The sequence below is a fragment of the Anomaloglossus baeobatrachus genome, chromosome 2 (assembly GCF_048569485.1).
Source record: "Anomaloglossus baeobatrachus isolate aAnoBae1 chromosome 2, aAnoBae1.hap1, whole genome shotgun sequence".
In the NCBI taxonomy this organism is placed as follows: Eukaryota; Metazoa; Chordata; class Amphibia; order Anura; family Aromobatidae; genus Anomaloglossus; species Anomaloglossus baeobatrachus.
In genome coordinates, this window is record NC_134354.1 from 658,043,713 (window position 1) to 658,115,801 (window position 72,089).

Consider the following 72,089-nt stretch of genomic DNA (forward strand, 5'->3'; position numbering starts at 1 on the left):
CTGACCGGAGCTGAGGAGATCAGTTTTTGCTTAGTGTCCGAGGAGGTTGGACACGCAGGGGCTGCTCTCAGCCCCTCAGGTTTGTATTGTTGCGTTTTATTAATGTTTTCCCTTTGTTTTTCAGACACAGCTCGTCGGGCGACAGGGTGTAATCGCTCACCCTGCTCTCCCCCCTAGAGACCGGTCGCACAGAAGTGGGGTCCGTCCGCCACTTCTGTTGTCCTCCGTGTCTGTCTGGCAGGACCCTACCCCCCTAACACTCTCAAGACTGTTTGGGGGGCATCCGCACAGAGGGACAGGCGGATGGTCCTTGCCCCCCTCCCCAAACTCTCTCGCTCCCGAGCCTGATTGTGGGGTAGGAGGACGAAGACCGTACCCAGGATGGAGAGGTACCCTTCCGGTCTCCCCCCGACTATGCCCGGGACGACCGTCGAGATGTCTTCGCTCGCCTTCCAGGATGGATCCAGGATCAAGACAAGCCGGGACCTCAGATAAGTACTCCACTCCCCCCTCCTTCTTCCCCGTCCTGGGTCATGGGGAGGGATCCCGGGTATAGAATTCCCACGGTCTTTTCCTCCTGGGTCAGGGGGTCCTATATCTCCCCTAGAACCCCCCTCCATAGGCCCCTCGGTAGCTTTTTTCCCCGGTTCCCTGACCTCCCTGCACTCCCCCAACCGGCCCCCCTGCTGTGGCGTCCTCTATCTGGCGTCCCCTCCGGCGGCCTACCCTCAAAACCTAGCCCCCGGCTCCATTGCGGCCCGGCGTCCACTCCGGCGGCCTACCGGCGGCCTACCTTAAAATTTAGCCCCCGGCTTCATTGCGGCCCTATCAGGGTCCGTGCGCTCTCATGGCCACGCCCCCAGCCGGGGTTTCTGCCCGCGCGCGCAGGCTTTTCAAACTCTGGCCCTTTTGCTCCCCTGTGCAAGCGCCGCCACCCTACTCTTCCCGGCGCCGAGACTCCCGGGGAACGTCTTCTCTGCCCGCACTTCCAGCCTCCCGGCCTGGTAAGTAGCTCTGCCGCCTCAGCTTCAGCGCCCCCCCGCAGGCAGCCAGTGCGACTCAGGGCCCAGCGCGCCCCCGCAGGCAGACGGATCTCTGCACTACCTGAAGCCAAGCTCCCCCGCAGTCACCCCGGGCTGCCCAGACACCACTCCCAGTCTCTTCAAGACTGATATGTAAAAAAAAAAAAAAAAGAAGAAAGCCTTAAGCATACCTCAAAACTGGCTCTCATATTATCATATTATTTTTACTTCCATGGGCACCTACCCCGGATTCCGGAGTGCAGTTCACTTAGTGAGCTGTCCCCCCTCTAACACATAGTGCATGTCTATAGAGCTACTCCAGCCCAGGAGTATTAACACCCCCCCCTTCTACAGGTGCGACGTGACACTCTCCCACACGCACTCCATGCTACGGGCCAACGGTTCCCTGGCAGGTCACCTTTCTCCATTTCTAGGGGTATTCCAGTGTTCTGTGGTCCTAGCCACTTCCACTGTCAGTGTGTCTCGTGCTCCTGCCTACTCTCCTGTACCCACTATCTAGTGTGTCAGTGTTCCTCATGTCCCTATCTACCGTAGGGTCACTATCTGTGGGTTAATGTTCCTCATGTCCTATCTGCTACAGGGTCATTGACCTGTCCACTTATCCAGTGTGCCAGTGTCTCCACGTACCTGTCCTCTATCCAGTGTACCAGTGTTTTCTCTATGCACCGCTTTACACCAGCGCGCCTGGGTCCCCATTTACCTGTCTACTATACAGTGTGCCAGTGTCCCCATGTACCTGTCCACTACCCAGTGTGCCAGTGTTTCGCTTGCAATGGCCTACACCAGTATGCCCGTGGTCTTCTCTTGTGTGCCAGTGTCTTTATGTACTTGCCCACTATCCAGTGTGCCAGCATTTGCCTCTTACTTGTCTACTATCCAGTGTGTCAGCGTCTCTACGCACTGGCCTACACCTCCGTGCGAGCGCTTCCCTGTCTCTGTCCAGTGTGCCAGTGTCTGTGCCATGCCAGTGTGCCCCAATTCCCAGGTGCCTTTGGGATCCTGCCCGCTATTCAGTGGGCCGGCGTTACTACGCGCATTTGTTTACTCTGGTGTACCAGTGTCTTCTCGAGCCGGCTCACTATTCCATGCGCTAGTGTTTTCTTTACGCACATGTTTACACCACCGTACCAGTGTTGCGTGAACCTACCCACTGTTTGGGGTGTCAGGTCTTTACTCGCACCTGTCTGTTTCTGCGGACAAAAGAATTTTTTTGTATATGGACCATCATGTCCAGCATCCAGATTGACAGTTCCACAGATCTGTCCACTGCTTGTGTGCCATTGTCTCTATATGTCGTTCCATCTTCCAGGGTGCCAGTATCCACTATCCAGAGTGTCTCTGTGTACCTACTCACCCATCCGGTGTGCCAGTGTTTCTTGAATGGGCCCTCTATCTCGTGTGCCTGTATGCTATACGCACCTGTATACTACAGCGTGACAAGGATTTGATGAGCCGTGCCAGTATCCACTATCCAGTGTATCTCTATGCACCTACCCACCTTCCGGTGTGCTAGTGTTTTCTTGCATGTGCCCTCTAACTTTTGTGCCAGCGTTTTCTATATGCACCTGTATACTACAGCGTGACAGTGAATTGATGAGCCTGCCCACTAGCCTATGGGCCAGCACTTATCTCAACCAGAAGCCAGATACAGCAACTGGCTTAAGTGCTTTGTTCAGCTTTTCCGCTCATCTCTGACCAAGGCGAGAGCTCCATCCATCTCTGCCCCATGAGGCGGCACGGCAGCAGCTGTCACATTCAGTGCCAGTACTCATGATCGATGATCCTGCCCGCTATCCAATGGGCTAGCGTTTCTCCACACCAGAGGCTGGATACTGTAACAGGTATGTGTTTCTCTACTCACAACCCAATGAGTCGAACAGACTGGGTCACCTAGTGAGTCATGTATCTCCCTCATCTTCGACTGAGACGAGGACTGTGTTCTGCATGGACCCCATGATGCGGCACGGTTGCAACTGTCAATAGGTTGCTTACCAGTGACCCAGGACTCTCTCCTACTTCAAACCACCCATTCAGGTGACCAGGAGGTAAGCCAGGGTCCTTTGGACCAGTTCATTGTCTTTCCTTCCTGCACCAGCTATTTACTCACTTCTCAGTGATCTGCATCCATACCTCTGGAGTAACCTTGAGGTAAGGCTACACGCGACCATTTAACTGGAGGGTCGTGTGCTTCACCCCGGCAGCGAGCACAGACCCAATGATGCGGCACAGCAGCAGCTCTCTTTTGGTCGCTTCCAAGTGACTCAAGACCTTCTCCTACCTTGCTCCATGCATGTAGGCTAACCACGAGGTAAGGCTTCTTCTCTCTTGACCGTACGTTGGCTCCGTCGTTTCTTAAAGCAGCAGTCATTTTGGTTCCCAAATGAGGTAAGCAGGGTACAGCTCTGTCTGCTAACCAGTATGTTGTCCGTTTTACTTCCTGCCACCCTTCTCGGGTGGTTCATAGTACTTCTGGTATCCGCCTATTATTTGGCTTAGACCAGCCTTGGCTGCGCCCTTCACTAGGGTTCCGGCCAGGTACTGTATATGTTTAAAACTATAGGTCGTTTCTTACATTCTCTCTCTTTCAGATAGAGTTCAGATTCCTTAGTCCCTTCTCAGTCAACAGATGAAGTTAAGAACCAGACACAGGATCGTCCAATCATCGATTCCACGGAGGACCAGTTTCCCCAAGTGACTCCTAGTATCCTGATGGCCCGGTCATTGGGCTCACTCTTCCGGACAGGTTGTAGGTTCCAATGATTGTCTTCTGTCCTCTTTCCACAACAGAATCATTCAGGGAGCCCTGATTACTCAGGCCACTGGGTGTTTCCACCCGAACACTCAACACTACAGCGAGTGGTCCCCGTCTGATCTACCAGTCTTCACCAACACCTAGACATGACCTGCTTCAGTTTCAGGCCAAGAGGGGTCTTCATTCCCCTGTACCGGGTCTGCCTCACTTCCCTCGTAGCCATTCTAGATGGCTCTTGGAGATATGCTAGATCTCTCCGTAGTCTCAAATTCCATGTCCGCTCTCCACAGCTCTGTCTCAGTCGCTTGTGCATCCCTGCACTTTTCAAGCAAAGTTCATGCCAGACCACTTAAACTCACATATTCTCGCTCATCCCCTTCCCTTCGTCGTCACTTCTAGTTGTGACGTGATGACGCGTTTTATAATAATAATGAGAATATTTTATTCATCCTTCCGTCACTCTCCCATTTTCCTTGCCACCTTCCAGGGATAGGCGTCCCTCCCCTGGTCGGCTAGCGATTAAGCCGACGACATAGTCCGAGCCCTTTCTCGAAGTCCCCCTTGAAAGGGTCTTCCTTCTCCCACTTCAGGTCATACTTCCCAGGTCTTGTGCCTTTTTGTCATTCTCAGGAGCCCTCCATCATGGGGGTTCTCCTTCCCATAATTCACCGCAATGGTCACCCAGTGCCCGACTCCAGAGTTCGAGTTTTTCCCAGTCATGTCATTGTAGATGCTCGGACTCCCTTCTCCTGTCTGTCACGTCATAGTAGAAATTGGTCCTGGGAATTCCTTTGCCTCCTTAACCTTGTCATTTTTCTCCAAACCTCACAGGTTCTCTGGACCCCGTCAAGGCACAGGAGAATTATCTCCCGTACTATTTTCCCCGCCTGCAGGCTGTACGTCCACTAAAGTCAGATCACTTCCTCAGGTGCTGTGGAATCAACAGGTCAAGTTCCCCTATGGCAGGATTCCCTTACACTCTTCTCGAGTATCTCGACTCCCTTGCAACCTTTTAGGCAGTCGGTTTCTCTTTTAGTCTTCCTGCGGCAATAAGGGGCCAAGGCTCCTTTGGCCTCCGCTTCCTGGCACCTACCTCTTCCAGGTGCCCTAGTTCTTCGCTCATTCTTCCACTCTCAAACGTAGTACCAGGGCCTGTCGGGTTCTTTCTCTCTTAGCCCGACCTATTGCTGTCAGTCGCCTTAGATCCTTAGCTTCTTAGGTACAGATCTCAGAGGATGCAGTTTCTCCCTGATCATCCTATTCCCCAGCACACGCTTTTTACACTAGCTCTTAGTACTCCCTAGTACTCTAACTCTTCTCCTGTACTTCGGCCCCTGGCCGGTTAAGGGTTTCCTTACGGGGTCTAGGACCAGGTTCCGGTCTTAGAATCTTGTCTCTGCTAACCCTGTTTTCGGGTCCTTCTCTTCCCACCCTTGGGGACTGCTTTAGGACATCCCATGGTTTCCTGTGTCCCCCAATGAAGCGATAGAGAAAAGTAGATTTTGGGTACTCACCGTAAAATCTCTTTCTCGGAGCCTTCATTGGGGGACACATCACCTGCCCTTTTCTAAGACTTCAATGGATCCGGAATGTTATAGTTTTCAAGCTTCTCCTCGTACTGCTTTTACACAAACTGATCTCCTCAGCTCCGGTCAGTAGGTGTATACTACGTGGGAGGAGTCAACTTTCTTATTTGCATAGTGTCACCTCCTAGTCCCAGCAGCATACACCCATGGTTTCCTGTGTCCCCCAATGAAGGCTCCGAGAAAGAGATTTTACGGTGAGTACCCAAAATCTACTTTTTTATGTTTGAAGCCTGAAATGTGGAAAAAGGTTGAAAAATTCAAGGGAGGTGAATACTTTTGCAAGGCATTGTATCTCTGGATTAAGCACTATATAGCGATGCTCACTATAAATCTATTGTCCAGTAATAAATTCAAAAAGCAAGAAAGAAATAAGAGTGGTCCAACAAAAAACAGGAGGAAGAAATTTGTAAAGGGCACTCACAATCCTTAAAAAACAAGATTTTACTCACATTTTAAATGTCCAGGCGAGGCAGGAAAAAGAGATATAAGAAATAAGAGTGACACTCATCATAGAGTAAAAATTGACTTTATTCTGTTTCAAACATTAAAAAGCTGCGGGTCAGTGATTGGATGCGGGCCATACGGAGGATAACGGTCATTTTGCGCCTTCAGCACTTTCACAGGTCCTGACCGCTTAACGACTGGACTGAGACATATGAGTTTTCACAAGACCGATGAGATTGTTCCAATTTTTTTTCACTGATCTATCCATGTAGAAAAGTGTCTTCATGCTCAGGTCTTGACCTTGGGTTCGCAAGTTTTCACCATTGTGAGTTGCAAAAACAATAGGGAATTGGACTACTGTCCACTCTCACTATGTCCCAATCTTCATTGGTTAGGGTAGATAGATATATGTTGTTCGTCATTCACTAAAGCGGGCTTTACACCCTGCGACATCACTAGCATTTGCTGGCGATGTCGAGCGCGATAGCACCCGCCTCCGTCGTACGGCCAATATGTGGTGATCGCTGCCGTAGCGAACATTATCGCTATGGCAGCGTCACACGCACATACCTTGCATGCAACGTCGCTCTGGCCGGCGAACCGCCTTCTTTCTAAGGGGGCGGTTCGAGCGGCGTCACAGCGACGTCACACGGCAGGCGTCCAATAGAAGCGGAGGGGCTGAGATGAGCGGGACATAACATCCCGCCCACTTCCTTCCGCATTGCCGGTGGAGGCAGGTAAGGAGATGTTCGTCGCTCCTGCAGTGTCACACACAGCGATGTGTGCTGCCGCAGGAGCGACGAACAACATCGCTAATAAGCAGAAAACGATTTTTTGTTTCAGGACGACCTCTGCGCAGCAAACGATTTTGACCGCTTTTGCGATCGTTTAAGGTCGCTCATAAGTGTCACACACTGCGATATCGTTAATGACGCCGGATGTGCGTCACAAACATCGTGACCCCGATGATAATTCATTAACGATGTCGTAGCGTGTAAAGCCCGCTTAAGATGTAGTTTAAACATTTTTAAGAAAATATTTATATTGAAAGTTAAGTTTTAGTTAATACTCATTTTTTGCTGCTTTTGTATATATAGAATCCCCACTATGATAACTATCCCAATAATTTTTGCTTTCATGTATATCTTGTTTCATATAGCTTGGAAGATTGGACAGAATAAATATCGTCATTTACAGCTATGACTGTTTTAACCCAAACATTGATTATTGCAGTTGACGTCGCTTTACCAAAGTTGGAGCCCTATTGATTGTTTTATAAGATGGAAAACCCTATTTTAAGACAAAATAATAATTGTTTTAGGATACATTTTCAGAACACCAGGACTGTTCATTTGAGCAAGAATAGTTTTCCTGTTTTCTACTGGGAAAGTATGCAAAAAAGCTCTAAGCTGTATATGTAAATGCAAGAATGTTTTGTGAGTCAGCTTCCATACTGCATGATGCTTGTTCCCGGGGGCTGCTTTCTTACCAATCCCCAGTCTTCTCAGTCTCTCTTAACATAACATTTTCTATTCTCTCGCCAGGGTATATTTGTTGATCAGTTAGTAGGAACAGCTATTTAAAACTGATAAAAATGAGCAACTAAAAAATAATGATTTGCAAAACTAGGAAATCAAAATGTTTTTTCCTCTTCACATACTTATTTTTTTCTTGTCTCTTTAATTATTTTTTTTTTAAATAAAGCACCTGAGATTGATGTTAAAGAAATTATTTCTTGAGGTACAAATTCATTTGAAGCAAGCAGATTTTTTATTCTTGCAGCAAGGACGCAAAAGGTCAAAGCTGTTGTCTGTCAAATAATACACCACAAGGCCTTTTATATTCTTAGATAACAATACAATAGAGTCACTCAGATATTTTTCTCCATTTCTTATGGGTTAAAATCTATTTGCGTAATTAACTTTTCTTAATGCACCTGAAAGTGGCAACGGTGACTTGAACTGTCTCTCCCGAATACGCCTGCTTATCTATCCCACAGATGTTAATAACACAAGTCCTGTCCAAAGCCAAGCTCGCAGTCACATTCTATTGCTATCCCAGAAACAGGTGTTTGGTAAGTACAAATCTATAAACCTTTTTTTGTCTCTGCCATGAGAACATCACTTGGAAATCCATTTTGCTATATTTCTTGATTTTCCTAAATTTTTGCTCCTGTTTATGGAAAATGGATCCAAAACGTCCATAACACTTAATCTTTTTCACGGCTGTGCTTTTTTCAGGGTTTGCCATCATCTTGGTAGCTGGAATACTCTTGATAGGAGGTGTCATCAGTTATAATAGGTCTCACATGTTTGCTCATTCTGATACATGGTTATATGGTTTTAGTTATAGTGGTGTCAATCAGTCTCTGGAAAAGTCCTCATATAAGGTACACAACAACATCTGCAGGTCACCAATATGGCTGTCATCACTTAGAGAGACATCAGTAGTGAGGCAATTAATCTGGTCCATCTTCCGAACCATCATTACAACAGGTTTATAAATGGATCATTTTCCCTGTATGTTCTAGTTCCTCAGAAGGGATGTCAAGCCCCCCAGGGCTTTGGCTATACTACAATCCAGGGTTCTATTAATGGGAATAAAAGTACAACAGTAAGTTCCAAACATTTTACATACACCACCTTTTTCTGCCAGTAACATATCAAGCACCATTCGAGTCTGCAATGCCTTTTACTGCACTTCTGTACAGTTTACAATTCTCTCTTAAAAATTGTATATAGTGTGGTCCTTCAGAACAGGAGAAACTAGAACCCCACAGATTTGTTTTCTAGATTCAAGTACATTTGGAACCCCTCTAGAGAAAATATCTCACCTATGTAAAGCTGTGGACACACCTGGCAGTTCTCTTTTATTCCTATGGCGTTCCTTCTATCATACTCTGTGAGGCCTCTTAAAGTATGTAATTGAGAACAGGTTAAGGGGCATTTGAAATTGTACCAAGGCGCAGCCCCACCTTCCATTTTATTGGAAGATTACTCCTCAGTTTACCATTCCAGTGTAGCACCCATGGGGCAAGGGGTTAAATATACTCGTCGCCGGGCTAATTAGGTCTGGGATGTCACAGGTGGCCCTGCCCGGCTCTGTGGCTCCGAGGTGTACAATAAATGGGAGGAGGATGGAAGATGATGGAACGGTGGTGGGATGATGGAGGTTGAGGATGTTGGGAGTAGTAATTGTCTCATGACACCACCTGTGGTACGCGGCCAGTGATTAGCCGCTGCTGCGGGTGATGTCCTCTGGGGCTGGTGGTGTCGCAGCAAGGATATTTCTGCTCCTCACAGGTGGAGCTGACCCCGGGGAATGATGGAGGTTGTAGTTGTGGCCGTTGGCGCCGAAGCGTGGGGCGCCAGCAATAGGAGGCTGAGTCAGCTGCTGCTATTCCAGGTCTTTTTACTCCCAGTTCAAGTGCTGCCTCAGGGTACCGGTCTCTGCCGTCATGGGCCCCAGCTAATCACGGATAAGTTAGAGGTAGCCTCCGGTGTTTGAAAGTGTCCTTTCCTAAGGGAAGCCCCCTTCAGAAGTGAGGGACCCGGGCTGAGCTTCCTGCTCTAAGCCTCAGGCTTCATGAAGAAAAGAAGGAAGAAAGTGGTGTCGTGTTGCCAGAACTGTAGTCCCGACTTGACTGCAGTTTGTGTAAGAGTTGCTCCTACCTCTACCCCAAGTGGTGCCCGCCCTCCAGGTGGTTGTCCTAGTGACCGAGAAAGTCCCTGCCTCGTGCTGGCCACCCCCTAGCCTACCCTAGTCCAGTCACCAGTGAGAAGGTACCTAAGCTATATGTGAGGTGAAATGTGGAAACACCTGTGGTTAACCCCCTCCTTACCCAAGATGAATACTGCACCTTAAGTGAGGTGCAGTACTCTGTGGCGACTGAAGCCTCAGGGGTGCCACACAACCATAACCTCCAAACATCTGACCTCGAGGTAATCTTCAAACCAGCTGGTTGAGGATTTGCTCCCAGGAGCTGTCAGGCTTATGGAGTGTGCACAGAAATTTGTATCTAACATCTTTAGGTTTCTGCCATTTATTTCGCTATTAAAATATATGTATTTCCTTGGATTGGCAGTTAACACCCACACTACTGTATTATCACCAGAATTAGGTAGATCAGTGGCTAAGTCCATGGACAAGTGTGTCCAGGGCTGCGATCGGGACCTCATTAAGGTAAGAGAAAACCTGCTGGGTACTGGCGAGAGGCTTTAGCCCTGGCACAAACTCTACATTTGCAGACATATTCATCAACATTCTTATATGTGTTCTGCCACCAAAGTGCCCTCAAAATAGCTCTCCAAGTGGCAGAAGAACCTGGGTGACTAGACAACATGGAATCATTCATCTTCATTAAGAAGATCTGTGAGTAAAGAGGATGGTTCAAAAAGTTGGTTCACAGGCAATCCCTGTGGCACACTATCCTGAGCCTTCTGAATGCGCTGTCGGAAATCAACCCCTTCACTAAGAATCTTAACTGGATTTTTGTCCCTCATCTCCAGAACAAAGCATCATTCTGTCATGCCTCGGGTATGATACTGCAGCCTCCTGTGTTGTGGTCCGTTTCCCTCTCCACTGAGCCACAGTCAGGCTAAGTCGTTGTCCTGGTTCTGAACACCTTCTATGTTCATTGCCTTTCTGCCAACAGGTGTTTCCAAAGCTACGATTCAGTCAGCCCTATCACTTAGAGGGTGTAACTATTTAAAACTTCCCCGGCTTCCATTTTCCGCTGGTGATATTTCTGAAGTGGACCCTACTTAGAATTACAGCCTTTCTGCCAAGTGTTTCTCCTGGCAGATTGTTACTTATGGTTTACATTATGTTTATACTTCACCTTCTCCTGGATTCTTTAGGATGTACAAGAAACCGTAGTTGGCTGCTTAGGATGCAAAGGTCTGAGTGGTCACAAAGTGTCTACATAGAGAAAAAGTATTCCGAACCATGACAGTGACAAAACCTGACTATGGCTAAGTGGAGAAGGAAACTGACCACAGTACAGGAGGCCGCCAGATCAAATCCATGCAGAATTGAGTGGAAGGTGCAGAAAAAAATAAGGTGAATCAAAAGTAACAATCTGCAAGGAAAAGCACTTGGCAGAAAGGCTGTAATTCCAAAGCAGGGTTCATTTCAGAAATATCACCAGCAGGGAATGCAAGACCAGGGAAGCTTTACACTGGCTGGGTGATAGGGCAGGCTGAATTATAGCATAGAAACATATCTTGGCAGAAAGGCAATGAACATAATCAAAGATGATCAATCAGAACCTGGACAGCAACTGAACCTGACTGTGACTCAGTGGAGAGGGAAACTGTCCAGAGCACAGAGGATTGCCAGATCAAATCCAAGGCATGACAAAATCCTCTTGGGTATCCCAAACCTAGGAATTATTTATTTATTTTTTTTACTAGTGCTTTTGCCACTGTCTCAGCATTGGAGTTGGCACTAGGAAAGACTTCTATCCATTTTGTCAATACATTGATTATTGCTAGACAATATTTAAATCCCTCACACTTGTATAATTCTATGAAATTCATGCATATATATTGTGGTTGTGACAATTGCACATAAGTTTTAAATTCCCTGGGAAATATATTTAGCACAAACAATGTATGCGTTGCACAATTTTTATTTTTTTTTGGTGTAGTTCTTGAATCTATATGCTGTGAATTCTTTACATACAGTTAGGTCCAGAAATATTTGGACAGTGACACAAGTTTTGTTATTTTAGCTGTTTACAAAAACATGTTCAGAAATACAATTATATATATAATATGGGCTGAAAGTGCACACTCCCAGCTGCAATATGAGAGTTTTCACATCCAAATCGGAGAAAGGGTTTAGGAATCATAGCTCTGTAATGCATAGTCTCCTCTTTTTCAAGGGACCAAAAGTAATTGGACAAGGGACTCTAAGGGCTGCAATTAACTCTGAAGGCGTCTCCCTTGTTAATCTGTAATCAATGAAGTAGTTAAAAGGTCTGAGGTTGATTACAGGTGTGTGGTTTTGCATTTGGAAGCTGTTGCTGTGACCAGACAACATGCGGTCTAAGGAACTCTCAATTGAAGTGAAGCAGAACATCCTGAGGCTGAAAAAAAAGAAAAAATCCATCAGAGAGATAGCAGACATGCTTGGAGTAGCAAAATCAACAGTCGGGTACATTATGAGAAAAAAGGAATTGACTGGTGAGCTTGGGAACCCAAAAGGCCTGGGCGTCCACGGATGACAACAGTGGTGGATGATCGCCGCATACTTTCTTTGGTGAAGAAGAACCCGTTCACAACATCAACTGAAGTCCAGAACGCTCTCAGTGAAGTAGGTGTATCTGTCTCTAAGTCAACAGTAAAGAGAAGACTCCATGAAAGTAAATACAAAGGGTTCACATCTAGATGCAAACCATTCATCAATTCCAAAAATAGACAGGCCAGAGTTAAATTTGCTGAAAAACACCTCATGAAGCCAGCTCAGTTCTGGAAAAGTATTCTATGGACAGATGAGACAAAGATCAACCTGTACCAGAATGATGGGAAGAAAAAAGTTTGGAGAAGAAAGGGAACGGCACATGATCCAAGGCACACCACATCCTCTGTAAAACATGGTGGAGGCAACGTGATGGCATGGGCATGCATGGCTTTCAATGGCACTGGGTCACTTGTGTTTATTGATGACATAACAGCAGACAAGAGTAGCTGGATGAATTCTGAAGTGTACCGGGATATACTTTCAGCCCAGATTCAGCCAAATGCCGCAAAGTTGATCGGACGGCGCTTCATAGTACAGATGGACAATGACCCCAAGCATAAAGCCAAAGCTACCCAGGAGTTCATGAGTGCAAAAAAGTGGAACATTCTGCAATGGCCAAGTCAATCACCAGATCTTAACCCAATTGAGCATGCATTTCACTTGCTCAAATCCAGACTTAAGACGGAAAGACCCACAAACAAGCAAGACCTGAAGGCTGCGGCTGTAAAGGCCTGGCAAAGCATTAAGAAGGAGGAAACCCAGCGTTTGGTGATGTCCATGGGTTCCAGACTTAAGGCAGTGATTGCCTCCAAAGGATTCGCAACAAAATATTGAAAATAAAAATATTTTGTTTGGGTTTGGTTTATTTGTCCAATTACTTTTGACCTCCTAAAATGTGGAGTGTTTGTAAAGAAATGTGTACAATTCCTACAATTTCTATCAGATATTTTTGTTCAAACCTTCAAATTAAATGTTACAATCTGCACTTGAATTCTGTTGTAGAGATTTCATTTCAAATCCAATGTGGTGGCATGCAGAGCCCAACTCGCGAAAATTGTGTCACTGTCCAAATATTTCTGGACCTAACTGTATGATTTCTACGATCCCTCCTCTTGAGACATGGTTTATTCTATGGCATGGCATAGCAGCATATCTAAATAGGTTACTTGGTGGGATGGATTTCCCCTGTGCAAGAAAGGAAAAAAGTTAAAAACACCCATCATTTTGTGACCAGCGTCCGCCGCTCTCACACTGCCAGTGCCGGCTCCCTGTTCCCTGCACACATAGCCACAGTACACATCGGGTTAATTACCCGATGTGTACTCCGGCTACGTGTGCAGAGAGCAGGGAGCCGGCACTGACAGCTGAGAGCGGCGGACGCTGGTAACGAAGGTAAATATCGGGTAACCAAGGTAAGATAGATTGATAGATATTCCTTCTTGATCTTCTGGTTTGAAAGGATGCTGTCTTTGTTGTAGCCTAAATAAGAATTTTGGGGTGATGACTCCTTTTATTAATCTTGTGTGGCGCCCTGGACTAGCCAGGTCGTCACAGATAACACACAAACACCCCACCCCCATTAGACAGGGACACCAGCCAAACACAAAACCCTTGTTGCCTCCCTCCAGTGTCTGATGTCCACACCAGGTGGGGCGGAGCCAAGTGGTTGGCCCCACCCACCGAGGAGTTCACAGGCCTGGTGGCGGGAAAAGTGACAGTTTAGTGTTGGAGTTTGAGGAGTGAGGAGTAAGCACTTGGGTGTCTGGGTTTGTGGCCCAGGCACTGACAGCAAGGTTGGCAGACGGTGGTGGCTGTCTGCAGGAGTGGTGGAGCAACGCAGAACCGTAGGACCGGGGTCGGGCGTTTGCCCGCCGGTACCGACCGGGGAGCGAAGTGAAGCCAGCACACACAGGCAGGGCCATCGGACCCCGACCAGGCTTGGAGCCGCCGACAATAGTCAAATCCGAATGTGACCGGAACCCCAGGGGTTTCCTAACAGCAAAAGTCCCAATTGAAGGCAACCACCCACACCGTGAGGGTATACAGCTACCGCCTAAGGCTAGAGACCCAAGGGCCAGCGCGGGCAAACGGGCTCTTCCGGTACCCATACACCGGGGAGCGGACTACCGTTGGGGATCCATAGTAGTCAAACAAGAACATCAAGGTGCAGGGAAAGACAGCCGCCATCACCTGTCCGGGGAGAGACACAGCAGCCGGCTGCGGGACCCGTCCATCCAGCCGTTTGGTTTACCGAGGACTTTGTACATTTCTTACTGAGTGAGTACACCCGTGCCATCCGGCACCGCGCCGCTCTGTCCCTGCAACCCTGCACCTCACCAACCCTACCTCCTCATCACATCATCGGGCCCCGGGACCACCGACCCCTACCCACGGAGGGGGAAAACAACATCCCAGCTGCTCCCTACCATTGCTCCCGGGATCCCCGTCACCAGCAGCGGTGGTGCCCATCTTCACCACTACCCGTGGGTGGCGTCACGGACTAAATCCACCAAACCAACCACCCCTTTCACTCACGGGCGAGGAGCGCCGCTCGAGTCCCCGGATCCGGCCCACCGCTCGAGCCACCGAGCAGCCGCAGCAGCGGCGGCATCCTCCCCGCTCGCGACACTTGCATCAGCCGTACCTTTTGACAGGAGAGTGTTGGGTACTACTGACAGGGCTTCCTCTTAATCTGTATTCAGGGACATATCATAGCCTCCTAGAACTCAAGACTTCCTTGGATATGTACTGCAGGTTTGCCCATGGTTTTAAATTATATTATGCCAATCTCTATTTTAACCAAGCACCACATTAGACGTTTTTCCTCATATTCAGTGTCTGTCACAATGAGGGATAGGGGCCCCTATGCTATCCCTCATGCTAAGGGGCCCTATGCTATCCCCAATCTCAGGAATACAGTTAATGGTGGAGATGCCTGAGTCCCATTCCTGGCCCTGCTCCTGAACAGATCTAGTTTAATTTCCCCCATCCTCATCCCACCAGGGAAGAAGGGGCAGGAGTGTGATGTTAAACACAGATGTAAACAAGGGAAAACCAAAACTCTGACAAACTGCACACCCACACAGGATAGGACAATAAGAAATTTAGGAGGAAACCAAGAGCAGGAAGGAAACTAAAAAAGACAACTGGGGTAAACTGCACAAAGCAACAAGAAATACAAGCACAAGAAAGTCTGGGACACAACACCAAACCAACTAAGACAAGCTATAGCTGGCATAAGAGCAAGGATCCATCCAGTAAATATATGTGGGGAGCAGATGTGATAGGCTCCCTCACAGCAAGTAATCAAAGAGAGCAATCAAGCAGACTGGCAGAGATTAACTCTTGCTAGCCAGCCTATGAATCAGCTCACAGCAGGTCAACACCAGAATCTTCCTGCGTTGCTCCCAGACACCAGAGAATCTTTCAGGTGGACTGTCATAATCTGCAATCTGAACAGGACCTGATGCCGCTATCACAGACAATCGACGAAGTTAGAGAAAATATCTGTGTGACTGTACCCCTCCTTCTAAGAGGGGCCTTTGGACCTTCAGGCCCTGGTCTCTCAGCAATTGCCACCACACCAAGGCAATTACGAAGATGCACCACTTCTCAGGTGGCTGTGGGCTGTTATTTTTAGGCTGGCAATGGCTTAATAACCAGGGACCTTCCCAGCCTGATGATATCAGGCCGCAGCTGTCTGCTTTACCTTGGCTGTTTATCAAAAATAGAGGAGACACCGCATCATTGTTTTATTATGTATTTATTTTTTAGGTTAAACTATGCTAAACACCCTTTAGTGCCATATAAAAGGCACTAAAGGATGCAAATGTATAATATGTAGGAGGCAGTGGACATTACTTTGCTTTGATAAACGTCTAATCTAATGGCGCTCAAGCATGGAGCATGGGGCATGGCACTCAAATACCCGCAATACTTCAAGTAACAACGTACCCGAGCACCCCAATGCTCGTTGAGTATCAAGCAGTGGCAAGCACGCTCGCTCATCACTACTCAGGACTGCAAACAAGAACAGACTTGTTTTGTGAAGCAGCATGAGGAATGGACATCAAATCAGTGGAAATCTGTACTGTGGTCTAATAAGTCAAAATATAAGATTTTTGGTAGCAACCAAAAAAAATGTGAATGGTTGGTTTCTACATCCGTAGTACTCACTGGGATGCATGGAAAGGGTGGTGTAATGGTGTGGAGGAGCTTTACTGGTGTAAAATTCCAAATTCAAGGCACATTCATTCAGCTTGGCTTCCACAGCATTTTATTATATACCAAGAAGGTCGTGAAAAGTAGATATTATTTGCAAACCTGATTGTCTTACTACTTTTGTTAAAATTATATTTTATTTAGTATTAAATCACAAACATACATAAATCATTAAAAGAGAATGTAAGGAGGAAATAAGGAGGCTCTCCCTATCCTATTTCCTTCCTACCATACGGGGGTCGGCGTCCTAGATTGATGACGCCCCCGTTCAGCGACGACTAGATCCCTATAGACCGCCCTCCTTATGACAGAGTAGTGCACCCCATCTACTAGATAGAAATCTTTAGAGTTTTATCACCACAGTGAATATAGTGCACAGTCCAGGATGATTTGGGATTGTTGTTAGTATAGTACAAAAATTATGGGGTGGGGCTTAGGGGTCGTCATCCGATTCGTCAGATCTGTCAGTGTGCTCAAATAGATAGCTGTAGAGTACAATTTAAATAATTATGCTGTTTAAGAGTATTCAGCACAATTTTATGCTCAATTTATAGATTTTTGAGACACAATTCATAATAAGGATTGTCCAATTAAACAAATTTGCCCACTTCACAGAGTTGCCCGACGCGTTTCGCCCATTAACATCTTAGTAGTGTAGGGCTCATCAGGGGCTTGAAGACAGTTGCTTGATAGACTCCTTATTTTGATATCTGTTAACATATAGAAATATATACAGAAAGTCCTTGTTACCTATATGTGCAGTATCCCCTTTCCACTATAGTTTACTTTTGTGTACTGACCGGAGTGAGTAGGCTCCTATGGGTCACTGAGCTGATGCCAGGAGTATTATGATCCTAGGGTCCACCTGGTATCTCATCTGGATGATAATCATCTGTGTACATATATATATACATCTCATTTATTTGTGTTAAATAGCATCATGTCTTATCATATCACACCTTTTCGCCATGGAGAGGAACAATATCTTCTTAAGGACAGTGATGTATAAGGATATTGTGATATGCATTAACAGGACATATTATCTATATCCATACGTAGGCACCTAATAGTAATCCACAGCACGGGTAAGACAAGTCATATATTACCTTGTTGCATTTGGGCTCACAATGACATCGTTGCCACTTTAGGGATGGTTTATAATACGACCACGATAATCAGCAATGCAGCCAACCTGTCAAGAGGCCGAGGGAACCAGTCATCACATTTGTTCCCTACGGACTATATCTCACTGTATCTCATAGGTTTAAAAGGAACAATACCTTAAGCATTCAAGCAAATACACGAATTCATCCCCAAGATGGATAAACTTCCATACGTGGTTAGGAGTTGTAATAAACACGACAAGATCCTGAACACAAAGTGAATCTGTATTACTCCTATGTCCACATGCATATTCCTAAGTTATAGACAATGGTAGGAACATACCTAGTTACTGACCGCAGCAGGAGCAGCTGTTTAGATCATACATTTAGTAGTACACGCCTTTTAGTTTTCAAGGATGTACCCTCAGACCTCCATGCCAGAATCAATCTTCATATACAGTCATGGCTCACAGTGTATAAGCCCAGACCTAGGCATAAGAAAGGACTAAATTACCCCTCTATTACCAGTCATTGGTTAATGTATAGTGGGGGAGCATATCTGATTGCTAGTCCCAAATAGAGCAATCATTTCTATTCAATAATAAAGAACTGAGGTATCCAATACAGAGCACCTCTATGCTCACAAATCGTGTCTCAAAGCCCAAGAAGTATGGGTCCTACCTTACGTCCATCTGCATGGAATGTAGATCCTGAAATGGCACAGCAGAGCAATTCCTGCAGAGGTTCCCGGTATTTAAATGATTGATTGGCGCCAAGCTGTAGAGGAACCGGAAATGACGTTACGTCTCATCTTTCCTATATTGGGAAAGTGATCCCTTCAAATGGTCACATGGTCGGGTGAAGCGCATCTAATAATGGCTTCCCCAAGACCCGCGATATTGGTTCCTCTAGACCTTTTGCGGGTGTAGCGTTCCGTATCCGAGCATGCGCACTGATGCTCCACACTATCAATCCAGAACCGGAAATGACGTTACGCTCCAGTCTACCCGATACTGATTAGTACGAAGGGGTGATTTTAGTTGTTAGTCACATGATCGGGTGAAGTACATCTAATAATGACTTCCCCTTAGCTCCGTGATATTGGTTCCTAGTCATCATCGACAACATCAGATTCCGCATTCGCGCATGCGCGGAAATGCTCACGAACAGTTATATAGCTTTAGGGGCCAGTGCCATCACAGCTGTGATACATGATAATTGCTAATTACTGGGGTCACTTCCATTACCAATAGTGATATGCTTAACTATGATACTATATGTATTCTACCATGAGATATATATTCCAAGAGAGAAAATAGACCAATATGTGTTCCCTGAGATTAGAAACAACATAGAAATGTACTGGGGGTTACTTATTCTGGCCACAAGGACCATGCACACATGTACTTATGTATGTCATCCATATTCTGATAACAGCTTATTATTTCTCATGACTCTAAACGGTTTTTAGAGTGATAGTCCAAAATGACAGAGGGGGAAAGGTCCACTACAGACCTAGTACCCCACACTTTTTGGGGTGGCTCGAAATTGTCTATCTAGATAAAAGGCGTATAGCTAATGTGCATACCTTGCATACCTGATTGTCTTACTACTTTTGTTAAAATTATATTTTATTTAGTATTAAATCACAAACATACATAAATCATTAAAAGAGAATGTAAGGAGGAAATAAGGAGGCTCTCCCTATCCTATTTCCTTCCTACCATACGGGGGTCGGCGTCCTAGAACCTTTTATTCCATCCCAAAAATTCACAAAGGAACAAATCCGGTAAAAGGCAGGCCTATAGTCTCAGGAATAGACTCAATAACACAAAACTGCAGCACGTATATTGACCAAATTCTGAGACCCTTTGCCATTACTCTGCCTTCCTACATACGAGATACTCTTGATTTACTTGCTAAAATTGAAGACATCACTTTAAATGAAAACATGATCCTTGCCTCGATTGATGTAGAATCATTATATACCAGCATCCCTCATGATAAAGGGTTAGAAGCAGTTAATTACTTCTTAAGTATGAGAGGTAATCAATTCGCGGCTCACAATAAATTCATAGGAGAACTCTTACAGTTTGTTCTCACCAGGAACGCGTTCTTGTTCAATTCCAAGTTCTACCACCAACTCAGGGGCACAGCGATGGGGAGCCCCTGTGCCCCCACTTACGCGAACCTGCTCCTGGGTTGGTGGGAGAACACCATTGTATTTAGGGACGATGGGGAAAACTATAGCTCACAAATTATACTATGGGGTCGTTATATTGACGACATTCTGGTAATTTGGGCTGGAAGTACCCAGTCTTTTAAGGAATTTGTGGAAGAATTGAATAATAATCAGATTGGCTTGAGATTTACATATGAAATCGGAATTGACAAGATCGCCTTCCTGGATATATTTATAAAAAAAGAAATGGATGGGAGCCTACAAACTACCTTGTATAGAAAACCTAGCGCTACAAACAATTTTCTTCATTGGAATAGCTATCATCCAACTAATTTGAAAAAAGGAATACCAAAAGGACAATTCCTTAGAGTTCGCAGGAACTGTTCAGACAACTTTGAATTCAAGAGGCAGGCATCCCAACTCAGTAGAAGATTCCTGGATAGGGGATACCCAGAGAAAGTGGCTCATCAGGCCTTCAATTTTGCGGCGAGTAGAGATAGACATGAATTACTTAATACAAAACAGGAAGAAAAACTAGGAGGAAAAACCAGATTGGTGGGGACATTTGATGACCAGAATGCTCAGGTGATGAAAATTCTTAGAAAGTATTGGGGAATCCTTAAGCAGGACCCCGATATCAAAAACAACATTCTCCCGTACCCTTCGGTAACATTCCGCAGAGGTCGCAATTTAAAGGATTTTGTGGTAAAAAGTCACTACGAAGCCCCTGAGAATACGGGGAGCATGTGGTTAACGACACGTGAAAATGGAACCTTTAAATGTGGAACCTGCAAATTTTGCAGGTTCATTTTACCATCAAGAGACTTCGTAAGTGCAAAAACGGGGAGAGTATACAAGAATAGGAGTTTTGCCAATTGCAAAACTCAAGGAGTCATATACCTGTTTAGCTGTGGATGCCCCAAGAACTATGTAGGAAAAACTAAACGAGAGTTCAGGGTTCGGATAGGAGAACACCTTGGTGATATACGCAACCAACGCGATACTCCTATAGCCTAAATACGATACATGCAGGACAGATAGATGGGATTAAGTTCTCATCGTTTGAGACAATACCAGAACCTGCAAGAAAGGGGGATTGGAATACCCTCCTTCTGCAGAGAGAAGCGAGGTGGATCTTCTGGAAGGCCTCTGTGCATCCAGATGGTCTTAATGAACACATTAGCTATACGCCTTTTATCTAGATAGACAATTTCGAGCCACCCCAAAAAGTGTGGGGTACTAGGTCTGTAGTGGACCTTTCCCCCTCTGTCATTTTGGACTATCACTCTAAAAACCGTTTAGAGTCATGAGAAATAATAAGCTGTTATCAGAATATGGATGACATACATAAGTACATGTGTGCATGGTCCTTGTGGCCAGAATAAGTAACCCCCAGTACATTTCTATGTTGTTTCTAATCTCAGGGAACACATATTGGTCTATTTTCTCTCTTGGAATATATATCTCATGGTAGAATACATATAGTATCATAGTTAAGCATATCACTATTGGTAATGGAAGTGACCCCAGTAATTAGCAATTATCATGTATCACAGCTGTGATGGCACTGGCCCCTAAAGCTATATAACTGTTCGTGAGCATTTCCGCGCATGCGCGAATGCAGAATCTGATGTTGTCGATGATGACTAGGAACCAATATCACGGAGCTAAGGGGAAGTCATTATTAGATGTACTTCACCCGATCATGTGGCTAACAACTAAAATCACCCCTTCGTACTAATCAGTATCGGGTAGACTGGAGCATAACGTCATTTCCGGTTCTGGATTGATAGTGTGGAGCATCAGTGCGCATGCTCCGATACGGGACGCTACACCCGCAAAAGGTCTAGAGGAACCAATATCGCGGGTCTTGGGGAAGCCATTATTAGATGCGCTTCACCCGACCATGTGACCATTTGAAGGGATCACTTTCCCAATATAGGAAAGATGAGACGTAACGTCATTTCCGGTTCCTCTACAGCTTGGCGCCAATCAATCATTTAAATACCGGGAACCTCTGCAGGAATTGCTCTGCTGTGCCATTTCAGGATCTACATTCCATGCAGATGGACGTAAGGTAGGACCCATACTTCTTGGGCTTTGAGACACGATTTGTGAGCATAGAGGTGCTCTGTATTGGATACCTCAGTTCTTTATTATTGAATAGAAATGATTGCTCTATTTGGGACTAGCAATCAGATATGCTCCCCCACTATACATTAACCAATGACTGGTAATAGAGGGGTAATTTAGTCCTTTCTTATGCCTAGGTCTGGGCTTATACACTGTGAGCCATGACTGTATATGAAGATTGATTCTGGCATGGAGGTCTGAGGGTACATTCTTGAAAACTAAAAGGCGTGTACTACTAAATGTATGATCTAAACAGCTGCTCCTGCTGCAGTCAGTAACTAGGTATGTTCCTACCATTGTCTATAACTTAGGAATATGCATGTGGACATAGGAGTAATACAGATTCACTTTGTGTTCAGGATCTTGTCGTGTTTATTACAACTCCTAACCACGTATGGAAGTTTACCCATCTTGGGGATGAATTCGTGTATTTGCGTGCATCCTTAAGGTATTGTTCCTTTTAAACCTATGAGATACAGTGAGATATAGTCCGTAGGGAACAAATGTGATGACTGGTTCCCTCGGCCTCTTGACAGGTTGGCTGCATTGCTGATTATCGTGGTCGTATTATAAACCACCCCTAAAGTGGCAACGATGTCATTGTGAGCCCAAATGCAACAAGGTAATATATGACTTGTCTTACCCGTGCTGTGGATTACTATTAGTACCTACGTATGGATATAGATAATATGTCCTGTTAATGCATATCACAATATCCTTATACATCACTGTCCTTAAGAAGATATTGTTCCTCTCCATGGCGAAAAGGTGTGATATGATAAGACATGATGCTATTTAACACAAATAAATGAGATGTATATATATATATGTACACAGATGATTATCATCCAGATGAGATACCAGGTGGACCCTAGGATCATAATACTCCTGGCACCAGCTCAGTGACCCATAGGACCCTACTCACTCCGGTCAGTACACAAAAGTAAACTATAGTGGAAAGGGGATACTGCACATATAGGTAACAAGGACTTTCTGTATATATTTCTATATGTTAACAGATATCAAAATAAGGAGTCTATCAAGCAACTGCCTTCAAGCCCCTGATGAGCCCTACACTACTAAGATGTTAATGGGCGAAACGCGTCGGCCAACTCTGTGAAGTGGGCAAATTTGTTTAATTGGACAATCCTTATTATGAATTGTGTCTCAAAAATCTATAAATTGAGCATAAAATTGTGCTGAATACTCTTAAACAGCATAATTATTTAAATTGTACTCTACAGCTATCTATTTGAGCACACTGACAGATCTGACGAATCGGATGACGACCCCTAAGCCCCACCCCATAATTTTTGTACTATACTAACAACAATCCCAAATCATCCTGGACTGTGCACTATATTCACTGTGGTGATAAAACTCTAAAGATTTCTATCTAGTAGATGGGGTGTGTTACGGGGGGCTGTCTGATAATAACCGAAAGGAGTATCAGACAGTCAGGGTCCACCGTGCAAAGACTTTGCTGCAGACTATGGCAGAGTGCAATACCTCTGTTAACTCACAGAAGGATATAATAAGAAAGTAAAGCAATTCCTCCCTTACTTGGAGGGTGTGTGGAATGATCTCTGTTAATAATCACAGAGACAAAGGCAATGTGTGCGAAATGGCACCTACCTAGGTCCGCTCTTCTAGTGGTGCAAAAGAGACGAACAGCAGCGTAAGCCGCACAAAGCTCCTACCTGCGTTCGCTCCACTAGTGTGCGAGGACACGAACCACTAGATATGGCACCTACCTAGGTCCGCTCTTCTAGTGGTGCAAAAGAGACGAACAGCAGCGTAAGCCGCACAAAGCTCCTACCTCTGTTCGCTCCCCTAGTGTGCGAGGATACGAACAACTGCCAGACGCAGTATAAGGAACGTTACCCTAGCGGCAACGTCCACCTACGAGTAGAATCACAAGGCCCAGCCAGACCATGTGCCTCAGGCACCTGCCTATGTCCGCTCCCCTAAGAGGTAAGGATACGGACAGCAGCCGAAGCTGTAAGGTATAAGAACGCTACCCTGCCGGTAGCGCTCACCTAGCATAGACAGAGGAATGCCTAGAGGAACGCGCACAGAGCGTCTACTCATATGCATGAACCAAGAGGACTGAGCACCATGCGGCGTGTGTCAGGGTCTTATATAGACTCTGTGCCTCATCCAAGATGGAGGACACCAGAGCCAATCCGCTGCCAGAACGACAGGAGTGACGTCATGCTGGCCTATCACCGAGCAAGACGTCACAAGCACATGACCAGCGACCAATCGGCATAGAAGGTGTCAGAGACATGTGACCTCGTGTCAGCGATGATGTCACCCGCACATGTGCAATGGGTCCAAGATTGGACTTAGTCTCCGGCGCTCGCACATGTGCAGTAGCAAGAAATCTGGACTTAGTCTCCGGCGCTCGCACATGTGCAGTAGCAAGAAATCTGGACTTAGTCTCCAGCGCTCGCACATGTGCAGTAGCAAGAAATCTGGACTTAGTCTCCAGCGCTCGCACATGTGCAGTAGCAAGAAATCTGGACTTAGTCTCCAGCGCTCGCACATGTGCAGTAGCAAGAAATCTGGACATAGTCTCCAGTGCTCGCAGCAACCGTAACAGTACCTCCCCCTCAAGGGCCCCCCTCCCGGCGACGCAGGTAATCGGCAACTAAGTCGGGAGCATGGACAGCCTCCTCAGGCTCCCAAGAGCGATGTTCCGGGCCATAGCCCTCCCAATCTATCAAGAAGAACCTGCGCCCTCTAACCATCTTAGAACCAACTATGGCTCGTACCTCATAGCTAGAGCGAGAGGAATCAGAGGCAGGAGAGTGCACTTCACGAGCGTGAGGTAAAATAGCCGGCTTTAGCAGTGAGACATGGAATTTGTCATGAATCCTAAGATGGACAGGTAACTTCAATTGATAGACTACAGGATTTACCTGTCGAAGAACCTCATAAGGACCCAGGAAGCGAGGAGCAAATTTGACAGAGCTCACTCTAAGTTTCACGTGTTTTGCAGAGAGCCACACAAAGTCCCCTGGAGAAAAGACAGGAGCCGGGCGACGAAACCGATCGGACACCGTCTTCATACGGTCCTTAGCTGCTTGGATCGACTCTTGAGTCCGATCCCAAACCTCTCTGGCATTAGTTGCCCAGTCAGCCACAAGAGGAGGAGGTGCAGCAGCGGGAAACGGTACTGGTACCCTAGGGTGTTGCCCATTATTGAGTACGAACGGTGTCTGCCCAGTGGCCTCAGCCAGCGAATTGTTAAGGGCAAATTCTGCCCAGGGTAGGAGGGAGGACCAGTTATCGTGGTTCTCAGCAACAAAGTGTCGAAGGTATATAATCATAGATTGATTGGTACGTTCAACCAAACCATTAGTCTCCGGATGGTATGCCGAAGAGAGATTCAACTCAATTTGCAGAAGGCTACAAAGATCTCGCCAGAAACGGGAAGTAAATTGCGGGCCTCTATCACAAATGATACGATCTGGCATCCCGTGAAGCCTAAAGACATGCTTGAGGAATAGTTTGGCTAGTACCCTGGAAGATGGGATTCTCGATAACGGTACGAGATGAACCATCCGGGAGAAATGGTCCGTAATGACCCACACAAATCTATGTCCCTGTGAACATGGAAGATCACCTACAAAGTCCATGCCTACCACCTCCCATGGTCTATCTGGCACTGGTAAAGGATGCAAGAGCCCAGCCGGTCTCTGCCGTAATGGACGGTTGCGAGCACACGAGTAGCAGGAACCGACATATCTCTTGACGTGGCTGGCTAAGTGTGGCCACCAATACCACCTCTCCAGTAACTCTCGTGTCCGCCTAATACCAAAATGCCCACCCACCTTTGAGGTGTGGGCCCATGACAGTATATCATTCTGTCGATCAGGCGGAACAAAGGTCTTGCCCGGTGGGATTTGGTCTAACGTCACAGGGGAGAGCGTATGAAAAACCCTGGAGGGAAGGATAAGACGAGGTTCGTCAATCTCTTCCTGGGTAGAAAGCATAGAGCGAGACAGGGCGTCTGCCTTGTTATTCTTACTCCCAGACAGATAGTTGATGGAGAAGTGAAAGCGGGAGAAAAACAAGGAGCAGCGGGCTTGGCGAGGATTCAGACGCTGAGCGGTTTGTAAGTACGTCAGATTCTTATGGTCTGTATAGACCTGGAAAGGATGTTTCGCTCCTTCCAGCAAGTGACGCCACTCCTCCAAGGCTAATCTCAAGGCGAGCAGTTCCCTATCCCCAATGGTATAGTTTCTCTCTGCCGGTGAAAAGGTTTTAGCAAAGAAGAAACACGGCCTTTTTCTACCTGCACCGTTCTTTTGATACAAGACCGCACCAGCACCCACTGAAGAGGCATCAACCTCTAAGAGGAAGGGCTTATTCTCATCGGGTCTTTGAAGAACGGGGGCAGTTGAAAAGTGTCTTTTTACTGCCTCAAAAGCCTGAGATGTCTCAGTAGACCAGGCTTTGGGATTAGCACCTTTCTTAGTCAAGGCCACCAAAGGGGCCACCAAAGTAGAAAAATGGGGTATGAACTGCCTGTAATAATTTATGAATCCTAAGAAGCGTTGCACCGCCTTCAAGGAATGAGGTTCGGACCATTGCAGGACAGCAGAGAGCTTTGCAGGATCCATAGCCAGGCCCTCTTGTGAGATAATGTAACCCAAAAAAGGCAATGAGGACTGCTCGAATACACATTTCTCGAGTTTAGCAAACAATGAGTGCTCCCTTAAACGGGAAAGGACACGAACGACATCCTGACGATGAGTCTCCAGATCAGGAGAAAAAATCAGGATGTCGTCCAGATACACCACTACTGAGGATAACAGTAAATCCCTGAACACATCGTTTACGAAGTCCTGAAATACTGCGGGTGCATTACATAACCCAAAAGGCATGACGAGGTATTCATAGTGACCGTCTCGGGTGTTAAAAGCGGTCTTCCATTCGTCACCCTTTCGAATTCGTACCAAGTTATACGCACCCCGCAGATCCAACTTCGTAAAAACTTGAGCTCCTCTCAGTCTGTCAAAGAGCTCCGAAATTAAAGGTAATGGGTATTTGTTCTTTATTGTGATTGCGTTGAGACCCCTGTAATCTATGCAGGGACGCAAATCACCCTCTTTCTTCCGAACAAAGAAAAACCCAGCTCCCGCGGGAGAGACAGACTTACGAATGAACCCCTTCTCTAAACTCTCTCTTATATAGGTCGACATGGCCTCCGACTCAGGTATCGACAGGGGGTAAACCCTGCCTTTAGGTGGAACCGAACCTGGGATAAGGTCTATGGCACAGTCATACGGCCTATGGGGTGGAAGAACCTCAGCACCCTGTTTGGAGAACACGTCAGCGAAATCCAAATAGGGTGTAGGTATGGGAGAGAGATCAGTTGATGCAACCGCAACGACCTTAGGTGGTAAGGGAAGACATCGGGACTGACATTTCGAACCCCAACTAATAATGCTGTCAGACTCCCAGTCAATGTGAGGAGCATGAGTCCGAAGCCATGGAAGACCCAGAAGGACGTCGTCTATACCCTCAGGCAAAACAAGAAAAGAAATCTCCTCTATGTGACCCTGAGACAGGGAAAGGCGCAAGGGAACTGTCCTCAATGTAATGGAGTCAGACAACATAGTTCCATTAACAACACGGACAGGAATAGGCGCCTCTAACATGATAGAGGGAATATTGTGTCCCTTTACAAATCCTGAGGACACAAAAATCCCGTCAGCTCCGGAATCCACAAAAGCCATAATAGGCCATGTATTCTCAGATAACGAGAGCTGACCTGGGATACAACACTTAGAGGGTGCAGAAGACGTCTCTAGTAACCCCCCTCTAATGGTTACTAGGCCAGGGAGTTTCCCTGACGACTAGGACACTTGTTGGCATAGTGCCCAGCCTGACGACATACGTAACATATAGGAGGACCAGACTTGCGTAGTCTGGAGGACGTATGACCTAACTCCATAGGAGTGGGAGATGTTTCAGATGCTGAGGAAGATGGTAATGGACCCTCAACAACTGGAATAGCCCGATGCTTAGGGCGTGAGGAAGAGACCTCGAGTCTACGTTCCTTATGGCGTACATCGATCCTCGTTGCTACTGTGATCAAGTCCTCCAGAGAAGCAGGGACCTCACGAGTAGCAAGGGCATCCTTGACATAGCCTGCCAACCCTCTCCAGAAGATAGGAATCAACACCTTCTCTGGCCAATCTAGTTCTGCCACCAGAGTTCTAAAAGCAATGGCATAAGAACTAGTGGATAACGAACCCTGAGATAGATCTAACAGTCTCAGGGCCGCATCATGGGTAACCTGCGGACCCATGAATACCGCCTTAAGAGCATCAAGAAAGTCTTGATGTCTCAGAGTAACCACATCAGAGCGCTCCCATAGGGGAGTCGCCCATTCTAAGGCTTTGTCCTGAAGTAAGGAGATGATAAAGCCTACTCTGGACCTCTCCGTAGAGAAGCGAGAAGAGTTGACCTCTAGGTGTATCTGACACTGACTAATGAAACCACGACATGATCTGGCATCGCCAGAATATCTGTTTGGCAGAGCAAGTCGGGGATCATGTGCAGATGTCACCATGGTCTGAGGTTTATCCTCTATACTCTTGAGCCGTGACTCAAGTACTTGTATGTAACGGTGTAACTGCTGATATTCTGCCATAACTGCCAGACCCTTGGCTCAGTCCTAATGTTACGGGGGGCTGTCTGATAATAACCGAAAGGAGTATCAGACAGTCAGGGTCCACCGTGCAAAGACTTTGCTGCAGACTATGGCAGAGTGCAATACCTCTGTTAACTCACAGAAGGATATAATAAGAAAGTAAAGCAATTCCTCCCTTACTTGGAGGGTGTGTGGAATGATCTCTGTTAATAATCACAGAGACAAAGGCAATGTGTGCGAAATGGCACCTACCTAGGTCCGCTCTTCTAGTGGTGCAAAAGAGACGAACAGCAGCGTAAGCCGCACAAAGCTCCTACCTGCGTTCGCTCCACTAGTGTGCGAGGACACGAACCACTAGATATGGCACCTACCTAGGTCCGCTCTTCTAGTGGTGCAAAAGAGACGAACAGCAGCGTAAGCCGCACAAAGCTCCTACCTCTGTTCGCTCCCCTAGTGTGCGAGGATACGAACAACTGCCAGACGCAGTATAAGGAACGTTACCCTAGCGGCAACGTCCACCTACGAGTAGAATCACAAGGCCCAGCCAGACCATGTGCCTCAGGCACCTGCCTATGTCCGCTCCCCTAAGAGGTAAGGATACGGACAGCAGCCGAAGCTGTAAGGTATAAGAACGCTACCCTGCCGGTAGCGCTCACCTAGCATAGACAGAGGAATGCCTAGAGGAACGCGCACAGAGCGTCTACTCATATGCATGAACCAAGAGGACTGAGCACCATGCGGCGTGTGTCAGGGTCTTATATAGACTCTGTGCCTCATCCAAGATGGAGGACACCAGAGCCAATCCGCTGCCAGAACGACAGGAGTGACGTCATGCTGGCCTATCACCGAGCAAGACGTCACAAGCACATGACCAGCGACCAATCGGCATAGAAGGTGTCAGAGACATGTGACCTCGTGTCAGCGATGATGTCACCCGCACATGTGCAATGGGTCCAAGATTGGACTTAGTCTCCGGCGCTCGCACATGTGCAGTAGCAAGAAATCTGGACTTAGTCTCCGGCGCTCGCACATGTGCAGTAGCAAGAAATCTGGACTTAGTCTCCAGCGCTCGCACATGTGCAGTAGCAAGAAATCTGGACTTAGTCTCCAGCGCTCGCACATGTGCAGTAGCAAGAAATCTGGACTTAGTCTCCAGCGCTCGCACATGTGCAGTAGCAAGAAATCTGGACATAGTCTCCAGTGCTCGCAGCAACCGTAACAGGGTGCACTACTCTGTCATAAGGAGGGCGGTCTATAGGGATCTAGTCGTCGCTGAACGGGGGCGTCATCAATCTAGGACGTTGACCCCCGTATGGTAGGAAGGAAATAGGATAGGGAGAGCCTCCTTATTTCCTCCTTACATTCTCTTTTAATGATTTATGTATGTTTGTGATTTAATACTAAATAAAATATAATTTTAACAAAAGTAGTAAGACAATCAGGTTTGCAAATAATATCTACTTTTCACGACCTTCTTGGTATATAATTTATTGTGAGAGGGGATGGCAGGATTTCTATCAGGGCCAATTAGCGATCAGACTTGGCTTGATGATGCGAGAGAGGCTTTTTCGGAAGCATCCACCGATGAATCTTTAAACAAAACTGCTTCGCTTAAAACTAAATTTGAACAACTATACCACGCCTATAAAGAAAACATTAAGTCTTGGTGGGAGGTGCAATCGTTGGACAATTACATTCAACAAAAAATAGTACCTAGAGGACTTAGGATTCAGCTCACTCCAGCAAATAGATGTAAGTCTCCGGAACTCCTTAAGAGGTGGGAGGAGGAATCAATAGCTTCCTCGATTCGCTTTATGACACTTTTGAGGGATGAAGAAAAAGTGACCCTGGAACAGACGTCCACTAAGCTACAGGAATCAATTAACGATATACTTAAGTGCAAAACAGAAAGTGATTTTAAAACAAGAGAATTGTCACTTAAAACCTCGGTCGATAGGTATCGTACAACATTGAAACAGAGAAAACATAAGAGGTTTATTAGAGACCTGGCTGATTTTAAGGATAGACAGGCTTATAGTTTTCTTACTAAAATACAGCCTGTAGTGGACGTCTCTTCCACCGACGGGGAGACTTCGGATACGGATACTAGGGCAAATACATCGGTTGGGTACAGAGAACCTAAGAGGAGATGGAGAGGCCAAGGCAGTTGGAGAAGAGGGAAGAGCTTTGGTTACCAAAACAATGGATTTCAAAACGACAGAAATCCAATGCAAACATTTACATCACGAGCTCCACCGTCCTCCTCTACCTCCTCTGGCTCATCCTCCTCTTTTTTAGAGCAGGGCAGGAGCAGCACGTACAATCTGAGGAGCGGGGTAGAGTCAAGACCAAAACTGATGTAGTAACAACCAATAGAGAACTTCAGTTACAAATTATAAATCTGTCCAAGTATGTATTATCATCGGATGAGGAAACAATGTTGAGGGTGGGTCTAACGTTTGTACCGACCACTCGCTTTGATGCGTTCAATTGGGTTAAAGACATTCATCTCTTTGTAAGGAAGCTAAAGTGGAGGAAACACTTTGCCCATGAGGACAGAAAAAGATGTCAAGATCTTGGGGTGTCAAGAGATATGTTGGAGGATATTGATACCCTAATTGAACTAGAAAATGAGGGAATACGTGAAACAGGGACAGGACCGTTCTCGACTCTTAAAAATAAAAGTAAAAAGAGTCCCCCATTTGGTGACTACGCTAATCTTGACCTATTCTGTAGTATAGTAACAGACGAGGTCAAGAACATACAACCTAAAAAGAACGCTAGTGTATCTAATGTCACGCAAGAAGAGAGGAACGCCATATGCTCTCTGGAATCTAACAATAACATCATAATTAAACCCTCAGACAAAGGGGGCAACATAGTGATCATGGATCGGGTCACATATGTACAGATGTGCACCCAGCTCTTGAGGGATCATAAATCCTATGAGCAGCTAAGAACCGATCCCACCCCTCAGTACCTTGTACAACTTAAACAGATCTTGGATCTAGCAAAACAACAGAAACTCATCTCCAGTAGTGAGTATGAGTTTCTACTTCCACACTTCGACAAATTGGCAACCTTTTATTCCATCCCAAAAATTCACAAAGGAACAAATCCGGTAAAAGGCAGGCCTATAGTCTCAGGAATAGACTCAATAACACAAAACTGCAGCACGTATATTGACCAAATTCTGAGACCCTTTGTCATTACTCTGCCTTCCTACATACGAGATACTCTTGATTTACTTGCTAAAATTGAAGACATCACTTTAAATGAAAACATGATCCTTGCCTCGATTGATGTAGAATCATTATATACCAGCATCCCTCATGATAAAGGGTTAGAAGCAGTTAATTACTTCTTAAGTATGAGAGGTAATCAATTCGCGGCTCACAATAAATTCATAGGAGAACTCTTACAGTTTGTTCTCACCAGGAACGCGTTCTTGTTCAATTCCAAGTTCTACCACCAACTCAGGGGCACAGCGATGGGGAGCCCCTGTGCCCCCACTTACGCGAACCTGCTCCTGGGTTGGTGGGAGAACACCATTGTATTTAGGGACGATGGGGAAAACTATAGCTCACAAATTATACTATGGGGTCGTTATATTGACGACATTCTGGTAATTTGGGCTGGAAGTACCCAGTCTTTTAAGGAATTTGTGGAAGAATTGAATAATAATCAGATTGGCTTGAGATTTACATATGAAATTGGAATTGACAAGATCGCCTTCCTGGATATATTTATAAAAAAAGAAATGGATGGAAGCCTACAAACTACCTTGTATAGAAAACCTAGCGCTACAAACAATTTTCTTCATTGGAATAGCTATCATCCAACTAATTTGAAAAAAGGAATACCAAAAGGACAATTCCTTAGAGTTCGCAGGAACTGTTCAGACAACTTTGAATTCAAGAGGCAGGCATCCCAACTCAGTAGGAGATTCCTGGATAGGGGATACCCAGAGAAAGTGGTTCATCAGGCCTTCAATTTTGCGGCGAGTAGAGATAGACATGAATTACTTAATACAAAACAGGAAGAAAAACTAGGAGGAAAAACCAGATTGGTGGGGACATTTGATGACCAGAATGCTCAGGTGATGAAAATTCTTAGAAAGTATTGGGGAATCCTTAAGCAGGACCCCGATATCAAAAACAACATTCTCCCGTACCCTTCGGTAACATTCCGCAGAGGTCGCAATTTAAAGGATTTTGTGGTAAAAAGTCACTACGAAGCCCCTGAGAATACGGGGAGCATGTGGTTAACGACACGTGAAAATGGAACCTTTAAATGTGGAACCTGCAAATTTTGCAGGTTCATTTTACCATCAAGAGACTTCGTAAGTGCAAAAACGGGGAAAGTATACAAGAATAGGAGTTTTGCCAATTGCAAAACTCAAGGAGTCATATACCTGTTTAGCTGTGGATGCCCCAAGAACTATGTAGGAAAAACTAAACGAGAGTTCAGGGTTCGGATAGGAGAACACCTTGGTGATATACGCAACCAACGCGATACTCCTATAGCCCGACACATAAATACGATACATGCAGGACAGATAGATGGGATTAAGTTCTCATCGATTGAGACAATACCAGAACCTGCAAGAAAGGGGGATTGGAATACCCTCCTTTTGCAGAGAGAAGCGAGGAGGATCTTCTGGATGGCCTCTGTGCATCCAGATGGTCTTAATGAACGCATTAGCTATACGCCTTTTATCTAGATAGACAATTTCGAGCCACCCCAAAAAGTGTGGGGTACTAGGTCTGTAGTGGACCTTTCCCCCTCTGTCATTTTGGACTATCACTCTAAAAACCGTTTAGAGTCATGAGAAATAATAAGCTGTTATCAGAATATGGATGACATACATAAGTACATGTGTGCATGGTCCTTGTGGCCAGAATAAGTAACCCCCAGTACATTTCTATGTTGTTTCTAATCTCAGGGAACACATATTGGTCTATTTTCTCTCTTGGAATATATATCTCATGGTAGAATACATATAGTATCATAGTTAAGCATATCACTATTGGTAATGGAAGTGACCCCAGTAATTAGCAATTATCATGTATCACAGCTGTGATGGCACTGGCCCCTAAAGCTATATAACTGTTCGTGAGCATTTCCGCGCATGCGCGAATGCAGAATCTGATGTTGTCGATGATGACTAGGAACCAATATCACGGAGCTAAGGGGAAGTCATTATTAGATGTACTTCACCCGATCATGTGACTAACAACTAAAATCACCCCTTCGTACTAATCAGTATCGGGTAGACTGGAGCGTAACGTCATTTCCGGTTCTGGATTGATAGTGTGGAGCATCAGTGCGCATGCTCCGATACGGGACGCTACACCCGCAAAAGGTCTAGAGGAACCAATATCGCAGGTCTTGGGGAAGCCATTATTAGATGCGCTTCACCCGACCATGTGACCATTTGAAGGGATCACTTTCCCAATATAGGAAAGATGAGACGTAACGTCATTTCCGGTTCCTCTACAGCTTGGCGCCAATCAATCATTTAAATACCGGGAACCTCTGCAGGAATTGCTCTGCTGTGCCATTTCAGGATCTACATTCCATGCAGATGGACGTAACGTAGGACCCATACTTCTTGGGCTTTGAGACACGATTTGTGAGCATAGAGGTGCTCTGTATTGGATACCTCAGTTCTTTATTATTGAATAGAAATGATTGCTCTATTTGGGACTAGCAATCAGATATGCTCCCCCACTTTACATTAACCAATGACTGGTAATAGAGGGGTAATTTAGTCCTTTCTTATGCCTAGGTCTGGGCTTATACACTGTGAGCCATGACTGTATATGAAGATTGATTCTGGCATGGAGGTCTGAGGGTACATTCTTGAAAACTAAAAGGCGTGTACTACTAAATGTATGATCTAAACAGCTGCTCCTGCTGCAGTCAGTAACTAGGTATGTTCCTACCATTGTCTATAACGTAGGAATATGCATGTGGACATAGGAGTAATACAGATTCACTTTGTGTTCAGGATCTTGTCGTGTTTATTACAACTCCTAACCACGTATGGAAGTTTACCCATCTTGGGGATGAATTCGTGTATTTGCGTGCATCCTTAAGGTATTGTTCCTTTTAAACCTATGAGATACAGTGAGATATAGTCCGTAGGGAACAAATGTGATGACTGGTTCCCTCGGCCTCATGACAGGTTGGCTGCATTGCTGATTATCGTGGTCGTATTATAAACCATCCCTAAAGTGGCAACGATGTCATTGTGAGCCCAAATGCAACAAGGTAATATATGACTTGTCTTACCCGTGCTGTGGATTACTATTAGGTACCTACGTATGGATATAGATAATATGTCCTGTTAATGCATATCACAATATCCTTATACATCACTGTCCTTAAGAAGATATTGTTCCTCTCCATGGCGAAAAGGTGTGATATGATAAGACATGATGCTATTTAACACAAATAAATGAGATGTATATATATATATGTACACAGATGATTATCATCCAGATGAGATACCAGGTGGACCCTAGGATCATAATACTCCTGGCACCAGCTCAGTGACCCATAGGACCCTACTCACTCCGGTCAGTACACAAAAGTAAACTATAGTGGAAAGGGGATACTGCACATATAGGTAACAAGGACTTTCTGTATATATTTCTATATGTTAACAGATATCAAAATAAGGAGTCTATCAAGCAACTGTCTTCAAGCCCCTGATGAGCCCTACACTACTAAGATGTTAATGGGCGAAACGCGTCGGGCAACCCTGTGAAGTGGGCAAATTTGTTTAATTGGACAATCCTTATTATGAATTGTGTCTCAAAAATCTATAAATTGAGCATAAAATTGTGCTGAATACTCTTAAACAGCATAATTATTTAAATTGTACTCTACAGCTATCTATTTGAGCACACTGACAGATCTGACGAATCGGATGACGACCCCTAAGCCCCACCCCATAATTTTTGTACTATACTAACAACAATCCCAAATCATCCTGGACTGTGCACTATATTCACTGTGGTGATAAAACTCTAAAGATTTCTATCTAGTAGATGGGGTGCACTACTCTGTCATAAGGAGGGCGGTCTATAGGGATCTAGTCGTCGCTGAACGGGGGCGTCATCAATCTAGGACGCCGACCCCCGTATGGTAGGAAGGAAATAGGATAGGGAGAGCCTCCTTATTTCCTCCTTACATTCTCTTTTAATGATTTATGTATGTTTGTGATTTAATACTAAATAAAATATAATTTTAACAAAAGTAGTAAGACAATCAGGTTTGCTTCCACAGCATTTTGCAATGATATGCCATGCATATAGTTGGACTTTCAATTTTGTGCTGCAACTGGACAATAGCCTTCAGGTTATGTAAGGCATAAGTGATTAAAAAGGATAGGAATTCAAGGCTCTGTCAGATAACATGGCCTCCTTAGGGTACCGTCTCACTAAACAACGTACCAGCGATTCCGAACACGATATGACCTGGTCAGGATCGCTAGTGTGTCGCTACATGGTCGCTGGTGAGCTGTCAATCAGGCAGATCTCACCAGCGACCAGTGACCAGACACCAGCCACCAGCGACTTGTGGAAACGATGCTGCGCTTGGTAACCAAGGTAAATATCGGGTAACTAAGCAAAATGCTTTGTATGGTTACCCGATATTTACCTTGGTTACCAACGCACACCACTTAGCGCTGGCTCCCTGCACTCGTAGCCAGGGTACACATCGGGTTACTAAGCAAAGCATAGTTACCCGATGTGTACTCTGGCTACGTGTGCAGGGAACCAGCACCGGCAGCCTGAGTGCAGGGTACAGGATGTTTGGTTCGCTATCATTTCCAGTCTCCATTTCTTCCTGTATCACTGATTCGTTCTTGTAGAGGTTTCCCATGTATTCTTTCCATCTTTTGTTGATCTGTTCTGGCTCAGATAGTTTGTTCCCATTGGCGTCTTTTAAATTCCCACTTTTAGTTGAAACTTTCATCATATCTCTGTGATCTTTTGGTATGCCTTTTTAGTCTGCCATTCAGGTGTTCATTTTCTATCTCTGTACATATCTTCTGGTAATAAAGTTCTTTGCTCGAATGGCTCTCTTTTGTCTTTTACTAATGTGGTCTGTGACTTGCTCCATTACCTTTTGGTTTTGACATTTTGTTTTCTTTGATGGTCTTTAGGGTCTCTTCTGTTAACCATAGCTGCGGGGTTCTCTTCTGCCTCTTGTTTATTGTCTTTCTGGTTTCTTCATTAACAATTAGTCTTTATATGTGTCCATAGTTCCTCAGGATTTCTTTCATCCAGAGATATAAATCAGTTGTGCAAACCATTCCAAAAAAAGTCAGGTATGTTGGTCAAATTGAAGTTCAAAACGATCTGTTGTCTAGTCCGTTTGCGTAGCTTGACTATAATCTTTGCTTTCGAAAGTCCATGATCAGTTCCATAGTCATCTCCTGACCTTGTTTTTGCAGTAATGATTGACGATCTACATCTTTGTTGAACACATATGTAGTCAATCTGATTTTTATAGGCCCCATTCAGTGATGTCCATTTGTAAAGTCTCCGTTTGGGATTTTGGAAGAAGTTGTTCATGATGGACAATGAATCGTCCTCCAGCCTTGTTTTGTTTACCAAGTCCAAAGTTTCCAACAATGAAAGCATGTTTGCTATGGCCCACTTTGGCATTCAAGTCGTTATGATAATGAGTAAGTCTTGTTTTGGTGTCTTGTCGATTTCTTCATGAACTCAATCGTAGAATAGTTCAAAGTTATCCACCTTGACATCTGTTGTTTTCAGGTCAGAATAAAAGCGACACCGTTTCTTCTTTGGGTCTACTATTTTAGCATTGATAAGCACTGTTCGTTTGACTGGAAATGTCCAGATTAAGTCTATCTTAGCTAATTCTGAGTAAGTCGACTCCTGTTCTGTTCATTTCAGGTTTGATGATGTTGTTTGCCTTGGTTCATGATTCATACATTCCAAGTTAACAACTTTATGATATCTTTGCAGCTTTTGATCTTCCCTTTAGATCAAGCAATATCAGTATCAAGACATCCTTGAGGCTTTATCATACTCCGGTTCGACCATTGACTCTTCCACAGTAACTTGTTGAGTACCTTCCAACCTAGAGGCGCATCGCAAAATACATTACTAACAGCATGGCTTTCAACATCACTGATCCACACAAATACCCACAACAAATACAGAATACAGACATTTAAAAAAACATGATACAAACATCAAATACACATTACATACTACAAACACACAATACAGACAAATACACATTACAAATGAAATACAAAATACAGACAACAAAAACATAATACATACGTCAAACATACGACACACACAAATTCATGAAGTACACAATTTAGACAAAAAAGACTGACTGCACTCCTCGACCTGCCGTGTGAACAGGTGCATAACTGAACATGACATAAAATACAAAAAGACAGTTTGCACTCTGATAATGCTAAAGTATGGAAACCATGAATATGTGAACATGGACCTGCATTACTGCTAAGGAAAATCTGAGAAAAATGATATTTAGCATATATAAATGGCCATTTGTATATCTGCCCAGTTGCCCCTTCACTGCATATCTCGTAACTGGGTCCCTAACACTATTCTGAAGCCTCTCTCTAGGTTAAAAACCTCCTGTGTATGGGCAAGTAGGAACCTGCTATATAGGATAAGATTACCTGTGGCAACTGGGGGAAGGGTGCACGGTCAGAAGGCATGAAGTACACAATTTAGGCATGAAATACACAATACAAATAACCCCCCCCACAATACATACATTAAATATACGATGCACACTACAAATACACACATCAAATACATAGTACAGACATCAAATACACAGTACAGGAATCAAATACATAAAGATGCACCAAATACACAATATAGACATCAAATATGTAATACAAACAACAAAAACACAATACATACATCAAATATACAATGCACACAACAAATACCCAATACACACATCAAATACATAGTGTAGGCATCAAATACACAAGGATACATCAAACACACAATATAAACATCAACTATACAATTCAAACAGCAAAAACACAATACATACATCAATTACACAATACACACAACAAATACACAATATAGACATTAAAAACACAATGCATGCCACAAATACACAATACACACAAGTAACAGACAATACAGACATTAAATACACAATACAGGCAACAAAAACACAATACAGACAACAAATAAGCAATACCATCAAATACACATAATAATTACACAGCAAATACACAATTCGGAAAAAAATATACAGTGCAGACATTTAACACAAAATACAGACTACAAATACAGAATTCACACAGCAAATACACACATCACTATACAGTACTAAAATATTTCCAATATACAGAGCACAAATAAAGCCAAAATACAGTGCTCAAATAATGAAAAATAACAAATACCAATATACAGTGAAACAATTTCCAACAACATACAGTGCTCGAATATGTACCAAAAAAATCCCATCAATTATTATCAGTATACAGAGCTCCAAAAATACCAATATACCAAAATAGCAATAAAAGATCCCAGTAAATAATACCAATATACGGTGCTTAAAAAATACAAAAAACACAGGCTGCATTCAGGGATCATGTACTATGATGAAGGATCTTTGTGGGAAAATTTTTGATAAATTGGTGAATGAAGGATAGTGTGGGGGAGTTTATTCAAATGAACTGTGCATGTGTCTTTTTTTCTCTTTACTTACTGGGTTAGTAATGGGGGTGTCTGATAGACGTCTCTCCATTACTAACCCCTGGGCTTGATGCAAGCTGACGTTAACCTCAAAATATATTACTCTAACCCCTGAGAAATAGACAAAATGTACAGAGGGGTAAAAGGGACTCTGGCCACGCTGACATATAAAGTATATTATCAGGTAAATAATCCTTCACATGCAGTCACTATTCACGTGCAACTTCTGGCTGTCTGCAGGTACCTATCAATGTCACAAGGACCTCTGTTTACACAGTTTGTTATTGAATGATGAGTTTTACTTACCTGATATACCTATTTTATTTAAGTTGGCCCGAGGTTCATATTGTCCCTCCAGTGTGAGTTATCTTCCTTTTAATCATTCAAGTATATATTTATGCATTTGTTTGTGTTTATATTTATTAAGCAATTAACTTTTAATTATTTTTTTGAGTAGTCACTATTTGCATCACCTCTCCCTATGCATCATGTACAGCTGATTGGCGGGATGGTTTATTTGTTTGATTATTACAGTTCTACCAAGTGATTTGTAAACTATTGATTGACCTTTTTGATTATAATCTGTTGTAACAGGATTGGTGCCTCAGGATTGGAGAATGGCAAACATGGTGCCGATATTTAAGAAAGGTAAGAGGGTGGATTCAAGCACCAGTAAGTCTTACATCAGTGGTGTTCAAAGTTTTTGATGGCATTATAAGAGAAGACCTTCAGAAATATATTGCAGATAATAATATAATAACTGACAACCAGAATGGATTCATGAAAGATAAGTTGTGTCTGACCAACATGTTGGGTTGCTATGAGAAGGTAAGCGCAAATCTGGATATTGGTAATGCAGCTGATGTGATTTATTTGGACTTTGCGGTAGTACATTTTCTAAATAGGATATACTTGGTAGTGAGGACCATAAGAATTTGTGCTAGGATCGATTCTTTTTAATCTCTTCATAAATTACCTTGTGGATGGAATTAGAAGTAAAGTGTCAGTCTTTGCTGTTGACACCAAACTATGTAGGATATTAAAAATTGAGCTTGACAGTACAATATTACAAAACCATCTGGATATGATGTCTGCATGGGCAAATACTTGGCAGATGAGGTTTAATATTGTTATATGTAGAGTAATTCCCCTAGGACAGAGTAATCCCATTGCTGAATACACATTATATGTAAATCTACTCAGAATAACACAACAGAAGGATTTGGGTATTCTGGTTACAAGTAAGCTGAGCAGTAGCACTCAATGTCAGGCAGCAGCTGCAAAAGCAAACAAGATTTTAGGGTGTATAAAAAGAGAGATTAGATCCCGTGATCCCATCATATTGTTACCCTTCTATAAATCCCTTGTAAGGCCACATCTAGAATACGGGATACAGTTTTGGGGCTCACATTTTAAAAAGGATATTCAGAAGTTAGTTAGATCAAAGGCAACAACTAAATTACTACAAGGAATGGAAAACCTCCCATATGATGAAAGTTTGGAAAATTTGGGGTTTTTAGCTTTGATTAAATAAGTCTCAGAGATCTAATTTATATGTATAAATACATGCGTGGTTAATATAAAGGACTGGCATATAACTTATTTTTTCCAAAAACCATATAAAGAACCAGGGGGCTCTTACTATGTGTGGAAGAAAGGGGATTCCGGCAGCTAACTCTTTACAAATAGAGCAGTCAGACTGTGAAATGCCCTACTGCAAGAGGTAGTATTGGCAGATAATATAACGGTTTATAAAAGAAGGGCTGGATGATTTCCTCAGCAAAAATGGCATTGTGGGCTTTAAATAATCTAGAGACAGAGAATGTGTAATTGGTAGAGAAAGGTTGAACTTGATGGACCTAAGTCTTTATTCAACTTATGTAACGACGTAACTATGTATTCAGCAGCACAAGTAAATGAAGAGGACATACAGTACCTGTTTACCTGAAAGTTAATATAGCTGTTTTTAAAGGGTTAATCTATTAGAGGAGTGTATAGCTGCCCATAAAGGGCTAATCTGAGTCTCTTACTACATACTGTAGAGAGCACCAGCCACTCTACACAGAAGAAGATTATAGGGTATGTGCGTGTGATGCTGCCGTAGCAATATTGTTCATTACGGCAGTGATCACCCCATGTCGCACGAATGACGGGGGCGGGTGCCATCTCTCGCGACATCGTTAGCAATCGCTAGCGATGTCGCAGCGTGTAAAGCACCCTTTTGGCCTCATTCACATATCCGTGTTTAAACATGTCAGTGAAAAAATAGTACTGGTGTCATTAGTGTTTTGGATCAGTGTGTCATCAGTGTTTTCATTTTACCATCATACATTAGAGTTGAACGAACCTAAACACTAGAGATGAGCGATGTTCGAGGTTCGCCAATTTCATGTTCAAGTGATTTTGGGGGGTGTTCGAGTCGTTCGACGAACTTGAACGATTTGCTAAAAGTTCGGCAGTTCGAGTTACGTTCTAGAACGGTTCGATCACCAAAAGCGTGGCTTTTCACAGTAAGAACAGTGCCTACAAGTAGTATTCAACCCCCTGCAGATTTAGCAGGTTTGATAAGATGCAAATAAGTTAGAGCCTGTAAACTTCAAAACAAGAGCAGGATTTATTAACAGATGCATAAATCTTACAAACCAACAAGTTATGTTGCTCAGTTAAATTTTAATACATTTTCAACATAAAAGTGTGGGTCAATTATTATTCAACCCCTAGGTTTAATATTTTGTGGAATAACCCTTGTTTGCAATTACAGCTAATAATCGTCTTTTATAAGACCTGATCAGGCCGGCACAGGTCTCTGGAGTTATCTTGGCCCACTCCTCCATGCAGATCTTCTCCAAGTTATCCAGGTTCTTTGGGTGTCTCATGTGGACTTTAATCTTGAGTTCCTTCCACAAGTTTTCAATTGGGTTAAGGTCAGGAGACTGACTAGGCCACTGCAACACCTTGATTTTTTCCCTCTTGAACCAGGCCTTGGTTTTCTTGGCTGTGTGCTTTGGGTCGTTGTCTTGTTGGAAGATGAAATGACGACCCATCTTAAGATCCTTGATGGAGGAGCGGAGGTTCTTGGCCAAAATCTCCAGGTAGGCCGTGCTATCCATCTTCCCATGGATGCGGACCAGATGGCCAGGCCCCTTGGCTGAGAAACAGCCCCACAGCATGATGCTGCCACCACCATGCTTGACTGTAGGGATGGTATTCTTGGGGTCGTATGCAGTGCTATCCAGTCTCCAAACGTCACATGTGTGGTTGGCACCAAAGATCTCGATCTTGGTCTCATCAGACCAGAGAACCTTGAACCAGTCTGTCTCAGAGTCCTCCAAGTGATCATGAGCAAACTGTAGACGAGCCTTGACATGACGCTTTGAAAGTAAAGGTACCTTACGGGCTCGTCTGGAACGGAGACCATTGCAGTGGAGTACGTTACTTATGGTATTGACTGAAACCAACGTCCCCACTGCCATGAGATCTTCCCGGAGCTCCTTCCTTGTTGTCCTTGGGTTAGCCTTGACTCTTCGGACAAGCCTGGCCTCGGCACGGGTGGAAACTTTCAAAAGCTGTCCAGGCCGTGGAAGGCTAACAGTAGTTCCATAAGCCTTCCACTTCCGGATGATGCTCCCAACAGTGGAGACAGGTAGGCCCAACTCCTTGGAAAGGGTTTTGTACCCCTTGCCAGCCTTGTGACCCTCCACGATCTTGTCTCTGATGGCCTTGGAATGTCCCTTTGTCTTTCCCATGTTGACCAAGTATGAGTGCTGTTCACAAGTTTGGGGAGGGTCTTAATTAGTCAGAAAAGGCTGGAAAAAGAGATAATTAATCCAAACATGTGCAGCTCATTGTTCTTTGTGCCTGAAATACTTCTTAATACTTTAGGGGAACCAAACAGAATTCTTGTGGTTTGAGTGGTTGAATAAATGACCCTCTGAATAAACTTTTCACAATTTAAAAAAAAAATAAAAAAAGAAATAACATTCATTTTTGCTGCAGTGCATTTCACACTTCCAGGCTGATCTACAGTCCAAATGTCACAATGCCAAGTTAATTCCGAATGTGTAAACCTGCTAAATCTGCAGGGGGTTGAATACTACTTGTAGGCACTGAAAGTGATTGAGGGATTTCACCAGCACAAAACTCCAGGCACTTTGTTCTTTAAAATAAAAACTTCTTTATTTTCTTGTCATTAAAAAGTCCATGCTATAGTGGTTAAGCCCATGTCAGAGAGGACGCGTTTCGAACATCCAGTTCTTATTCAGTCTCTAAACCATCTAGTCACAGAACTGTTTAAAAAGGGCTGAACCCAAACATGTGATCAAATGCAAGGAGAGAGCAAGACAATTACAAAAACATTAACCCCTTAAGTTGGATCACTCCATATAGTGCCATAACACTTATATACATACATAGTATTTAAGCAAGATTAATATGCAAACATCAATTCATTTCTTTTATTCAGACCCTTAGGAAATCTTGTGCCCATTAAAAACATCCATTTTATTTCTCTCTGAAAAAGGATATCTTTCAAATTTCCACCTCTTCTAGGTAGTTTGATTTTTTCAATGGCATTGACTTTCATGCCTTTCAAATCACCTGCATGTGCGTCGCGAAAATGTTGAGACACTCCTGATAATTTTCTCGTGGTGGCATTATTCACATCATAAATGTGTTCAGATATCCTCTTTCTGAGAGAACGACAAGTGCTGCCTATATATTGTAACTGACAAATAGTACAAGATATTAAATAAACCACATGGTCTGAACCGCAGTTTATGAGTGACATTATTTTATAAGTTTTTTTATCAGTGAATGAAGAAAAATCCTTCACATTTAACATATAACCGCATAGTCCACACGATCTGTGGCCACATTTAAAAGAACCTGTACTAGGTAACCAATTGCCGGTATTTTTTTCCCATTTAGTGGAACCGCACCTATTCATGTGATCACTAGGTGATAACATGGATCCCAATGTAATGTTCCTTTTTGAAACAAATTTAACTCCATTTTTTAAGATTTGATATAATGTGTCATCTGTAGATAAAATGGGTAAATATTTTTTGATAATTTTAATTACATCATAATAGTTCTTACTGTATGTTGTTGAAAAAACAACTGACAATTCTTTCTGGGGACTGTCTTTGATTTTATTCATGTCCAAATATTGTGACCTACTCACTTTAGTTGCCTTGGTTTTGGCTTTTTGGAGATTTTTCATTTTATAACCTCTTGCCAAAAACCTTTTTTCAATAGTGCTGCATTCCACCTCAAAACCATTTTGGGTGATGCAACACCTCCTAGCACGGACATATTCACCTGTAGGGATGTTATCTATGACATGTTTTGGATGGCAGCTTCCCGCATGTAGTAGCGAGTTGCCTGATATAGGTTTTCTGTAGAGGCTGCAATTAATTTCTCCATTGTCACCCTTCCCATGAAATTGTATATCCAAAAAATTAATTTTTGATACATCATGAAAAAAAGTGAAAAAAAGATTGTGGGCATTATTGTTGATGTAAAATATAAAATCCTCAATTTTTTTGTTTGGATTTTGCCATACAATAAGTACATCATCTATAAATCTCAGATATAATGCTATATCCGAGAAAAAAGGATTACATTGATTAAAAATATATTGTTCTTCCCACCAAAACATGAATATGCCCGCTAATGAGGGGGAAAATCGTGCGCCCATTGAACATCCCTGCAACTGAACATATCCTTTATTTAGAAAGGTAAAATAGTTGTTCTTAAGTAAAAATTCAGTCACATCCACAAAATAATCTTGTAGTTCAAGTGAGTAGTCAGAATATTTTTTGAGCAAATCTTTCAAAGCTAAAATGGCAAGAGAATGTGGGATGGATGTATACAGTGATTGCACATCACAAGTTAACCAACTGTAATTATCCTGCCATTTCATCTGAGAGATAATATTCAACACATGTTTGCTATCTAATACATAGCCAGGAGACATTTTGGGAAGAAATTGGAGGTGGTTGTCCAACCACTCTGCCAGATGTTCAGTGTAAGAATCAATACCTGAAACAATTGGTCTCATTTTTGGGGGAAACTGATTTTTGTGTGACTTGGGTAAGGCATGCAATAGTGGTGTTAAACAATAAGAGGGATTAAGATAATCTCTCAATTTCTCATCCATTAAACCCAAATGTAAGCCTTCCTCTAAAATTTTCTCCAAGGATTTTTTTATACCTGCAGAGGGGTCATAATCGACTCTCCTGTAGGTGTCGCAATCCTGTAACATTGTCAATACCTCCCTTTCATAAAGTCCTGTGTCCAAAACTACGACTGCCCCCCCCTTGTCAGAATTTTTTATTATGATGTTCAAGTTTTTTTGCAGGGAAATAACCGCATCTTTCTCAGTCTTAGACAAATTTTGAACCATAGGTTCTTGTAAATGAGAAAGAGCAATTAATTCTTTTTCTACTATATTCTGGAAGTCAGTCATCTGATCACACCTCGAGGGGATGGGATAAAAACTTGGATTAGGAACATTAATATGGGAAACCGCACAATGTGAATTAGATCTGGTACCACTATCACTTGATAAATCATGCAAATTTTGTAAAGCCATTTGTTCTTTGAATGACATAGGAGAGAAATATGTGTCGGCTGATGCATTTGAAACATTAGGAACATTAGACCCATTTTCATCTTGAAAGAAGTGTTTTTTTACTGTTAATTTTCGAATGAACTTATTAACATCTAATATTGTTTTAAAAAGATCAAACCTCTTATTGGGAACAAAATTTAAACCCCTTTTCAAAACACTTATTTCACTACTGTTTAAAATGCATGCCGACATATTTATAACAGAAAAATTATTATTATCAATTTTCATTTCCTCTTCCCCCTCGTATAATGATTGTGTTGATACACATGACTTTCTATGTTTGCGGTCGCTCCTCCTTGTTTTTTTCGATTTTTTTGGAAAAACGGCTGATTTTTCAAGTTTTTTGACACACTTGATGGAGTGGAATGGAGTTTCAAAATTAGTATCGGACGTGTCTGTATTGTAATCTGTAGAGTCCACATCAGTCGTTTCAAAATCTGTGGAAGAAAAATTTACACGAGTGGAATTGTTGCGTCTTTTATTATTTTTCAATATGGATTTGGGACCAGCTTGAAAAAATCTCCTAGAATTGTGCCAATTGTAGATTTTATTATCCTCATAGTCCCGCAAATCTCGAACAAACTTTTTTTCTTTAAATGCAGTGATTGTATCCTCAAGGGCAATAATTTTGACATTTATCTGATCTTTCATGGTCTTATAAGCGTCCAGACCTGAATATTGTGCAAGGGAAACTTCAATTTCTTTAATCTTATTCTCCAACACACCTATTTTATTTTGTTCTTGTTCTATAATTAATTGAATAAGTTTTTTGGAGCATTCAGATAAGATTGTATCCCATTTTGCAACAAATTCTTGATTAAATTCAACTGTGGGTCTTTTGTTCAGTCGAAGTCCCCTGGGAACCATGCTTTTGTCAAGATATGCTTGCAAGGTTTTGCTGTCCCACCAGGTACGAATTCTCGCTGACATTACTTTTTCGAATTCCCACATAATTTGGTTCATTTCTGTATGCGTTTCCAAAAGGGTGTCTTGCTTATTTAATGAAAACATTTTTGCAGCTCTCTCCATACGTAATCTGTCTGAAGTAACAAAGCTTTCACAATTCTGATTGCTATTAGCATCATTCATCTGGTCTTCCATTTTATGACACAATCTTGTAAGGAACTAGAAGTCATGCAATTTCATCATATATAATATACAATGTCTCTTTTTGGAAAGATCCAAAGCAATAATGATTGACTTACTAAAAGGTTCCTGATCGTAGATCACAGGGAGCACGGGTATAGCAGCTCAAGATGAATAGTGAAAAAGGTTTTTTGCCCAGCTCACCTGTGCAATGGAAGCCAGTAATCCTGGGCTGTGCACGGAGAAGAGGTTTGGAGAGCCAGTCCATGTGCATAGGAAGTGATTGAGGGATTTCACCAGCACAAAACTCCAGGCACTTTGTTCTTTAAAATAAAAACTTCTTTATTTTCTTGTCATTAAAAAGTCCATGCTATAGTGGTTAAGCCCATGTCAGAGAGGACGCGTTTCGAACATCCAGTTCTTATTCAGTCTCTAAACCATCTAGTCACAGAACTGTTTAAAAAGGGCTGAACCCAAACATGTGATCAAATGCAAGGAGAGAGCAAGACAATTACAAAAACATTAACCCCTTAAGTTGGATCACTCCATATAGTGCCATAACACTTATATACATACATAGTATTTAAGCAAGATTAATATGCAAACATCAATTCATTTCTTTTATTCAGACCCTTAGGAAATCTTGTGCCCATTAAAAACATCCATTTTATTTCTCTCTGAAAAAGGATATCTTTCAAATTTCCACCTCTTCTAGGTAGTTTGATTTTTTCAATGGCATTGACTTTCATGCCTTTCAAATCACCTGCATGTGCGTCGCGAAAATGTTGAGACACTCCTGATAATTTTCTCGTGGTGGCATTATTCACATCATAAATGTGTTCAGATATCCTCTTTCTGAGAGAACGACAAGTGCTGCCTATATATTGTAACTGACAAATAGTACAAGATATTAAATAAACCACATGGTCTGAACCGCAGTTTATGAGTGACATTATTTTATAAGTTTTTTTATCAGTGAATGAAGAAAAATCCTTCACATTTAACAAATAACCGCATAGTCCACACGATCTGTGGCCACATTTAAAAGAACCTGTACTAGGTAACCAATTGCCGGTATTTTTTTCCCATTTAGTGGAACCGCACCTATTCATGTGATCACTAGGTGATAACATGGATCCCAATGTAATGTTCCTTTTTGAAACAAATTTAACTCCATTTTTTAAGATTTGATATAATGTGTCATCTGTAGATAAAATGGGTAAATATTTTTTGATAATTTTAATTACATCATAATAGTTCTTACTGTATGTTGTTGAAAAAACAACTGACAATTCTTTCTGGGGACTGTCTTTGATTTTATTCATGTCCAAATATTGTGACCTACTCACTTTAGTTGCCTTGGTTTTGGCTTTTTGGAGATTTTTCATTTTATAACCTCTTGCCAAAAACCTTTTTTCAATAGTGCTGCATTCCACCTCAAAACCATTTTGGGTGTTGCAACACCTCCTAGCACGGACATATTCACCTGTAGGGATGTTATCTATGACATGTTTTGGATGGCAGCTTCCCGCATGTAGTAGCGAGTTGCCTGATATAGGTTTTCTGTAGAGGCTGCAATTAATTTCTCCATTGTCACCCTTCCCATGAAATTGTATATCCAAAAAATTGCACCATTTTTGCCCAGCTCACCATTGCACAGGTGAGCTGGGCAAAAAACCTTTTTCACTATTCATCTTGAGCTGCTATACCCGTGCTCCCTGTGATCTACGATCAGGAACCTTTTAGTAAGTCAATCATTATTGCTTTGGATCTTTCCAAAAAGAGACATTGTATATTATATATGATGAAATTGCATGACTTATAGTTCCTTACAAGATTGTGTCATAAAATGGAAGACCAGATGAATGATGCTAATAGCAATCAGAATTGTGAAAGCTTTGTTACTTCAGACAGATTACGTATGGAGAGAGCTGCAAAAATGTTTTCATTAAATAAGCAAGACACCCTTTTGGAAACGCATACAGAAATGAACCAAATTATGTGGGAATTCGAAAAAGTAATGTCAGCGAGAATTCGTACCTGGTGGGACAGCAAAACCTTGCAAGCATATCTTGACAAAAGCATGGTTCCCAGGGGACTTCGACTGAACAAAAGACCCACAGTTGAATTTAATCAATAATTTGTTGCAAAATGGGATACAATCTTATCTGAATGCTCCAAAAAACTTATTCAATTAATTATAGAACAAGAACAAAATAAAATAGGTGTGTTGGAGAATAAGATTAAAGAAATTGAAGTTTCCCTTGCACAATATTCAGGTCTGGACGCTTATAAGACCATGAAAGATCAGATAAATGTCAAAATTATTGCCCTTGAGGATACAATCACTGCATTTAAAGAAAAAAAGTTTGTTCGAGATTTGCGGGACTATGAGGATAATAAAATCTACAATTGGCACAATTCTAGGAGATTTTTTCAAGCTGGTCCCAAATCCATATTGAAAAATAATAAAAGACACAACAATTCCACTCGTGTAAATTTTTCTTCCACAGATTTTGAAACGACTGATGTGGACTCTACAGATTACAATACAGACACGTCCGATACTAATTTTGACACTCCATCTACTTCATCAAGTGTGTCAAAAAACGTGAAAAATCAGCCGTTTTTCCAAAAAAATCGAAAAAAACAAGGAGGAGCGGCCGCAAACATAGAAAGTCATGTGTATCAACACAATCATTATACGAGGGGGAAGAGGAAATGAATATTGATAATAATAATTTTTCTGTTATAAATATGTCGGCATGCATTTTAAACAGTAGTGAAATAAGTGTTTTGAAAAGGGGTTTAAATTTTGTTCCTAATAAGAGGTTTGATCTTTTTAAAACAATATTAGATGTTAATAAGTTCATTCGAAAATTAACAGTAAAAAAACACTTCTTTCAAGATGAAAATGGGTCTAATGTTCCTAATGTTTCAAATGCATCAGCCGACACATATTTCTCTCCTATGTCATTCAAAGAACAAATGGCTTTACAAAATTTGCATGATTTATCAAGTGATAGTGGTACCAGATCTAATTCACATTGTGCGGTTTCCCATTTTAATGTTCCTAATCCAAGTTTTTATCCCATCCCCTCGAGGTGTGATCAGATGACTGACTTCCAGAATATAGTAGAAAAAGAATTAACTGCTCTTTCTCATTTACAAGAACCTATGGTTCAAAATTTGTCTGAGACTGAGAAAGATGCGGTTATTTCCCTGCAAAAAAACTTGAACATCATAATAAAAAATTCTGACAAGGGGGGGGCAGTCGTAGTTTTGGACACAGGACTTTATGAAAGGGAGGTATTGACAATGTTACAGGATTGCGACACCTACAGGAGAGTCGATTATGACCCCTCTGCAGGTATAAAAAAATCCTTGGAGAAAATTTTAGAGGAAGGCTTACATTTGGGTTTAATGGATGAGAAACTGAGAGATTATCTTAATCCCTCTTATTGTTTAACACCACTATTGCATGCCTTACCCAAGTCACACAAAAATCAGTTTCCCCCAAAAATGAGACCAATTGTTTCAGGTATTGATTCTTACACTGAACATCTGGCAGAGTGGTTGGACAACCACCTCCAATTTCTTCCCAAAATGTCTCCTGGCTATGTATTAGATAGCAAACATGTGTTGAATATTATCTCTCAGATGAAATGGCAGGATAATTACAGTTGGTTAACTTGTGATGTGCAATCATTGTATACATCCATCCCACATTCTCTTGCCATTTTAGCTTTGAAAGATTTGCTCAAAAAATATTCTGACTACTCACTTGAACTACAAGATTATTTGGTGGATGTGACTGAATTTTTACTTAAGAACAACTATTTTACCTTTCTAAATAAAGGATATGTTCAGTTGCAGGGATGTTCAATGGGCGCACGATTTTCCCCCTCATTAGCGGGCATATTCATGTTTTGGTGGGAAGAACAATATATTTTTAATCAATGTAATCCTTTTTTCTCGGATATAGCATTATATCTGAGATTTATAGATGATGTACTTATTGTATGGCAAAATCCAAACAAAAAAATTGAGGATTTTATATTTTACATCAACAATAATGCCCACAATCTTTTTTTCACTTTTTTTCATGATGTATCAAAAATTAATTTTTTGGATATACAATTTCATGGGAAGGGTGACAATGGAGAAATTAATTGCAGCCTCTACAGAAAACCTATATCAGGCAACTCGCTACTACATGCGGGAAGCTGCCATCCAAAACATGTCATAGATAACATCCCTACAGGTGAATATGTCCGTGCTAGGAGGTGTTGCAACACCCAAAATGGTTTTGAGGTGGAATGCAGCACTATTGAAAAAAAGGTTTTTGGCAAGAGGTTATAAAATGAAAAATCTCCAAAAAGCCAAAACCAAGGCAACTAAAGTGAGTAGGTCACAATATTTGGACATGAATAAAATCAAAGACAGTCCCCAGAAAGAATTGTCAGTTGTTTTTTCAACAACATACAGTAAGAACTATTATGATGTAATTAAAATTATCAAAAAATATTTACCCATTTTATCTACAGATGACACATTATATCAAATCTTAAAAAATGGAGTTAAATTTGTTTCAAAAAGGAACATTACATTGGGATCCATGTTATCACCTAGTGATCACATGAATAGGTGCGGTTCCACTAAATGGGAAAAAAATACCGGCAATTGGTTACCTAGTACAGGTTCTTTTAAATGTGGCCACAGATCGTGTGGACTATGCGGTTATATGTTAAATGTGAAGGATTTTTCTTCATTCACTGATAAAAAAACTTATAAAATAATGTCACTCATAAACTGCGGTTCAGACCATGTGGTTTATTTAATATCTTGTACTATTTGTCAGTTACAATATATAGGCAGCACTTGTCGTTCTCTCAGAAAGAGGATATCTGAACACATTTATGATGTGAATAATGCCACCACGAGAAAATTATCAGGAGTGTCTCAACATTTTCGCGACGCACATGCAGGTGATTTGAAAGGCATGAAAGTCAATGCCATTGAAAAAATCAAACTACCTAGAAGAGGTGGAAATTTGAAAGATATCCTTTTTCAGAGAGAAATAAAATGGATGTTTTTAATGGGCACAAGATTTCCTAAGGGTCTGAATAAAAGAAATGAATTGATGTTTGCATATTAATCTTGCTTAAATACTATGTATGTATATAAGTGTTATGGCACTATATGGAGTGATCCAACTTAAGGGGTTAATGTTTTTGTAATTGTCTTGCTCTCTCCTTGCATTTGATCACATGTTTGGGTTCAGCCCTTTTTAAACAGTTCTGTGACTAGATGGTTTAGAGACTGAATAAGAACTGGATGTTCGAAACGCGTCCTCTCTGACATGGGCTTGACCACCATAGCATGGACTTTTTAATGATAAGAAAATAAAGGAATTTTTATTTTAAAGAACAAAGTGCCTGGAGTTTTGTGCTGGTGAAATCCCTCAATCACTTCCTATGCACATGGACTGGCTCTCCAAACCTCTTCTCCATGCACATCCCAGGATTACTGGCTTCCATTGCACAGGTGAGCTGGGCAAAAAACCTTTTTCACTACTTGTAGGCACTGTATGTGCGCACTTTGCGTATCTGCATGCGTCCTGCGTCCCTAGAACAATCCCTCTCTCTTTCTTACTCACGAATCACGGGCGTCTCGCTGAATGGCTGTCACAAATCTCCAGCGGCATTTCCTCTTTTGAAAATGGCTGCCGCTCATTATTCAATTACTTATTCCGTGCTTTCCCCGCCCACCGGCGCCCATAATTGGTTGCAGTCAGACACGCCCCCACGATGAGTGACAGCTGTCTCACTGCAACCAATCACAGCCACCGGTGGGCAGGTCTATATCATGCAGTAAAATAAATTAAAAAAAAAAATGCGGTTCCCCCCATATTTGATACCAGCCAGGATAAAGCCACATGGCTGGAGGCTGGTATTGTCAGGATGGAGAGCGCCACGTCATGGGGAGCCCACCACCCTAACAATATCACCCAGCAGCCACCCGGAATTGCCACATCCATTAGATGCGACAGTCCCGGGACTCTATCTGGCTCATCCCAAATTGCCCTGGTTCGGTAGCAATCAGGGTAATAAGGAGTTAATCATGGCAAACGTCTCCCCGAGACACCTTCCACGATTAAACTGTAAGTGAAAGTAAATAAACACACACAGCGAAAAATCCTTTATTTGGAGTAAAAGACAAAAAACACCTCATTTACCTCTTTATTAATCCCCAAACAACAATCCAGGTCCGAAGTAATCCACACGACACCGTCAGCTCTGCTACATGAAGATGACAGGGAGCACCGTAGAACACGAGCGCTGTGTCCTCTCCACGTAGCACCAGAAGTGAAGAAGTGAATCGCGCTGTCAGCGGAGACTTCAGTCTGCAATGCAGATGTCAAGATTACCAAATCTGCCTATGTTTCTCATTAGAACCAGTGGCTCAATGGTTAGAGCTCTCGCCTACGAAGCATTAGTTCATCAGTTCAAGTCCCGGCCGCCCCAGTAAAGAATTTAATTTATTTTTAATTTTAAATTATAATTATTATTTATTTATAATTATAATTTAATTATGCACTGAGGGGAGAAGCCAGACATCAGCTGTGAGCCGTGGCACACACCTCTAAAATCGGAGCAGTTCATGGAATGAGGCTGCATTGCTCTCTCCTCTCTCACTTCTCTCTCTTCTTTCTCTCTCTCTTCTTTCCTCTTCTCTCCTTTCCTCTTCTCTCCTCTTCTCTCTCTCCTCTCTCTCTTCTCTCTCTCTCCTCTCTCTCTTCTCTCTCTCTCTTCTCTCTCCTCTCTCTCTTCTGTCTCTCTCTCCTCTCTCTCTTTTCTCTTCTTTTCTCTTCTTTTCTCTCTCTTTTCTCTTTCTCTTTTCTCTTTCTCTTTTCTCTCTCTCTTTTCTCTCTCTCTTTTCTCTCTCTCTTTTCTCTCTCTCTTTTCTCTATCTTCTCTCTCTCTTTTTTTCTCTCCCTCTCTCAGACCTGGCGATGATCAGCTGATGCGGTCACCTGACAGCATCAGCTGACACTATAAGTCGAGTGGTGAGGCCGGATTTTTACTGCCCGGCCGGCTAAACTATCAGCTGATGCTGTCGAACAGGAGTCTGCACTAAAGTGTGTAGTTTTTTTTTTTTTTCCCACTGATGCATCAGCTGATTGTATAAAAGCCGTTTATACAATCAGCTGCTGTGTCATGTGATTCAGGCCCTTGAACCTGACACATCATCTGATCACTTTGCCTTCCAGCAAACCGATCAGATGATATTGGATCCGGATTGGACAGCGCGGGACCCTTGACCCAGGATTACTGCGGAGGGGGGTTTTTTATTTCAATAAATCACTAATTGCGTGGTGTTTTATTTCTAATAAAAATATTTTTCTGTGTTGTTTTTTTTATCTGCACTAGAAATTCATGGTGGCAATGTCTAATATTGGCGTGACATCATCTGGCGCTGTATGCAACTCTTCCAGCAGCCCTATAGCAGGGTGGCTTACTGGGTAATAATGGGTTAATACTACCTTTGTTTTACTAGCTAGTATTAAGCCAGAGATTCTTAATGTCAAGCAAGTTTGACCCGGCCATTAAGAATCTCCAATAAAGGCTTAAAACAAAGACACCACACAGAAAAAATACTTTAATAGAAATAAATACACAGACACACTTAGAGACTGCATGTTTATTACTCCCTCTCATCCCTCCACGATCCATGGTCTTCTGCCTTCTTTCTCCATCAACCCATGTGTGACGCCCCCGTGCCAGCAGCCTTCCGGTGGGTGGCTCGAGGGTCTCCGGACCCGGGAGATCCCGCGGACACTCCGAATGAAAAGGGGGTTTTAGTGGACGTATATGTACGGGCTGGACTGTACTAGGTTTGTGATGCCACCCATGGTATGTGGTGATACTGGACACCACCGCTGCTGTGGCAACCGAGGGAGATGTTGTGCAGCAAGTTGTTAACCCTTCCGTGGGCAGGGATGGTGGCCCCGGGACCCGTTGGAGTTTGGTGGTGCAGGGAGATGGGCGACCGCAGGGTGCTGGTGTACTCACTATTAAGAAAACACACGAGTCTCTGGTAAACCAAGGTGATGGTGGTCGGTGCCGGCAGCCGGCTGCGTTCTGGTTCCCCCACCCGGCTGGTGGTCTCTGTCTTTCTCCTGCACCTGTTTTAGAACGGTGGACTGCCTGTGCTTGCAACTTCAGGAGTCCGCTCCCGGCTGGATGTGGCCTAAGTAGCCCTTGCCCGCAGATGCTGGCCTGTTGGATCTCTGAGCCGTGGCGGTGGCCTTTTATCGCCCTCGGTGGGCTGTTGCCTTCAATCGGGACTTTGGGTGGGACAGGACCTCTAGTCCTGGCCGCAATCAGTTAATTAACCAGTTCCAGTCACTTCTAGACCTAACTTCAGGGTCTGAGTACCCCCCTGTGTGCTCCAGTTTCCGAGTCGGTTCCCCGGGTCGGTACCGGCGAGCTACAACCCTGTCCCAGTCCACCTCGGTTCCACCGAGCCGTCTTCCCGGCTCCTGCAGACGGAGACCGCCGTCTGCCTCCTAGCCAAAGGCACCAGGGCTCCTACCCTGGTACCTGTCAGTTTTCCTTCAGGCCTGAGACACACACAGGCCTGACCTCCAGTCTCCTTGAACTCTGAAACTGCACTGTCTGAACTGAACTGACTTTTCCCTGCCCTCGGGCTGTCTAAAACTCCTAGGTGGGCGTCTTCCAACCGCCTGGTTCCGCCCCCTGGTGTGTCTATCAAGCCCCAAGGGAGGTGACTAGGGTTTTAAGGATTGGCTGATGTCACCTGTGAGGGAAGGGTGTAATGCGGGCCCTATTTGTGACTACCTGGCCTGGCCAGGGCGTCACACATGCAGCTCTGCTACAGCAGACAGCACAGCATGGGAGGAAGAACGCTGCTGCTCCCGTGCAGTCTAATCACTCAGTAAAGTGAGCAGAAGCTGCGGGCTGTAAGCGGTGACGTCACCGCTGACAAGCGGGTTGCTATAGCAATGGTGATCTCCGTTATTCACCGGCTATGGCATCCAGTCCTTGCATGTGGGCTGACTCTGTAAAGAGCGCCCACATGCAGGAACGGGGAAGCCGACCATGTGCCAGAGCATTTCGCCGGTACACGGAGATGCTGGAACGATCACCGCGTACCGGAGAGATGCACTGACAGGACCTAGCTTGACGTCTAGCCATGTGACCAGTCTGTAGCCAATGAGATAATAGACACGTGACTGGTCACATGCTATTTTGACGTCACGATAGGTCCTATCATCAGTGCTGGTTACCGGGAGGACGCAGTGATTATCGGAAGGAAAAGCGGCGGGAGACAGAGTGCAGGACGCGTCACGGGGACCTGTAAGTGTTATGGCAATGTTTTTTAACTGTATGTGTACATGCATAATGTGTTTTTATGTGTTTGTGTTTGCCTCCCATTGTTTTCAATGGGGTTCGAGTGGTTCGTTGAACGGTTCGTCGAATGTTCGTCGAACGGAGCCTCCATTCACCGAACCGAACCGAACTCGAATGCTAAGGGGGTGGCTCATCTCTACTAAACACTAAAGTTCAGGGTTTGTACCGAACACGGACTTTACAAAAAATCAGTGTTGGAGTTCGGGTGCTCTTTATACCCAAACCACTCGACTGAGCATTGGTGTGCTATGGTACAGCCGGTGCTTGGCCCAGTGCGAGCTGCTTGCAGTCTCTGAATAGCTCACACTGGAGGTAAAAACATTTAGAATTAGTATGTTTAAAAAAACATTATGGCTGGCTGTATGTGGGCGGATTTTCTATGGGGTTCGGGCTCTAACGTCCGGCTGAACCTGGCAAACCTGAACTTCCACTTAACCACTCATCTCTATTAATCATCAGTGTTGCTCATGGATGGATAAAAATGTGGCTTTATGTATTTTCCACAATCCTATAGACTTCTACTGGCTTGATTCAACAGTTCTGACAGAAAAAAACCATGACATGTCTCCATGTGTTTTGCATAGACATATGGTTCTTGAAAAAATATGGCCATGTGAATAGCTTCATAGATTATAATGGGTATGTGTTTTCTATCTGTAAAAAAAAACAACTGTATGAATATGAATATATTGGAATGAGGCTGTTATGGCTGGGAGCGAGTATGGGTGTGGTGGACCCACTACGCCACGGGTTCTGGGATTACCAAGTGTGGAGGGTTGTGACTAAGCAACTACCTGGTCTTCTCTAGAGCCTCTGGTGGTGAGGTTAAGTATGAGCCGCAGATCGCCGCCACATGCCATTCCAGGGCAGTCCCTTGGCCCCCAGCAAGCTGACTGGAGGAGTCTGTCATTGTCCTGCAGCCTGACAAGATGAACTAGGAGGAGGAAACCAGGACAAAACCAATATGAACAAAACAGAGATAAAATAAAAACTTAAATTGACTGACTAGACAGACAAGCTGACAGACACAAACAGAACTTGCAAGCAGGTGTACATGTAACGTCCGCTGGGGGTTCAGCCAAGGCTGGGAGTTGTAATCATGTCCCCGGCCGGCCCGCTACAGGAAAAGGAAATGGGGTGTAGCACGTAGGTGTTGAGGTGTTGGGGAACCCACTCGCAGGAGTTGTTGCTTCCATAAGTTAATGACAGATGCGGTGTTTTCTTCCAACGCTTGAACTGTACTACAGATCACAACTGCATTTACAACTTCTTCCCCATAAGGGAGTCACGACTTTTCTTCAAGACGGGACACACATTTCAATACTATGTTCTTCATTCTAGCAGTCACAGAGTCCCACCGGCTTCCTGAAGCACTGGACCTTCTCCCTACGGATTTGGACATTTCGCTAGGGTGATTCCCACTCCAGGAGTCCCTATGTTCTGTGCCCACGGTGGCTGTACCTAAGGCTTGGCCCCACACTTTCTGTGTACCGTGCACTTCATGTCTGTCCGTTCTCCACAGGAGCACTCCTCACTTGCTCCCAGCAACAGCTCTGTCCCTACTACTGCATTCCTTCCAAATCCCTTCTGTCTAGTGATGTGTCGGTCGCGAACGATCCGACACAAAGATCCGGCTCCCTGCTGTGACTGACAGGAGCCGGATCACCAAAGTGAGCCACTAAAATCACTAAATGGCTCTTTTTGCCGCTGAAGCCCCGCCCACCCGCATCTACACCTCGCCCACTCAGCAATCAAATTGGTCCCTTGTAAGTGGGCGGGGTTTAGCCGCAGGTGGGCATGGTTTCAGCGGCATCACTATAATCTTAAATATGTGTTCACCTTGGGGTGAACACATATTTAATAAGGAGCCGAGAACAATTCGAATGAGCCGGCTCTTTTTGGTGAGCGGAGCCATGGCAACCGGATCACCAAAAAGAGCCAGACTGCCCATCACCACTTCTGTCTAAAGTCACTCTCTGTCCCTCCTTTCCTCCTCCCTCCTTTCCTTGTAACTGTGGGCTGGGCTATCTTTCCTGCCCTAGCAACCCCACCACTCTCACTTTGTGCCTGACACTCCTGCCTCTAACTAGGGGAGCTCAGCGCCATCTTGTGGTAGCCGGTGGGACTATGACATACCTATTACAGTATACAGAGAGTTTCACACAAATAACACCAATAAATACATCTGTGTCGCCCAGGGTTATGGGTACTCTATCCCGGGCAGTGTATAACTGGGGAATGTCACTTGGTGGCTGTTGCCCGGTGCTTTTTGAAAAAGGGGTATATGTACAGAGAGATCAAATAAACGTTTATCATGTGACATCACTTGTGTTTGCGGCTATGTGGATGGAGCCGCCGCTGCACAATTTTCACTACTAGGGGTGGTGTTAGTGGCAGCCTGGATGTTAGGCCCTCTGCAAGCAGAGCCAGGCCCCAGAGGATAGGTGATGTAGATGGGTGGTGAAAGAAGACAGGCCACACAAGGGGTTGCAGTGTAACAGGTTCCTTTACTCATGGCAAGATGTAAACTGGTCACCCGAGGAAGACTGGTGTTGACTGCAGGTCCCCTTAGTCCCAGTGCCAGTTTAGTGACCTGGTGACGTCTTTTCCCTGCACCTCTCTTTGGTTGGTGGGTCCCCGTGGCTTGCAGTGGCTGGGGTCCCCCTCCTGGTAGTCTCTTAATGGCAGATGGTAGCGTGAACCCTGTGGGGTCTGAGTCTCTGGTCCTGTTCCCCGGTTCTCCCGTTGCTACTGTGTCCCAAATTTCAAGGTCAGTGAGGTCTTTGATGGTCCCCTCACTGTACAGTTTTTATCAGGTCTGCTTGGAGCATTTGCTGACCTAGGATTCTGCACCCCGTCGTTGTTGTGGTTTCAGGAGCACTCTACCATACTCCACCGGCAACCAACCGCCTGGGCCCTCAGGTCACTGTTTCACTCCTGTCAGTGCATCTCCTTGCTTCCTCTATCTGCACCGACTCCTGCTGACTACTCTCTGACTGTCCACTGTCTGCCCCTCCCACCTGGTGGTCTAGTGGACTGGATTGGCTCCACCTCTAGGCGGTCATCCATCCTAACTCCCAACCGTCCCGGATACAGCAGGACTCTCCCGCATTTGAGCCTTTGCTCCCAAGTCCCGAGCGGGAGCTATGCATCCCATGGCTCCGCCCACCCACTGTAGCCCCGTCTCGCTGTTTCTCCCTTCTATCCAGTGACCAGAGCTGAGCACGCTACATGAAACTCCAGTGACTGCTGCTGCTAAGGTATGAATCACCCCCTGCACCAGTGCTGACCTCCCCTGCACCAGAGCCGACATCCCCAGCCCCGGAGCTTGTGCGCTTCTCTTCAACTGTTTTCTCTGACTCCTCGTGTGTTTGCTTCTCTGACACCCTGGCCAGCCAGGTAGTCACAAATAGGGCCCCGCATTACACCTGTCCCTCATAGGTAACACACAGCCAAACACTAAAACCCTAGTCACCCCCCACAGGGCTTGATGGACACACCAGGGGGCGGAATCAGGCGGTTGGAAGACGCCCACCTAGGAGTCTCAGACAGCCTGAGGCGGGAAAATAGAAACTCTAGTCTGAGAGTGCAAGTTGGAGAGGTGTGTGGGCTGGAGCTGTGTGCAGCTCCAGCAGAGGAGAGAAACCAATTTGAGCAGGTGCCAGGGTAGGAGCCCTGGTACCTTTGGCTAGGAAGCAAATGGCGGTCTCCGTCTGCAGGAGTCGGGAAGACGGCTCGGTGGAACCGAGGTGGACCGGGACAGGGTTGTAGCCCGCTGGTACCGACCCGGGGAACCGACTTGGAAACCGGAGCACAAAGGGGGTACTCAGACCCTGAAGCTAGGTCCAGAAGCTACTGGGGGCTAGCTAATTAACTGATTAAAGCCAGGACTAGAGGTGCTGTCCCACCCAAAGTCCTGATTGAAAACAACAGCCCAACGAGGGGGATAGAAAGTCACCACCACGGCTCAGAGATCCCACGGGCCAGTGTCTGCGGGCAATGGGCTCCTTGGGCGACCACAAGCCGGGAGAAGACTCCTGAAGTTGCAAGCACAGGCAGTCCACCATCACACACAGGTGCGGGAGAAAGACAGAGACCACCAGCCGGGTAGGGGACCAGACTGCAGCCGGCTGCGGGCACCGACCACCATCACCTTGGTTTACCAGAGACTCGTATGTTTACTAATAGTGAGTACATCAGCACCCTCCAGTCGCCCATCTCCCTGCACCGCCAACCAAACCCAATGGCTCCCAGGGCCACCATCCCTGCCCACGGAGGGGTTAACTACTTGCTGCACAACATCTCCCCCGGGTGCCCCGTAACTGTAGCGGTGGTGTCCACCTTTACCACATCCCGTGGGTGGCGTCACGAACTTAACACGGCTCCGGCCGTACATCTACGTCCCCAAACCACAACTCCCCTTTCAGTTGAAGTGACCGCGAGACTTCCGGGTCCGGAGACCCTCGAGCCACCCACTGAAGGTCCGGATCCGAGCGGCTCGGCTGCCGAGCACGGAGCGGTACACTTCTCAATGCTGGAGACACACGGGAAATCAGGAACCTGAGGAGAAGACAGTGCAATCAGCACTCGTTTCCTCTCCTGCAGTTAGCACTGGCCAGTAATATGCAGAGTTAGCATCTGCCCATACTTCTATTAGCTTACCGATCACTTGGTTTCCTGCCTGCAGAGCTGCTGGGTCCTAGCTGCCCAACAGGTTCAGCTTTGCTTTATCCTGGCTGCCCTACTAGTTAAAGGGAACTTGTCAGGTGCAATATGCACTCAGAGCCAGGAGCAGTTCTGGGTGCATATTGCTAATCCCTGCCTAACCGTCCCTGTATACACTCACATATCTAAAGATATCATTAGAAAAAAACTTTTTAAAGATCTTATTTCTTATGCTAATGAGTGCGGGGACTAGTCCCAAGGGTGTTACTTCGCTTGGCTAGTCGGCTCACATAGCATGTTAGTACTCACACAGGGGCGTAATAACATGCTAACACGCTATGTGAGCCGACAAGCCAAGCGAAGTAACGCCCTTTTGACTAGTCCCTGCACTCATTAGCATAAGATATAAGATATTTAAAAATACTTTTTTTAATGATCTCTTTATCTATGCTAGTGTATACAGGGACGGTTAGGCGGGATTAGCAATATGTACCCAGGACTGCTCCTGGCTCTGAGTGCATATTGCACCTGACAAGTTCACTTTAAAAGGAACCTGTCACCAGATTTGGTGACTAGAAGCTGCGGCCACCACCAGTGGGCTCTTATATACAGCATTCTAACATGCTGTATATAAGAGCCCAGGCCGCTGTGTAGAAAGTAAAAATCACTTTATAATACTCACATAAGGGGTGGTGCAGTGCAGACTGGTCGGATGGGTGACAGGTTCCCTTTAATCTCCTGGCTGCCCAACCGCTTCGGCTCTGCTGCGTCCTGCCTGCCTAACTGCTTTGGCTCTGCTGTGTCCTGGCTGCCCAACCTCTTTGGCTCTGTTGCATCCTGGCTGCCCAACTGCTTCGGCTCTGGTGCTTCCTGACTGTCCAACCGCTTCGGCTCTCCTGCATCCTGGCTGCCCAACCGCTTCGGCTCTGCCACGCGCTGGCTGCCCAACCGCTTCGGCTCTGCCGCGTCCTGGCTGCCCAACTGCTTCGGCTTTGCCGCGTCCTGGCTGCCCAACTGCTTCGGTTCTGCTGCATCCTGGCTGCCCAACCAGTTTAGCTCTGCTGCATCCAGGCTGCCCAACCATTTAGCTCTGCTGGATCCTAACTGCCCAACCAGTTCTGCTGTGCTGGATCCTGGCTGCCCAACCAGTTCTGCTGTGCTGGATCCTGGCTGCCCAACCAGTTCAGCTCTGCTGGATCCTGGCTGCCCAACCAGTTCCACTGTGCTCCATACTGGCTGCCCAACCAGTTCAGCTCTGCTGGGTCCTGGCTGTCCAACCAGTTCAGCTCTGCTCCATCCTGGTTGTTCAATCAGTTCGGCTCTGCTTCATCCTGGCTGCCCAACCAGTTCAGCTCTGCTAAGTCCTGGGTCTGCCTTATTAAAGTCAATAGCCACTTCACAGGTCGTGCTAAAATCCTATTTTTTAGGGCTTCACACAGAAAGCCCTGACGGAGCAATTGATGTTTGGCGAAACCACAATGTGAACATAGCCTTAAAGTGACAGGTATTATCTCCCCAATAATAGCACAAATAATAATGTGATGTTGGTTAATTGGGGTTATCCATCAGGGACTTGTGGATTATTTTTCTTAAGGGGCTAAGAATTCACAGACAAGTAGTTGTTATCTACCTGCCTGTTCTGCGCAGCGCTGATCTGTGCCAACTCAGAGCGATCACAGACGGTTCCTGGTGGTGATTCTGCAGCTTCATTTGACCTCACTGTGGAGAGGTGATGGTAACGCTTCCCATGATTACAGCAGAACAATAAGTTTTCTCTAATTGTTTCTATTAACCCCTTCACCCCGGGAGATTTTTCATTTTTTCCTCTCCTTCCAAGAGCCGTAACTTTTCTATTTTTACGTCAATTTTGCCATATGGGGGCTTGTTTTTTGCAGGCCGAGTTGTACTTTTGCATGAAACCATTAGTTTTACCATTTAGTCTACTGGAAACCATTAGTTTTACCATTTAGTCTACTGGAAAACGGGAAAAACAAATCCAAGTGTGGTGAAATTGCAAAAAAAAGTCCAATTGCACAATTGTTTTTGGGATATTTAATTCACCATGTTAAATATATGGTGATGCTTACAGGTCAGTAGGACGCCTCAGGTCAGTACGAGTTCATAGATAACAAACGTATACTTTTACTTTTATCTAAGGGGTTAAAAAAAATTCAGAAGTTTGTCCCTCAAAAAATTGGGCTTTTTGCGCTATTTTCCGAGACCCATAGCGTTCTCATTTATCAGGATCTGGGGCTCAGTGATGGCTTATTTTTTGCATCTTGAGCTAGCGGTTTTAGGATGCAATTTTTGTGCAGATGCTATATTTTGATCGCCTGTTATTGCATTTTAAATAATTTTTGCGGCAACCAAAAACTGTAATTTTGGAGTTTGGAATTTTTTTCTCGCCACGCTGCGATCAGATTATTTGATTTTATATCTTGAACAGACATTTCTGAACACGGCGATACCAAATATGTGTATATTTTTTAAACCGTTTTATTTTCAGTGGGGCGAATGGGTTGGATTTGAGCTTTTAGGTTTTTTTATTTTTCATATTTTTAAAAACTTTTTTTATTTATTTTACTAGTCCCCCTAGGGAACTATAAGGATCAGCAGTCTAATCACTTGTTCTTTTCTGTTGATCTAGGCTGCACAGCTCTGATCAGCAGAAATGCTTCTTTCCTGTCAGTGCCAGCGCTCTGTCAGGTCTCACAGGAAATACGTCATGGTAGCAACAGGAGTCATCACATGACTCCGAGCTACCATGGCAACCATCATCTCCCAGTGATTGCGTCTACGGCTCCGATAGCAGCGGGGAATGGCGTGGCCATTTAAATCGAGCTGTCACATTTTTGACAGCATGATCTAAGTGAAAAGCAGGCGCCGGTGGATCGCGGATCCACCCGCGCCTGTTAGCCCCACATGTCTGTTATTCAAATCAGCAGATGTGTGTGGGGGTCACCACCGATTCACTACAGCAGCCGGTGGTAATTACCCCGACATTACCAAGGACAAACTGGGGTCGTAAAGGGGTTAACCAAAAGCACAATGTTATTAAAGATAATTTATCCAATAGCGTAGCCCTGATATGTGATGTGCAGCTTTTCCATAGTATAGATTAAGGTGTCAGATCTACTTTAGAATAGAATTTTTTAGTTTTAAAATATTCTAATTTAAAATAAATACTACCAAATTTGTATTAAGAATATTTTATATTTTTTCTGTTTATAATTATTATTTATAAAACAATGTGATCGGCAGTGCTGAATGGGTGTGGATGGTGAGTGGTTATGGGTTTGACTAGTTGTGAAATGGGTGTGGTTAGGGGCATGGCCTAAAATCGCCGCGGCGCACATAGCGCGCCGCACAGTTTCTCCCGCTTTCTTTTCTTTGAAAGTTGGGTAGTATGCATCCTTTGGTCCAACCCTAGCCTTGTACCATTTTATGGGGGAATTTGGGGAAAAACAGGTATTATCTGGAATGTTTGTGTTGTTACCATTACTGGTCTTCCCGCTTCCTTGGGGTAGGCCCTGCATCCTGGTGGGGCATGCAGTACCTTGTAGCTCCCTGATGACCTCAGGGGCGCTACACATCAGTGCACAACCACAAAAGTAACTCACATATCACAACACCACATCTTCAGGGAGGCTTACAGAGGTCCAGTCACCCTCTTACTGTACATACAGATAATACAGACAGAACTTGCCAACACCTGAACTAAAGCATACTAAATAAGAGGCCAGACCCAGCATGGAGGGAAGAGCAGTCTAAAATAGCGCCTGCTGACAGAGGATTGGCCATGGAAGCTGAGATTTAAATTCCAGCAGAGTCTGCCTGCACCTCCATATAGCCAAGATGGAGGGTCTCCAAACAGGAGGATGCAGCGTAGCTCGGAGTGCTACAACCTGACCACACACAAGGCAAAGCTCCCAGTGAAAATAAAGGTACGTGCAGAGGCCTTACATAGTTTCTTATATACTAAAGGCTACTTTACACACTGCGATATCGGTCCCGATATTGCTAGTGTGGGTACCCGCCCCCATCTGTTGCGCGAAACGGGCATATCGCTGCCTGTGCCGCACAACATCGCCCAGAGCTGTCACAAATACTTACCTGTCCGGCGACGTCGCTGTGACCGGCAAACCGCCTCCTTTCTAAGGGGGCGGTCGGTGCGGCGTCACAGCGACGTCACTGAAGCGTCAGTGAACCGCCGCCCAATAGCAGCGGAGGGGCAGAGATGAGCGGGACGTAACATCCCGCCCACCTCCTTCCTTCTGCATAGCAGCCGGGAGGCAGGTAAGGGGAGCTTCCTCGTTCCTGCGGCGTCACACGCAGCGATGTGTGCTGCCGCAGGAACGAGGAACAACTTCGTTACTGCTGCAGTAACGATTTTTAAGAATGGACCCCCATGTCGCCGATTAGCGATTTTGCACGTTTTTGCAACGATACAAAATCGCTTATCGGTGTCACACGCAGCGGCATCGCTAATGCGGCCGGATGTGCGTCACAAATTCCGTGACCCCAACGACTTCGCATTAGCGATGTCGCAGCGTGTAAAGCCCCCTTTAGATCATAAAGCATTACAGATGCAAAGATCTCCTCCAGACAGTGATATCATCCAGAAGTAAGCCTCTCTGCGGTCACAATAACTGACCGTGGAGAACAGTACTTTAGATAACTTCAGAGCTATTAAAAATAAAATTAGACAGGATATTTTTTTAAATTTTTTTAATTAAAATTATCTGACTAAAGTTTAGACTGTATTTAGTCTAATTTTACATTAGGAGGTTACTCTGAGATAATAGGTTCAATTTAGTTAGTATTACATACCATATGCTATGCTTAAACTGTATGTACTCCGCTACGACAGAGCACATAGATGTCACTATAATATATTTTATAATTAATGTATATGTTATGTCATTTATACTTAAATCACACATATCAGAAATGAGAAAAAAATAGTTTTTTTTGCAATATAATAAAATACTTTTAATTGGTAATAAGAATCATGCGTGACATTTACATTTTACAAGGAAGGAGCAGGTTGTTTGGTGTTTCAATGTACTTGGCAGGAATTTGAGGACTCCCTGTTGCTAGACCAGTCTTATGGAGGAGACATGTTTGCTTTGAGTTCACAGAAATGTCTCTTCAACTTCCTTCAAAAGTTTTACTTTAAGGTAAAGGCAATGTTGTGTGTAGATACCAACAGAAATGATGGTTTTAGTGTCTATATTGCACACCATGGGACTGGGTGCCATCAGAAAGTGTCGAGTATGTTATTATAGTTAGTGCATGCCATGCTTATCCCACTTTAGTCTTTCACTTGGCATACAATTATGATAGATAATTCTGTTATTTGTGGTACATTCAGTGGAACTTATTTTTACAAGTATTTCATACATAATATGAACAATATATTCTGTTAGCAGAAAAATGTATAAACATAGTAGATGAATAAGGTTAAGGAAAAAAGATTAAGGAAAAAACGAGCATTTAGCATCCAATGCAAGAGCATGAGGAGCGTTATACTTATGACCCATGGCTCCCCCTCTGCTGCAAGTGTAAGCCAAGTGTCATTATACTGTAATGCAATCCTGTGATCGGCGCACAGCTGCTGAGGAGAGGGAGGGACTAATCTCCCCATCTCCTCCATTATCAGCTGATGCGATTATCGCACTGCACTACGATGTCATCCAAGTATAGTGCAATGTTTCTCTTGCACCCATAGACTTGCATTAGTGCGAGTGAAAACAAATCGGCATGCTGCAATTGTTTTCTTGGTCAGAATAGGGCTGAGAAAAAAAAATCGCTCAAGGGATTTTTTTTTATCACATTCCCCTCGCTCCATTTTACTCGCAATGTGTCCTTAGCCTAAACAGAACTAATGTTGGTAAGTTCTATAGAAAAAAAATGTAAACAAAGAAATTATAAAGTGCAAATTGTATACTGTACATGTATAATACCTTTTGATTTGCTTTGAAAATTTGATACCTTGGTATTTATATAACTTCTCAAAGGGGTTATCTGGTCTAAATTGACAAATCTGCAGTCTCGCTATGTGACTACAGACTTGTGAATCCTCACATCATATGCACTGTGCTGTGAGGATTCACTGTGCTGTGAGCTGTGGGTTGGCCTGGTATGTGGGCTTGTTGAGGTGAGACTACAATGGGTCTCTTAAGATCTGACTGCCGTGTTCAAATTATAATGTCATGTGTGCACTTCGAGAAAGAACAATAACTGACACTGGATTGGTTATGAACTTTCTCTCATGATGGATGCTTCTGCTCCAGTTATTGTTCGGGAAACCTTATAGTTCAGGAGAAGTAAAGGGTGTGGACAAAATATAGTCCAATCAAGTATTGCAGGCTGGAGTCAGGACATATAGGAATTTGCATAGTCTCTACTGGATTGGTTGTTCCAAACTTTGGGAATTCCTCTGTTCCTCAACTTCTTGGGCGTTGTCCATGATGTAGGAGTCATCTTTAAGTTACATGTGCTGGTACATTGTATTAAGGAAAATCATTGACTATGCAGTGTATATATATATATATATATATATATATATATATATATATATATATATATAAATGTGTTAGTAAGAAGCAAAAGCATTCATAGATATGTGTTAGGTTACAGCGACCAAACTATATATTTGAGTCTATGAAATGGCTGAATTAAGTATTTTTGGTTACTTAATTCCTATCCTCAACAGTCTGATGCTGTGATGTGGCCCCATGCTGGTATGTGCCCCCATCGTGGTGAAGTCACCATCCTGACATGTGCCCCCATCGTGGTATAGGTAGGATCCTTGTGTATGCAGCATCCTGGTCTGTGCCCCATCTGGGTATAGTCTCCATCCTTGTATGGCCCGCATGGTATGTGGCCCCATCGTGGTATAGGCAGGATCCTTGTGTATGCAGCATCCTGGTCTATGTCCCATCCTGGTATAGTCTCCATCCTTGTATGTCCCCCATCCTGGTATGTGGGTGTCTGTGTAGGGCGGTGTATATATATATACACACTACAGTTCAAAATTTTAGGGTCACTTAGATATTTCCTTATTTTTGAAAGAAAATAATTTTTTTTTCAATGAAGCTAACATTAAATTAAACAGAAATACACTCTATACATTGTTAATGTGGTAAATTACTATTCTAGCTGCAAACATCTGGTTTTGAATGCAATATCTACATAGGTGTGTAGAGGCCCATTTCTTCGAAATGAAAGCTATTCCATGTGAGAAATTGCCAAGAAACAGAAATTTCCTACAATGCTGTGTTCTACTCTCTTCAGAGGAGAGCACAAACAGGCTCTCACCAGAGTAGAAAGAGAAATGGGAGGCCCCGCTGCACAACTGACCAACAAGACAAGTACATTAGTCTTTAGTTTGAGAAATCGATGCCTCACATATCCTCAAAGGGCAGCTTCTTTAAATGGTACTCGCAAAACGCCAGTGACAACGTCTACAGTGAAGAGGCGACTCCGGGATCCTGGCCTTCAGGGCAATGTGGCAAAGAAAAAGCCATATCTGAGACTGGCTAATAAAAGGAAAAGATTAATATGGGCAAAAGAACACAGACATTGGACACAGGAAGATTGGAAAAAAGTGTTATGGACAGAAGAATTGACGTTTGAGGTGTTTGGATCACACAAAAGAACATTTGTGAGATGCAGAACTACTGAAAAGATGCTGGAAGAGTACCTGACACCATCTGTCAAGCATGGTGGAGGTAATGTGATTGTTTGGGGTTGGTTTGGTGCTGGTAAAGTGGGAGTTTTGTACAAGTTAAAAGGGATTTTGAATAAGGAAGGTTATCACTCTATTTTGCAACTCCATGCCATACCCTGTGGACAGCGCTTGATTGGAGTTAATTTCATCCTACAACAAGACAATGACCCAAAGCACACCTCCAAATTATGCATGAACGTTTTAGGGAAGAAGCAGGCAGCTGGATGGAATTGCTGCAAAAGAGCATTCTGGGCCGAAAGCAAAGTTTGAAGGAGAAAATTATTAAGTAAAAATCATTATTTCTAACCTCGTCAATGTCTGGACTATATTTTCTATTCATTATGCAACACATTTAATAAATAAAAGTATGATTTTTCATGGAAAAGATAAGTGACCCCAAACTTATCTAAACTAAAAGCAATATTTTACAAAAATTTATTTTTTTTTGCATCGCCATATTCTGAGAGCTGTAACTTTTTTATTTTTTTTGTTCAAAAGAGCTTTTAGAGCTTATTCCTTCACATATGACTTTTGTTGGCTTTTTATTCAATTTTTGTGTTTTCAGTAAAACTAAAAAACATTTTTGGAGTGATTTTTTCCCAAAGTTTTTTTTTTTTTTTTAAATTTACGGTGTTTGCGTAACAGCATTATAATTTCTTTATAATTACCTACACCTTAGGCTAGACACTTACTAAAAGAACAGCCCCTTTAAAAGGGCTGTCCACTAAATTTGATAACTCCATTCCATTTGTTGAAGCATAACCACATACACCCTTTGTAATAAAATGATGCCCCACTTCAATCCATAAAAGGGATGTCAACATTCCCTTCTCATTCCCCTTGTTTGCCTCAGAAAAATAAATAAAGCTATACTCCCCTCCGATATGGCTTCGGTTCCTGCGATGTCTAAAGCTACGTACCATGAGGACCCTTGACCAAACATCGCCCAGTGTCTCTCTCTCTATCCGCCTTCAGACATTTGAGCAGGATGTGAGCGCTACACTGAATTTCTGCCAAAATGTCCAAAGGTGGGCATAAGAAAGCCGGCGCTGATTGCTTTTGGGGCTCGTCTGTCATAACAATGTCACAGATGTCCCTGGAACGCAGTTTTAGACATCGTTAGAACCGAGGCTGCACCGGAGGTGCATATAGCTTTCTTTATTTTTCTGTGGCAAACAAGGGGAATGAGAAGGGGTTGTCCAAGTAGTGGACTTCCCTTTTATGGACTGGAGTGGGGCATCATTTTATTACAAAGGGTGTATGTGGTTATGCTTCAAGGAGGTGCCATTTTACAGTAACGGTGCATATTAATATACTACTATGTAAAGACTCGCACACACACACGCACACACACACACACACACACACACACACACACACACACACACACAACACCCCTTGCATGAAAATGATGCCCACTCCAGGAACACAATCACATATCCTTGATGGTAACAATAGCACATACCATATATTTTGTTTTATAAGATGTACCAAATTATAAGACGCACCCCAAATTTAGAAATAAAAAAAGGTAAAAAAATGGGGTCCATCTTATACTCCATTGTTGTCTTACTGGAGAGGGAGCAGAATCACAGGAGGCAGGCACGGCGGTGGGAACGGTGTGGCTGTGCTGGCAACGGTAGGGCTGTGCTGGCAGCGGAAGCTGTGCTGGCTGTGTGGAGCAGGCTGGTGCGGCGGGTGTCCCAGATGCTCAGTCAGCGGTGCGGGCTTCAAAGAAATAGCCTCCGGAGCAGATTGAGCTCTCAGTTCAATGACAAGATCTTGAGCTGAGGGCTCCATATCTGCATACACGCTGCCCCGGACGCCATCATTTGAACCCAGAGCATCTGAGACATCAGCCACACTGCCCTGCTCCACACAGCCACCGCTGCCCACACAGACAGATATCCAGCCGGCCGGCCTCCAGCACAGAAAGGCAGTCAGCCGGCCGCCCGCACAGAGAAGCAGGCAGCCGGCCGCCCACACAGAGAGGCAGGCAGCCGGCCGCCCGCATAGAGAGGCAGGCAGCCGGCCGCCCGCACAGAGAGGCAGGCAGCCGGCCGCCCGCACAGAGAGGCAGGCAGCCGGCCGCCCGCACAGAGAGGCAGGCAGCCGGCCGCCCGCACAGAGAGGCAGGCAGCCGACCCCCCCGCTCAGAGAGGCAGGCAGCCGGCCGCCCGCACAGAGAGGCAGGCAGCCGACCGCCCGCACAGAGAGGCAGGCACCCGGCCGCCCGCACAGAGAGGCAGGCACCCGGCCGCCCGCACAGAGAGGCAGGCACCCGGCCGTCCGCACAGAGAGGCAGGCACCCGGCCGTCCGCACAGAGAGGCAGGCAGCCGGCCGCCCGCACAGAGAGGCAGGCAGCCGGCCGCCCGCACACACAGAGAGGCAGGCAGCCGGCCGGCCGCACAGAGAGAGACAGGCAGCCGGACGCCCGCACAGAGAGAGACAGGCAGCCGGCCGGCCACCCGCACAGAGAAGCAGCCAGCACCCGCACAGAGAGGCAGCTGGCCGCCCGCAAAGAGAGACAGGCAGCCGGCCGCCCGCACGCACAGAGAGGCAGCCGTCCGCCCGCACAGAGAGGCAGGCAGCCGGCCGCCCGCACAGAGAGGCAGGCAGCCGGCCGCCCGCACAGAGAGGCAGGCAGCCGACCCCCCCGCTCAGAGAGGCAGGCAGCCGGCCGCCCGCACAGAGAGGCAGGCAGCCGACCGCCCGCACAGAGAGGCAGGCACCCGGCCGCCCGCACAGAGAGGCAGGCACCCGGCCGCCCGCACAGAGAGGCAGGCACCCGGCCGTCCGCACAGAGAGGCAGGCACCCGGCCGTCCGCACAGAGAGGCAGGCAGCCGGCCGCCCGCACAGAGAGGCAGGCAGCCGGCCGCCCGCACACACAGAGAGGCAGGCAGCCGGCCGGCCGCACAGAGAGAGACAGGCAGCCGGACGCCCGCACAGAGAGAGACAGGCAGCCGGCCGGCCACCCGCACAGAGAAGCAGCCAGCACCCGCACAGAGAGGCAGCTGGCCGCCCGCAAAGAGAGACAGGCAGCCGGCCGCCCGCACGCACAGAGAGGCAGCCGTCCGCCCGCACAGAGAGGCAGGCAGCCGTCAGCCCGCACAGAGAGGCAGGCAGCCGTCCGCCCGCACAGAGAGGCAGGCAGCCGTCCGCCCGCCCAGAGAGGCAGGCAGCCGGCCGCCCGCACAGAGAGGCAGGCAGCCGGCCGCCCGCACAGAGAGGCAGGCAGCCGGCCGCCCGCACAGAGAGGCAGAAAATTAACTTCTTACCTCTCTGACGCCCCCCCTGAAGCATGGCAGTCGGCACCCTGTGCGGCCGCACAAGTCGCACATGCCTAAAGCCGGCCATGACAAGGTTTTGAGAGCTCATTATAAGTAGAGGTAAGGGAAATCT